This window comes from Sapajus apella, unplaced genomic scaffold, assembly GCF_009761245.1.
Source record: "Sapajus apella isolate SASKATOON/1434 unplaced genomic scaffold, GSC_monkey_1.0 scaffold39, whole genome shotgun sequence".
Classification (NCBI taxonomy): Eukaryota; Metazoa; Chordata; class Mammalia; order Primates; family Cebidae; genus Sapajus; species Sapajus apella.
In genome coordinates, this window is record NW_022436979.1 from 11,197,104 (window position 1) to 11,269,192 (window position 72,089).

The 72,089-nt window shown below is 39.2% G+C and overlaps 1 protein-coding gene and 1 long non-coding RNA gene across 2 annotated transcripts; one reads left to right on the forward strand and one right to left on the reverse strand.

The window, feature by feature from the left end:
* Positions 1 to 1,752: 1,752 nt before the first annotated feature.
* Positions 1,753 to 14,428, reverse strand: AGA (aspartylglucosaminidase). Its single transcript, XM_032298711.1, has 9 exons — positions 14,179 to 14,428; positions 11,657 to 11,810; positions 10,620 to 10,732; positions 9,442 to 9,554; positions 8,107 to 8,221; positions 6,964 to 7,039; positions 4,695 to 4,802; positions 3,401 to 3,534; positions 1,753 to 2,007 (listed from the first exon to the last, which is right to left on the reverse strand). The coding sequence occupies exons 1-9, from the start codon at positions 14,303 to 14,305 to the stop codon at positions 1,907 to 1,909; spliced, it is 1,041 nt and encodes a 346-aa protein (XP_032154602.1). The 5' UTR covers positions 14,306 to 14,428; the 3' UTR covers positions 1,753 to 1,906.
* LOC116565220 lies at positions 14,426 to 59,434 on the forward strand. Its single transcript, XR_004275332.1, has 3 exons — positions 14,426 to 14,522; positions 28,540 to 28,637; positions 58,809 to 59,434. It is a non-coding gene; the product is annotated as an uncharacterized LOC116565220 (long non-coding RNA).
* The last annotated feature ends 12,655 nt before the right edge of the window (positions 59,435 to 72,089 follow it).

The following is a 72,089-nucleotide window of genomic DNA, read 5'->3' on the forward strand; positions in this document are numbered from 1 at the left end:
ATTTTTAGTAGAGACAAGGTTTCACTATGTCGGGCAGGCTGGCCTCGAACTCCTGACTTCAGGCGATTCACCTGCCTCAGCCTCCCAAAGTGCTGGGATTACAGACATAACTGCACCCAGCCAAAAGAAAACATTTTTTAGAAATGTAAGTGGATTGCTTTTGTCAACTAAACTCCTAATTTGCTGGGAAGTGACAGGCTATGAATACTTCATTCTCCTTTTCCTGGTGATTTTGTAAATGACTGCCTTATTTATGGAAAGCAAATATGCAAAACCAAAGTATCATCTTAAAGTAACCACAAGTGTAAATGTTTTTTTTTTTTTTTTTCTTTTTCCAAAGTCCAGCACCAGGTTTAAGCGGGTTGGCATACTTCAGCAAACGCTGAAGAGTAAGATTCCCTCGCTGAGGCTGTGAAGCATAGGGCTGCTTCCTTATTACCTTTCAGGCTATTAGTAGTTGCCAACTCCAGGTTTCAAGTCCTCATTTATGGAGAATCTGATTTAGTGGCACAGAGACATTTTTAAAGAGGCTCCCCAGATAATTCTGATACATAGCAAGGTCTGAGAACAAGTGACCTACACAGTTGTTTGTTTTGTTTTTTGAGACAAGGTCTTGTTCTGTCACCCAGGCCGGAATGCAGTGGTACAATCTCAGCTCACTGTAGCCTCCTCCTCCCAGGTTCAAGTGATTCTCCTGCCTAAGCTTCCTGAATAGCTGGGATTACAGGCACGTGCCACCACATCCAGCTAATTTTGAGACGGGGTTTCTCCATGTTGGTCAGGCTGGTCTCAAACTCTCGACTTCAGGCGATCAGCTCACCTTGGCCTCCCAAAGTGCTGGGATTACGTTGTGAGGCACCGTGCCTGGCCCTTACATTGTTCTTAAAATGATAGCTTTCTCCCTTAAATTATAAAGAAACCTAAACATTAAGATGGGCATAGAAAAAAACAGCAGAAATACTAAAGTTGGAAGACAGTATCACACATGTATATTTATTAATGACTATTGATTAAAAAGACTTTGAAGGAGTAATACTGCTGAGAAAGCATGCAAGCAACTTCTGCAGAATTGTCATACAGTTAATCAGAAGTCAGAAAACATACCAAGCTAAACAATGTATTTCTTGACTTACTCCTAATTGCAATACACACCTCTGCATAGGGATTAGTAAAATTATAGTACAGATCAAGTTCCCCAAATCATTTTTAAAAGAAATGATCAATACTAAATATTAGCAGCTAAAAGACCATAGATTTTTGTGGCTTCAGAACTTTCACACACTGAGAGCTCCAACAGAGGAAAAAAGCAAAGAAAATCAACATAATTGCTCATCAGAAGATTGCTTCATTTCTAATATGTGCAAAACAAAGAGCATCTCATATTCTTAATATCACCTTCCTTCCTCAGGGTTTTAGGGAATATTAGGTAAAACCAATAATCAGCGATAAGAGATGCATCATTGTAACATACTAAAATTCAATCAGGACTGATCGTGCTGAGACTCACTGCTGTTTTTGAGGGGGGTCTGAAAAATTTGTATACTCTATTATTTTAAGCCTCTAAATATGATGATTTCTTTTGGCTTTAATATATCACTGTGGAAATAAATCTCAATGTAGCAATTTTTTGCAACGCTGATCAGAAATCCAAATGTCACTTAAAACTTAAATATAGACAAAACACAAGCATATACATATACATGTTCATCTTCAGAGAATATAAAAAAGGTTAAATAAAAATAGATAATAAAATTTCAGATACAGAGATTACCACTTCAACATAAATTTATTTTTGTGTTTATTTTTCAAAGACTTTAGAGCATGAGGAACACTAGATGATGACAGGATGACTTTCCAGCCTTTGTTTCTTTCTTCTTTAAATACAGATGTTGACAAAAATGATGGATTAGATGCAGTCCACTTTTTCCTCAGTTGGCTGATGTTTTTCGGAATTATAAACCATGAAACTAAACTGGGTAAATGTTGAAAGTTTATTGCAAGCAGCACCTGGGGCCAAAAATGAGAAAGATGTTTGGTTAACTCTAGGATACACGTATTTCTAACCAATGCAGAGAGTGCTGATTTGACTAGACATTGGCTACTACATACCTTCCATCTAACTAAGCCACGTGGAAGCACACTAGTGTCACCCTCCTTAGGACTGAGTCATGAACAGTCCATGAAAAGAAAGAGGTGGCAGGTAAGCTAACTCTTTGAACTTCAAAAAAAACTGGCTGATTTTTGTTGTTGTTGTTGATCTATACACGCGCTATCATTGCTACTATTATGTAACTCTTCTTATTTTTTTCTTAGAAAAAATTATTCGGGCACACCCCCCACATTTTATTTCTCTAGCCACTAGAACATTCTCATCATTCATCCCTAACCCCAGACTCCACCATTGCTCCCTATTCTTCTACTCTCTCAGAGTAATTGTCAACATGCTTTGTCTAATCAAGTCCATTTTTTCTTGCTCAAACACCTGGGGGAGGGTCATTACTTTATACATAAGAAACGAGTCAACTATAAATTCATCCACAATTATATAATTATCATTTTTTTCATTCCATTATATCCAACTCTGAGCTTTCTAATAAGGTTTATTTCTTAGGAGGGAATCAATAAAACTGCCTTATTTGATACATAAAGCTTTTCCCCTTCATAATTTTTATTGACTTTTGTGTTTTTGTACTTAAAAAAGAATAAAGCATTCTTCAAACAAGTTTTTCAAATACAGAACTGTGGGAAGTAAAAGATCAAAGAACTATAATAAGCAGTCCAACCTAATAAGTCATATTGATCAGTAAGCTGCGTATTTTCTCCATCTGAAAATTCACTAATGAGAATCAGCAGTGGCTGATCTTAAAATTCTTTGAAACCGTGATAGGCTCATATGGAAAATAAATGAAGCGAAAGACAAGCCTCAAACAGTGCAAAAATAATTCTGCTAACCTCCTTGGTTTACTAATTAGTAATACGTTTTGTTCTTTGGAGCCCTGAGAAGATCTAAATGGCTGAAGCATTTAATAGTGAATAGAAAAGAAATAGGGAAGATAATTTATCCTTGTCTATTTCTAATTAATATAAACATTTGACTAGATTAGCCCATCTCAACATGTACTGGAGCTGAAGCTAAATTTCACTTAAGACACATGTGAAAGATAAGTACTACTAGTCAATGCTTGGCTCTTAACTACCAGCGGTCAACCAAAAGAGGATTTTAGGTATATATACTTTTAACACTGCGGGTCTTGACAGATCATCCATTAACACTCAGTGCCTGCTTAAGGAGTCTCCTTTTCTATTGAATACAGTGTATTGTATATTACAATATTTAAAAAGTGTATGTTTTATAAATATTTGGAAGTTCACACAAATACAAAATCCAAACACAACTTACCATAACTTCCAGTCATATTGGCACATATAACAGCCCCAAAGAATTCTGGAAAATACTTCTGGATTCTGGAAATCACTTTTTGGCAAGCTATGGTTGGATCTTCTCCTCCTCTCATGTATTCTACAGCTTGGTAGCTGATTGAAACGGAGGTGAAACCTTAGTGTCACAGAATAAATACTACTCCAAATTGGGTTACTTGAAGTTAGAAATTAAAAGCACCAAAATTGCCGCATTAGATAGAATACACATAAATGAACAGTAGTTACTTCTGTTAAAGCATCCACAAAGTGAGTCAACCTTGATACAGTGTCCATCTTTTCAACTAATCCACCCATTAATTTCAGATATGGAATATTATTTTTGGCTTTGGCTGAGTAACTGTCAGTAGTAATGGCCAGAAGTCAAAAAGAATACAGGTTTTCTTTTTTTTCTTTCGTTATTTTATTTTATTATTATTTTTTTAGAGATGGGGTTTCACCATGTTGGCCAGGCTGTTTGCAAACTCCTGACCTTCAGGTGATCCACCCACGTCGGCCTCCCAAAGTGCTGGGATTACAAGCACGAGCCACTACGCCCAGGCCAAGAATAACAGGTTTTCAATGAGAAATGCAGCTACAATCAAAGGGGAAAGTACTGTGTGCATGGGCACAACATCCAGTTAGGATGATGGAACATCCTCCTTTTACCATCAATTACCACAGCTCCTTTACTCCATAGCTTTACATCAATTATCTAACTAGATCATTAGGTATTCTCACCTGGGAAGCAGGGAAGCAGGGTGAGCAATATATTTTATTTTCACAAGACTCTGATTACTTAACTTGAATGATTATCATTATCAAAATATAGGCAAAAACTGTTTATGCAGTTTCTAAAAAGCTCTTGTGCACAAAAATTTAGATTACACAATATAAAAATGCTTTTCTTTTTGTTTTTTTGAGACAGAGTCTCATTCTTGTCTTACTCTGGAGTGCAGTGGCGTGATCTTAGTTCACTGCAACCTCTGTCTCCCAGGTTCAAGCGATTCTCCTGCCTCAGCCTCCTGAGTAGCTGGGACCTCAGACTTGTGCCACCACACCCAGCTAATTTTTTTTTGTATTTTTAGAAGAAATGGTCATGTTTGTCAGGCTGGTCTCGAACTCCTGATCTCAGGTGATCCACCCGCCTTAGCCTCCCAAAGTGCTGGGATTACAGGCATGAGCCATGGCATCTGGCCTCAAAAATTATTTTCTATCTTAAAAGAAAAAATATCTTCTCCAAAAGTCTCTAAAATTCACAAACTATGAAGTCATACCTTGGTAGGAAGCGCATCAATATATCACCGTCCCCAGTGGCTGCAGCTGCCCCCGCAGTATCGTCAGCATAGGCCCCAGCTCCAGCTATTGGTGAGTCTCCTACACGGCTTTGAGAGGGTATTAACAACGTGGGGTAGGAAATCGAGTGGAAAACACATTAAGTCATGAGCTGTTCCAAACAAGGGATATTTCTACTTAGCCTCTGATACTGTTTTAAGTAAATTTTTCATCAGAACAAAGAGAGAACAGATTTTCATTAGTTTTTCAAATTAGGTTTTCACAAACCTACATTAATTACATAAGAATTTAGCCTGGCGCAGTTGCACATGCCTGTAATCCCAACACTTTGGGAAGCCAAGGCAGGTGGATCACGAGGTCAGGAGTTCAAGACCAGCCTGACCAACATGGTGAAACCCTGTCTCCACTAAAAATACAAAAATTAGCTGGGCATGATGGCGCATGCCTGTAGTCCCAGCTACTTGGGAGGCTGAGGCAGGAGAACTGCTTGAACAGGACCTGGGAGGCAGAGGTTGCAGTGAGCTGAGATCCACAGAAACACAGAAACATAGTTTCACAGAAACATAGTCTCATAGAAACAGGGACTAAAATGGGGTTTACCGGAGGCTGGGGGAGGGGGACCTGGCGAGATGTGGGTCAAAAAACACGTGATTCCAGTTAGGCAGGAAGGTGAGTTCCAGAGGCCTATTGCAGATCATGCTGACTAAGGCTGATTAACATTAGAGTGCACATTTGAAAACTGCTATTTTTTTTTTTTTTTTTTTTTGCGCAATGCAGTCTCACTCTGTCACCCAGCCTGGAGTACAATGGCGTGATCTCAGCTCATTGCAACCTCTGCCTCCTGGGTTCAAGTGGGTCTTTCTGCCTCAGCCTGCTGAATAGCTGGGACTGCAGACAGGTGCCACCAAAACTGGCTACATTTTTGTATTTTGTTTTTTTAGTAGAGACAGGGTTTCACCATATTGGCCAGCCTGGTGACCTCAGGTGATCTGCCTGCCTCAGCCTTCCAAAGTGCATGAGTCACTGTGCTCGGCCAAAACTGCTAAGTAGATAGATTTTAAGTGTTCTCACCATAATAAAATAGGCATGTGAGATACCATGTTAAATAGTTTGATTTAGCCATATTTAGCATAATATGTTAAACAGTTTGATTTAGCCACCAAAACATCATGCTGTACACAGCAAATATACATAATTTCCATTGTCATTAAAATTAACTAATTTTTAAAAAGAACTTGTTATCAGCCAGGTATATACCAGGATGGCACAGATTTACAGTGACTATTACCACCCTTTATCATCTAATTTTCAGATTACTGCAACATGTTCAAAATTGATTTCCCTTATCTATAATCTATTTCTGCTACCTATGTAATGTGCCAAACTTTTACCAGATTTTTTTCCATTAAAAAAGTTGTAATGCTTTTCTATTTCAAAATTAAATCCAGAATGCCTTAAACTGACTTATGACACCTTGAATCTAGCTCCCATCTTCCCTTACCTTTCAATACCACTTACGCAACCCCAACAAAAACAGACATACACACCCCCACACACCCTGTTTTTCCTAGCCAGTAGGAGCCCTGAACACACATACAAATACACACACACACAAATACACAACAGTCAGAGCCCTGAGCATGCACGGGCACACACACACACCCCAGTGGGAGTCCTGAGTGTGCACGCACATACACACACAATGGGAGCCGTGAACACACAAATACACACATCCCCCAGTGGGAGTTCTGAGCGTGCACACACATACACACACACACACATTCTTCCCGGCCAGTAGGAGTCCTCAACACACTGACACACACACACACACGCCAGTGGGAGCCTTGAGTATACACACACACATACACACACCCCTTCTTTCCAAGTCAGTGGGAGTTCTGAACATGCACGCACACACACACACAGCGCAGTGGGAGCCGGAAACACACATACACCTTTCCTAGCCAGTAGGAGCCCTGAACCTGAACTACCTCGGACTCCAAGCATCAGTTCACTGGTGTTCCTAACTACCCCAGCTTAAAGAGATCACCTCTGCTACCCCTGAACCCTACAGCACTGGCTGTGACTCCCTCTCCTGTGGCACGCAGCAGAGAGTACTGCATTTTCTTTCACGCTCACTCATCGCAGCTTCGAGACCAGGGCTGTGCTTTGCAACCCCCATAGCACCTGGCATATATCGCTCTGCATTCAATGCATATTTGAGAGCTTTGTTCTTTTGGAAACACTAACCCAGGTATTTTGAATTTTATACCATTTGTAGATGTACCAGCAGCAATACGTCCTGTTTTATGGATTACAACAATGCCTAGAAGTGGAAAAAAAAAATCACTGTGGGTGTATAAAGTTTACCTCAAATATAAGCAAGCAATTAAGCAGCTTGTAACTGCTATGGTCTGAATGTTTGTGTTCCCCCAAATTCACATCAACCACAAGGTGATGGTATCAAGAGGCAAGGCCCTGGGGAGCTGATTAGGTGATGAGGACAGAGCCCCCATGAATGGAATTCATGCCTTTATAAAAGCGGCCCCAGAGAGCTTCCTCACCCCTTCCCCCATGTGAGGACACGGCAAAAAGACATCATCCATGAGCCAGGAAACAAGCCCTCTCCAAACTCTGAACCTGCCAGCACCTTGATTTTGAACTTCCCGGCCTCCACAACTGTGAGAAATAAATTTCTGTTGCTTATAAGCCATGCAGTCTGGGTATTTTGCTATAGCAGCATGAACTGAATAAGAAAGTAATGTTAATTGCCACTGTAACAGGCAATTAACATTAATTATTATTAACAGGTGGGTACTTTAAGAGGTGATTAGGCTAAAAAGGTTCAATGCCACTACCAGAGGTAGTGGGTTCCTGATACAAAGGATGAGTTCTACTAGATTTCCTGTCTCAGTCTCTTGCCTTCCACCTTGGGATGGCCCTTGCCAGACGCCAGCACCCTATTCTTAAACTTCCCAGCCTTTAGAACTGTGAGCCAAATAAATTTTTCTTCATAAATTATCCAGTCTGTGATAGTCTGTTATAGCAGTGAAAAACCAACTAAGACATAGACTAATGTTAAGTTTTCACCATTATAACTTGGAAAAAGTTATTTAAGGTCACTAAAATACCACAACATAAAATTGCCAAAAAATGAAATATCAAAGATTTAAAAATCCACAACTGAATAGTCATTAAGTTTTAGGTGTCTTGTATAAATAATTTACCAGATTTTATACAGATGCTAAGACAAGACTGATCTATCTACAGAGAGAGGGGCATACTTAATTGGCAGTTAAAACAATTGAAATCAACTTTGGTAGAATAGGGAAGAGCTACAGAAAGATAATTAACTAAACTTTATCCATAAAAACTGCACAAAAGGCAAATTACCAATAGTATCATGACCACGATCATCTTCTGTTTCTTTATAGATAGGAATATCCTGCTTTAAGATGCCAGGTGGTTTGTAGGGTCCACAGTATTTTGAGGCATCTGGTATAACATTCTGTAAACAAGATTTAAGTTTTCTTTTTTACAAAGGGTGTTTTTAGAAATTGCCAAGTAATTATGTACAGTCAACACTAGCAAGAAACCAAAAAAAGACATCTGGTAACTTAAGAATTAAAAGCTAAGAAATCACCAAGTTTTATGTAAAAACAAATAGTTACATAATTTTACTAAATACCCATTCTAGTCTAAGAATTAAATACTATAGGTGAGGTATCTATATGGCATGAAACAGGTCCCTAATTTTTCTCTTTATATACCTAAAATTCTCAACACAATAGTAGATATAAATAAAGTTTTTTAAATTAGATATTAATCCTTAAAGAAATTAGATACACACTTGGCCTTTAAATTTCAGAAATTTGTTCCTTGGCCAAAGAATTCTGAGATTTAAAGTAAAATACGTTTGAAAAACTTTTGTTTTTTCAAAGCTAGGTTTATGTGAATATATTCTAAGTTGTGCTTTAAGATTCCTTTATAAATCTTAAAGGCTCAAGAATATAATCCAAACTCATAAATTTAGGTTGTATATGTCGAGTGGTATTAAAACAAGAAACCTGTTCCTGTTCCTCATGTCTTACACATCAGGGCACTAAGGGCCTCCCCTAACTTCATTTTATGATTAGCCTCTTTCAAGTGCTAACCCAAGGGACTTCTGACTTGTTAGCTACTCAGAAGTAATTAGGATTAGAGAAGAAATAGATGAGAGACTAAGATATCTCACAGAAGGACCCTGCATGGCAAAGGCAAACTGATTTATGCTGAAAGTCCCATTAAACACAAATTATTCCACTGGTAACATGCTAGAAACCTAATATTGTAAGTCCTCAAGTCAAATAAGAACAAGATACTGGATATACGGCACATAGATAAAACGTAAGAAATATTTTAGATGAATAATTTCCAAACCGATTTTTTAGACTTAGTTACAAGGAAAATCAAGCAGGGCAGCCCTGACTGAGGCAGCCCCTCCACATGGAAGAAACTTCAGTTTGAAAACTATTGTGAGACACCAGTAGCTCTCCATGCTGGATATGCATCCGATGCAGCTAGGGAGGTTTCAGGAACATTGACGCCTAGAAAGTCAACTAACACCGCTGACTCTAATGTACAGGCAGGATGCTAACCAGCACCCTAGACAACAGGGGGCAACAGTGAGCAGAAAGGATGTCATTTAATATTTTCAGTTTTTTAAAAAAATTAAATAGGTATGCATACCCTCCAATAATTTGGCTGACAATTCCGAGCAAGCCAATTTGAATGAAGAGCTTGAGAAGCATTGGTAGATAAATCTTCATTGATAAACCCCATACTTTCAGCAAATTTGGTGGCTAGAGATTGAAAAAAAAAGGAAAGTATAAATTATTCAAGTATTGTCTTTACAACAAAAATAGATGTACTAGAGGCATTCTGGGTCAGCAGCATCTTAAGTGAGCTGCACAAAGACTTTCTTTCTTTCTTTTTCTTTTTTTGAGACAGTCTTGCTCTGTCACCGAGGCTAGAATGCAGTGAGTGGCGTGATCTCGGCTCAGGGAATCCTCCGTCTCCTGGTTCAAGAGATTCTCCTGTCTCAGCCTCCTGAGTAGCTGCGACTACAGGTGTGTGCCACCATGCCTGGCTAATTTTTTGTATTTTTGGTAGAGACAGGGTTTCACTGTGTAAGCCAGGATAGTCTCAATCGCCTGACCTTGTGATCTGCCCACCTCAGCCTCCCAAAGGGCTGGGATTACAGGGGTAAGCCACCGCTCTTGGCCAACATAAAGACTTTCAAAGGAGTATTTATACATGAACATTTTAAGGGGCTCTATTTTTAGACCTTCAATTTCCTTACATTCTTCCTAAAACTGATCTACTTAAAACCCTTGGGCTGTGCGTTATGACAGTTCTCTTCCCACCTCAGCTCCACAATTTTCCTTCTACTTCACAAAAGAAAAGGCACACTTCTCACCAATCCTGAGTCTTAGAATTGCACTGAAACTAGACCTGCAATGCCCCGGGTATAAAACAAACTTTGAGACACCAGAGGAACCACTGAATTCCAATGAATGGGTAACAGATCCTTTTACTTGTCAAGTAGTTTCTAATTCTGTAGATGCTACAAAATTGAGGGAAGCCAACTGGAGTTGTTAGATAATACCTCATTAACAATAAATTTTGACTACAGGTTTCTGGTCTGTAATTAGGAAGGTGTTCAAATAACACACACCGCCAGAGCAAAACTTCCATTCCCTTCTTCTTAGAGATGAAGAAGTAAAGAGATTCAGAAGTAACTTATCCAGTTAAATAGACGTCAAGTAAAACAGCTGGAATTGGAACTTAGGTCTGTTTTTATACTACTTTTCAGTGAAAACTATAGTCGAAAGACTAGAAAAAATTTCAGTGTAATTAAAAAATACCTGACTCTCCTACTAAAAGTGTGTGTGTTGTATGTTCCAGTATTTTCCGTGCCACACCAATAGCATTTTTAATTCGTCTAAGATCTCCTACTGCTCCTACATCCATAGTAGTCCTACAAGAAAAAAGAATGCAGTTAAGAATTAAGGAGTTTTCAGCAGTTCATAGACTAAAAACATTGCTTTTCTCCAATCAATTGTGTTTTGTAGTTAAACTCTGCCATTTTAACACAGAAGTGACAACACATCCATGAAGTTCATCTAGATTCCCATAGTCAGGCCACATTAAAGAAAAAATAGAAAATCAATTTGCCATATACCAAGACGGCACGAAAATTCTCAGTTTCTCCAAGCTAATTTTAAATATGGCTTTTGAAAGGGGCCTGAAGGCTTCCGGTCAGGCAAACCACAGCATTTGTGGACAGCAGGTAAATGACTGTTTATAAGGTTAGAGACATGGTTTTGTAGCTTGGTATTCTCCCAGTTCTAAGGAGAATACCTATCTCTCCATGTGATATTCCTACTACTATAATTTTTTTTTTTTTAGTTGAGAGGGAAACTGTGTTAAGAAAGGTCAAGTTTAATAAGCTAGGGTTTTTTTGTTTTGTTTTGTTTTTTTTTTTTTTGGACGGAGTCTTGCTCTGTCACCAGGCTGGAGTACAGTGGCATGCTCTCACCTCACTGCAAACTCCGTCTCCTGGGTTCAAGCAACTTTTGTGTCTAAGCCTCCTGAGTAGTTGAGATTACAGGTGCATGTCACCATGCCCAGCTAATTTTTGTATTTTTAGTAAACACGGGGTTTCACCATGTTGGCCAGGATAGTCTCAATCTCTTGACCTCATGATCCACCCACCTCAGCCTCCCAAAGTGCTGGGATTATAGGCGTGAACTACCACACCTGGCCATAAGCTAGGGGTTTTGACCTGTGACAAAACTCATGCATTCTTCCATCTTGCTCTCAGTAGAAGACCACAACTCTAAATGTAACTCAACATGAAGTGAAAATGTAGAAATAAATAGGACCTAAATGGTATTCTTACCCATCCATGATCATGGCATCTAGTGTGGTTTCTCCAAGTTCATCAGGACTTCCTCCAAAGCCTACAGTGCCGTCACACTGCTCTCTCTCACACATGGCACAGCCGTTCTCCACGGCATCCAGGGCAGAGCCTCCAGATGCTAATGCCCTCCACGCTGTTAATCAAATCCCAATACTGCTAATTTATATTTATATATATATTTTTTAACACCAAATGCAACAAACCAACTCTGATTTTTAACAACTTTTTCACACTGACTCTGAGTTAAAGTCACTTTTTAACACATTAGTTTATCAAGTGCTACAAAGGAGTCAGAGTCATAAGAGTCGAAATTATTTAACTAGTTATCATGAAGAGCTCTGTGTGGGCAGAAAAGAAATTAGTATCCTCTCTTTTATTTTAAAAGGTACAATTGAAACTACTAAGAGGCAATTAAATAAAAAATCCACTAAACCACAGCCTTCTTCACACATTTCTTCTGCATCATTAGGTTATTAAAATATGCATAATTATTGGGGCCAAGGCAGGTGGATTATGAGGTCAGGAGTTGGAGACCAGCCTGACCAACATGGTGAAACCCCATCTCTATTAAAAATACAAAAATTAGCCAGGTATGATGGCACACGCCTGTAATCCCAGTTACTCAGGAGGCTGAGGCATGAAAAACGCTTGAACCTGGGTGGCAGAAGTTGCAATAAGCCAAGATTTCACCACTGCACTCCAGCCTGGCGACAGGGTGAGACACCATCTCAAATAAATAAATAAATAAATAAAAGCATAATTAATAGGTGTATTGAGGTAACACCTATCTCAGTTAAGTCTTAATAATACTGAACAGCAAACAATTACAACGTGGACTTCATGTGGATTAGTTAATTGAATCTTCATAATAGCTTCTGTGGTAGGTACTGTACAATCACGGCTCTCATTTTAAAGAAAACAAAACAAAGCAAGAAGGGTCAGGCAGTTAGTTTAGGGTCACACTGCTGGTAAGCAGCAGAGCCAGGATCCCATACATTTGGGGGTGTGGGGGAAGGGTCTTCGATGGCCAATTTCTTTTCCGCTAACAACAGAATTCTTTGAAGAGCAGGGTGCTGGTACACACTTTAAGCATCATTACTGCACCCACACGCTGGAAAGTCTATTTATGCCAAGTTCCCTCTTTCAATACAGGCAACGTACACAGAGGTGTCCCCACCCAGGCTGATGCATTTTCTTTTCGTCTCATTATCGCTGGGGATATCTTTCTCACAGCCGGTTTCTTCATTTTCTCTGAATCGTATGCACTGCCTATAACACAGAAATTTAGCTCCACAAAATTCTGGAGCCAATTCTATCCCGTAAAGCTAATATGTTAGCTACCTCAGATGGGGGAGGAGGGGTCCGAAAATGGCTGTTCTGGTCATTAAGCAAATGAAAGAAGCATAGTACAATGCGAAAATGCCGAGAAAACGTACAGGCCACTAACAAGGCGCAGAAGATAGTGCCCTAACTCATCTGGGCACGAGATAGTCAAGAACATTTCCTGGAAGAGGTGATACCTTAGCTTAGTGGTTCTCAACCCTGTCTGCAAATTGAAATCATCTAGGGAGCTTTTTTTTTTTTTCTTTTTAAAATGCCCTAGTTCCAGCAGTTAGATCACAATCACGAGGTGGGCCGGGCCAGGATGATTTTTGAGACGCTCCGCAGACAGTACAGCAAAGGTTGGAACCTCGAATTCTAGGTAGCAAGTAAACACGACAACACGTGGCTAAAAAAAAAAAAAAAGTAAACGGCAAAAAACACTATGAAGACTATGCTATGGCTGGGACACTATTAGTCGTCTACAAAACTGCAGAGAAGTGAGGGATTAGAACGCGAGGTGGAGACGTTGACAGCCCGTGAAAAGACTGGGAGTCAGGCCAAAAAGCGTAGGTGCTACTTCAGTAAAGAAACAATTATTGTAGGCCGGGCGCGGTGGCTCAAGCCTGTAATCCCAGCACTTTGGGAGGCCGAGGCGGGTGGATCACGAGGTCAAGAGATCGAGACCATCCTGGTCAACATGGTGAAACCCCGTCTCTACTAAAAATACAAAAAATTAGCTGGGCATGGTGGTGCGTGCCTGTAATCCCAGCTACTCAGGAGGCTGAGGCAGGAGAATTGCCTGAACCCAGGAGGCGGAGGTTGCGGTGAGCCGAGATCGCGCCATTGCACTCCAGCCTGGGTAACATGAGTGAAACTCCGTCTCAAAAAAAAAAAAAAGAAAGCACCAATACCCTAACTATGGTCAGCAGCAGGGTGGAGACATTGCACTGGGGGCTGCATAACGGGAGGATGGAAAATGCAGTCGTGGTGGGTAAGGAGGACGCAGTAAAGGCCACTGGCAACTGACTGCGCGGCGCGGGAGATGCAGGAAGACTCCGGGTCCCGCCCAGCCCGGCGCTCGCCCGCCCTCCCCGCCCAGTGACCGCAGGGCGGCGGGCTGGTCCTCCCCGCCCGCAAGCTCTCGCGGCGCAGCCACCCGCCAGGCCGCCAACCCGCACCTGCTTCGGTTGCACTCTTAAAAGGCCAAGTGTTGAGGACCAAGGGCAGAGGGCTGGCGCCGCGCACTACGGCCTGGCTGAGCAGAAGCGGCGCGAGAAGCTGAAGCAAAGTCGACTTCCCCGCCATCGCTGAGCGCTGAGGGCAGCAGCGCGAGAAAGGTCCCAGCTGCCAGCGATCCCGGAACTCGTAATTCCCAGCGTCCCGCCCGCCTGGCGGCCACGCCCACTTTCTCGGGGACGCGCCCACGCCTCCCTCAACTCTCGCGAGGCGTGGCGAGGCGTGGCGTCCCAGGGCCCGCGGAAGAGTTGTGTCCTGCCGGTGCTGAGCTGTTCCCTGCTCTAAGGTGCTTCTTCCTAAGTGCTGTGCAGATTTTTAAAATAGCCAAACAAAGTGTGGCTTTTCCTGTTGTTAACATAGATTTAGCTTGATATTGAGAAGTTAATACAAAATTATTCAACTCTAGGTTGCGGGACCCCAGGAACTTGAGCTGATTGCTGTGTGATATATATTTGGTTCTTACAGTCTTTTGAATTTAAAGTTGAAGTTGAAAAGTTTGTGAAACTCAGTATATTCTTGGGGATCCCAGGCCTCGGAGCTCTGCAGTAGTTACTGAGTCTGGGTGAAGTGTATTTGCTTAGTACCGCATTAGTTTTAGATTTTATTTCTATCCATAGCTTCCGTCATTTTCGCACCACAGCTTTTTGCAGCACTTCCTCTCATTATAAATCCCTGAGCTGGAAGAAAAAGAGAAACAGCCTGTGTACCCTCTGCCTAGCAGACTGATGCACCTTCCTGCACCTCCAGGGCAAGAAGGCTACCTCCATTCTTTTTTGAATGTATTTTTACCTTCCTGCCTGGCACTATTAAGTGCCAAACAAATGGATAAAAGGAGGAATGGGGACTTTATGTGCCTGGTGGAGGCTGTTCAGTTTTGTTGCTGGGCAAATGTGCAAGCATGAACTAGTAATCCCTGTGGGAGTCTGGAAGGCCTGCTCATGTTGCCAAGGCACGACACATAACCAAATAATTTTTTAAATCATCTATAAATCTATGCAACTTAAAAAATATGAACTAGGCAGGAGTTGTGAGGCTTACAAAACCTTCAAGGCTCTTACCATTGCTAGGAAATGAAATACATAATTTAAAGACATAAGATAGCCCAGAAGTATAGTTATTCCCAAGTTGGGGAAGTGTTATTTAAAAGGTACAGTTTAAAGAGAAATTTTATAAGTTCCTTCCATGGGGTTTGGAAGAGGAACAATTCATCTCTGCTGGAGTAATCAGCATAACCCAATCAGGTGAAATTGGAAACTTGGTGATAACAGGGTAAGAAAGCAAGAAAAACATACACTGTCCTCTGAATAAGTTTTCCTTAGCACTTGGGTTGAGTATTTTTATTCAGCCTTAAGGAACTAGGACATGCCTTTAGCAAAAATTGTAACATACAATATATGGAAAATTGGTCTCAGCACCCACTGATCTCTCCAGCATCTTCCTACTTTTAAGGTATTTGTGTTTCTTCTGGTTGAAAGAGCCTGCTCTGTTACCTCCTACTATCTTTATTCCTCCAGAATTCTTTCTTCTTAAATAAAAATTTCTATTAAAGAAACAGCTGAATTATACTATAGTGGGACTATCTGATAGAAGGTCTCAATATATTAACTTTTCCATGGATATTTGTATGTGTGTATGTATGTATGTATTTATTTATTTTGAGACGAGTCTTGCTGTGTCACCCAGGCTGGAGTTTAGTGGTGTGATCTTGGCTTACTGCAACTTCCACCTCCCAGGTTCAAGGGATTCTCCTGCCTCAGCCTCCTGAGTAGCTGGGACTGCCTCCCACCAAGCCTGGCTAATTTTTATGTTTTTAGTAGAGACAGGTTTTACCATTTTCACCAGGTTGGTCTTGAACTCCTGACCTGAGGTGCTCCAGCTGCCTCGACCTCCCAAAATGCTGGGATTACGGGTGTGAGCCACAGCACCTGGCCAGATGTTTGTATTTAAATAATTAATACGCAATCCCTAAAGAATCTACCCTATTCAGTGTCTTCTTAATGGCTACTAAAATACCCACTGGGTCCACTGTCCAGTTTGTCCAAACTAATTGTCATTTCTGTAGCTATTTCTTAAATAAGTTAAATTTGCCTGGATATTTGGGTTCCTTCTGGACTAATTTTCCTTTGATTAACACTTGAAGAATAATTTTCATTTTAGTCCTAGAAGTAACCTTCTGTTACTCTCACTTAGGTGTTAAATTGGGCCTAAATATAATTAGATCCTTTGCCTTTATCTTGAGGTAAATGTAAATGAAAAGGGACACCTGTTCGTAGGTAGTGATGGGGAAGGAAAGTACTGGGAAGGGAAGGAAAGGGCATGGTCCCTTTAAATGATACGGAAGGGAGAAGCGATATGCTGGGTAGAGGAGGGCATGGTTCCCGGCTAGGGCTCCACCCTGGGGCTCAACTTAGGTGAAGACAGGGATTTTTGTTTTCCAGCCCAAATGTTACATTTCCCAAGACAACCCTGGCCTGCAATGCCCCCATCCTGTGCCTATTAAAACCCCAAGACCGTAGCAGGCAGACACACAGGCAGCCGAACGTTGAGAGGAGCGCATCAGCAGAGGAATACCCAAGTGGCTGGATGTTGAGAGGAATGCATTGGCACAGGAGCACAGCGGCATGCTGGCAGGCCATTGACCCGTGGAAGGATGTGGAGTTTGGCCAGGGTGGTCAGTGAAGAGGCAGGCCACCCACAGACCTGACTCTAGGAGAAAACCATCTCCCTTCTGGCTCCCCCATCTGCTGAGAGCTACTTCCACTCAATATACTTTGTACTCATTCTCCAAGCTCACGTGTGATCCCATTCTTCCAGTACAGCAAGGCAAGAACCCAGGATAAAGACAGCCCTCTGTCCTTGTCATAAGGCAGGGCTCTAACTGACCTGGCTAACACAAGCCACCTACAGAGGGTAAACTAAAAGAGGCCCCTGTAATACAGATGCACTGGTGCTTCAGCTGTAAACATTCACCCCTAGACATTGCTGCAGGGTCAGAGCCCACAGCCCGCCCATCTGTATACTCCCCTAGAGGTTTGAGCAGCTGGGTACTGAAGAAGGGAGCCACTCCCCCGTCACACACCCTGTGAGGGGGACAAGGGAGCCTTTCTGGTTTCAGTAGTAGACCATGAAATAAATGGCCCTCAGTTTTTCCAGCATCCTCTCCAACTTTTAATTCTTTTAAATCATTATACATAAGGGCAGAGATATTTAGTGTTATTGATAAATCAAAAGAACGATTTGTAAAATTCTTTACATTTAGAATGCATTACACAATTTTGTTTGGCAAAATGTTTCTGTTACTAAATAGAGCTTACTTATAACTAACAACACTAGGAGGATTTTCAAGACTTAGATTTTAAAACTCAGGGTGTGGCCATGCCCGGTGACTCACATCTGTAATTCCAGCACTTTGGGAGGCTGATGTGGGTGAATGGCTTGAGCAAGGAATTCGAGACCAGTCTGGGCAACATAGCGAGATTCCTGTCTCAATAACAGTAATAATCATCATCGTAATAAAACCACATATCAGCTGTAGTTAACTCATGTAATCTTCCTAAGCCACACTTTGCTCATCTATAAAATGGAGATAATAATAGTGTTCTTATTTTACAAAGCTTTGTGAATGAGGTAGGAGATGTGGGAGAATGTTAGAATGCTAGGCAAATTAAATTAAATTCTCTTATTTTAATTGGCCATTCCCAAGTATCTATAATTGCTGTCAAGGAGGCAGTCCAGAAACATACAAGGCGGCGAAAAGAAATTAGAGATACAGAAATTTCCACAGGAAGAATAAAGAGTTGGCCCAATACCTACAATGCATTTTAAAGTAATCACTTAAAATTTTCCTGAATATATTAAATGAGAATAAAAATAATGTTTTTAGTCTCCTTTGAGCTGCCTAAAATTTGGTTTAAATACTTATAAAGACAGTACATTACAGGGTTGTGAGATTTCTGGATGTCTTAAAAACAGCACTCTTAAATCTTAACAAAGAGAAAGCCTCAAATGGAACCTTAAATGATGTTACAAATAGAGCCTTTGTGTGTGTGTGTGTGTGTGTGTGTGTGTTGGAGGTGGATGGGGGAGTTTCAGACAGCTGCAGGGTCTCTATTTCCTCTAAACTTCCTGGCTTTCAATTTATCAATCTCAGAAGGATGAAGAGTTGAGTCCCTCCTGATAGCATTTGAAGCTGTAGTTCCACAGAGGATTTAATGCTGTAGTTGCAGGGAGTCTAGGTATTTCAATTCTGAGGCTTAAAAAACTAAGCCATCCCCTCCGGCTTTTGCACTGATGCTGTGAAATCCATTTGAGAAACATGTCCATGTTTTGCTGCTTGTTCAAAGCTGTAAGCGTGACTTGGCATTGAAATAATAATTTCTTTTTCAAAACTCCCCACTGAACTATTACCTAGGTTATCTAAATACAGGCTATTTACTTGATTGGCATTTGCTCTTGTCAGTTTCACAAACTGTAAGTAATGATTTTTCTGATGTTAGAGCACTGTGGTACTGTGTTTCTAATTTAAATCAATGTCTACATTAATCTGGGAACACTTGATGTTACTACCTGATTGTATATTCTGGATGTAATTAGACTCATTATACAGAAATAAGTGTCATCTTCTTATTCTCTAAATAAGAAAAGAGCATTCTTTTCTGAAATAATTTTTCTGGGTCATGCCCCCAAAACCGTTTGTCAAATCAATAGTAGATTCTAATCACAAACTTTTTTGACTTTTTAACCTTTGAAAGTCATCTTAGTGACTTATAAAGACCAAGATTGTGCAGTAGAATGTGGGCCTATTATTTCTTATCAAAATAAATTATGTACAACATACTTTCAATGTATAATTATAATACTGGGCCACTGCTGCGATATAGTTTTCATAACAAAGCCACAAAGCCATAGTAGACTATTCAACATGGTGGATCTTCCTTTTTATGACAGTTGTTTGTAACATGATGTCTTCATAAATGTGATCCATGACAACATTAAAGCCTTAGGGCCACAGAATAGATGTCAGGATGTCTTCCTACCACTTTAAGAATCACTTTGACATTGTTAAGGTAGTGTGACAGATGATTTTGGTAAACAAATTCAACAATAAAAGCAAACATCTAAACCAACAGTGACTTATAGGAAGTACATTATGCATTTGAAATGCTATCCACTTGTTGATAATCATCATGTGTATTAGAAAACTATCCAAATAATGAACATATGTATCCTGTGTGTAACTACACAAAGTCTGTTATTTCTCAATTATTCATATAAAGATTTGAAAAGAAAGATTTATACGTAACATAGCTTATTTTTGTGTCCTTCAGATATCCCTGAAGCACCCTAGCCCTTATTGAAAATCTTCAGCCCCTTAACATTTTGATATGTATCTATCTGTTTGGTTGAAAAATCTTGGTATTAGACACACGGTTGTAGAACCTGCTTTTAATTTAATATATCTTTGACCTCTGCATATCACTGAAATTTATGCTTTTTAAAAACCTTCATTGTGCAATGTAAATACAGAAAAGGGCATAAAACATAAATAGATTAAAGAATTTTATAGAAAATGAACACTTATGTAATCACAACTTACATAACAAATAGAATATTGTCAATACCTCAGAAACCCCTAAGAACCTCTATAACATGTTCTCTTAAGACTTAACAACTTATTTTTTAGTTTTTCTTATTTTTTAATTTTTATAGATTTAGGGGGTGTAAGTGTAGTTGTGTTACGTGCATGTATTGAGTAATGGTGAAGTCTGGGCTTTTAGTGTAGCCATCACCCAGCCAGCATCCATTGCACCCAATAGGTCGTATTTCATTTTTCACCCCCTCTTTACCTCTCACCTTTTGGAGTCTTCTGTCTGTTATTCCACTCTAAATGTCCATGTGTACTCATTGTTTAGTTCCCACTTACAAATGAAAATATGCAGGTTTTTGCTTTCTGTTTCTGAGTTATTTCACTAATGATAGTGGCCTTCTGTTCCATTAACACTGCTGAAAAGGATAATGATTTCATTCATTTTTATGGATGAATAGTATTCCATGATATATGTATACACACACACACACAGACACACACACACACACAAACACAATCACATCACATCACATTTTTTTTTTTTTTTTGAGACGGAGTTTCACTCATGTTACCCAGGCTGGAGTGCAATGGCGCGATCTCGGCCCACCGCAACCTCCGCCTCCTGGGTTCAGGCAATTCTCCTTGCCTCAGCCTCCTGAGTAGCTGGGATTACAGGCACGTGCCACCATGCCCAGCTAATTTTTTGTATTTTTAGTAGAGACAGAGTTTCACCATGTTGACCAGGATGGTCTCTATCTCTTGACCTCGTGATCCACCCGCCTCGGCCTCCCAAAGTGCTGGGATTACAGGCTTGAGCCACCGCGCACGGCCACCACATTACGTTTTAAATCCAGTTGTTTCTTAGTGGACCTTTAGGTTGATTCCATGACTTTGCTATTGCAAATAGTGTTGTGATAAAACTCGTGAGTGCAGGCGTCTTTTTGATAAAATAATTTCCTTCCCTTTGGATAGATACCTGGTAGTGGGATCCGTGGATCAAATGGTAGATCCGTTTTTAGTTCTTTGAGAAATCTCCATACTGTTTTCCAAAGAGATGATACTAATTTACATTCCCACCAACTGTGTATAAGTGCTTCTTTTTCTGCACATCCTTGCCAACATCTGTTGTTTCTTGGTTTTTTAGTAATAGCCATTCTGACTGGTATGAGATGGTATCATTGTGGTTTTAATTTGTAGTTTTCTGATGATTAGTGATTTTGAAAATTTTTTTCATATGGTTGCCACTTGTATGTCTTCTTTTGAAAAATGTGTTCATGTCTTTGCCTACTCTTTAATGGGGGTTATTTGTTGTTTTTGTCATTGTATTGTTTGAGTTCCTTATAAACTCTGGATATTAGTCCTCTGCCAGATGCATTGTTTGCAAACATTTTCTCCCATTCTGAAGGTTGTCTGTTTACTCTGTTGATTACTTGTTTTGCTGTGAGAAGCTTTTTGGTTTAATTAAGTCCCATTTGTCTATTTTTGGTTTTGACACGTTTCCTTTTGAGGAGTTAGTCACAAATTCTTTGCCTACACCAATGTCCAGAAGAGTTTTCCCTAGATTTTGTGATTTTGTTGTAGAATTTTTATAGTTTCAGGTCTTACATTTGTAAGTTGAAGACTTTATTTTTTAAGAATGATTTTTGGTTCGCAGCAAAATTGAGCAGAAAGTACAAAGTATTCGCCTGCCCCCACACATGATAGCCTTCCCATCAGAGTGGCACATTTGTTACAGTTGATGAACAAATTGTACACATCATGATCATTCCACAGCCATAGATCATATCCAGGTTCACGCTTGGTATTATACATTCTATGGGTTTGACAGATATATACTGGTATGTATTCCCTTAGAGTATTGTAAGAATCCTCTGCTCCACTTACTCATCCCTCCCTCCCCTCTAACCCATGGCAACCACTAACCTTTTTACTCTCTCCATAGTTTTTGCCTTTCCTAGAATGTCATCTAGTTGGAATTAGGCAGCACGGACCTTTCTTTCTTTCTTTTTTGTTTTTTGAGATGGAGTTTTGCTTTTGTTGCCCAGGTTGGAGTGCAGTGGCACAATCTTGGCTCACTACAACCTCCTCCCAGGTTCAAGCAATTCTCCTGCCTCAGCCTCCCGAGTGGCTGGGATTACAGGCATGCACCACCATGCCCAGCTAATTTTGTATTTTAAGTAGAGACGGGGTTTCGCCATATTGGATAGGCTGGTTTCAAACTTGTGACCTCAAGTGATCCACCCGCCTCGGCCTCCCAAAGTACTGGGATTACAGGCGTGAGCCACCACAGATTGGCTTCTTTCACTTTGTAATATGCACTGAAGGTTCCTCCATGTTTTTTCATGGCTTGATAACTCATTTCATTTAAGTGCTGAATTATATTCCATTGTCTGGGTATATCACAGTTTATCTATTCACCTACTGAAGGGCATCTTCACTGCTTCCAAGTGTTGGGAATTATGGATAAAGCTGTTATAAACATCCTGTGCACCAGGGTGTGATGGTGCATGTCTATGATCCTAGCTCCTGGAAGCCTGTGGCATGAGAATTGATTGAGGTCAGGAGTTAGAGACAAGCCTGAGCAACATAGCTAGACCCTGTCTCTAAAGAAAAATTTTAGGCCAAGCACCGCACTCTCAGAGGCCAAGGTGGGCAGATCACCTGAGGTCCAGAGTTTGAGACCAACCTGACCAACATGGAGAAACCTCGTCTACTAAAAAAATACAAAAAAAAAAAAATTGGTCAGGCATGGTGGGGCATGCCTGTAATCCCAGTTACTCGGGAGGCTGAGGCAGGAGAATCGCTTGAATCTGGGAGGTGGAGATTGCAGTGAGCTAAGATCCTGCCATTGCACTCTAGCCTGGGCAACAGGAGCAAGAACCTGTCTCAAAAAAAAAAAAAAAAAAAAAAAGTTAACTTGGTGTGGTGTGGTGGCAACTGCTGCCTGTAAGGTCCCAGCTATTAGGAAGGCTGAGGCAGAAGGATTGCTCAAGCTCAGGTTCTAAAGCTAGAGTGAGCTCTTTGCACCACAGCCCTCCAGCCTGGGCAACACAGTGAGACTTCATCTCTGAAAAAAATTCCGTGTCCAGATACAACGTAATTTTAAAGGATGTATAAAATCTATTTATGACTGCACAGAAATGACATAACCATTGATTTCTGTTGCTTTAAAAATTTTTGGCTTTGTATACAAAGAATTTTTTCAGAATTAATCTGTCAGATACTATGTTGAGTTTACATGATAGTAGCAATTAAAATAGCATCACGCTAGATCATGAGTGAAGGTGAGTATTAGGAATTCAGGGCTGTGACAGGGATCAGGTGGGTGAGCAGAGTTAGCTCTGTCTGTTACTAACACTAAGGCTTCTGAAGAGTCAGGGTATATTTAGAGATTAAGCAGATCCTCAAATTCAGGGAGTCAGGTGGTTTGGGAGAATGGTATCCTAAGAACTCTGATATGAGGAAGCCTCTCTTATATCAGAGGGACTTGAGACAGTGTCTTGTCTGTTGTCCAGGCTGGAATGCAGTGGTGCAATCTCAGCTCACTGCATCCTCTGACTCTTGGGTTCAGATAATCCTCTCACCTCAACGTCCTGAGTCACTGGAATCACAGGTGTGGGCCACCACACCCAGCTAATTTAGCTTCTGTGGAAGAGGCTTTTTGATCCTCCTACCATCTTTATAATTTTCTGCTAGCCACAGACTTGGGTAGCTTTGCACTCCCTAGCTTTTAATTGCATCTCAAAGCTCTGAGGGCACTCAGTAGTTTAGGTGCCCTTATGGCCCTTAGAATAAGGCACAGATTAAAAAGAATTTTTTTTTTTTGATGCCAGGTCTTATTATGTTTTCCAGGCTGGAGTGCAGTGTCTATTCAAAGGTATGATCATAGGTCTACAGCCTGGAAGTCCTGAACTCAAGCCGTCTTCCAGCCTCAGCTGGTACTAACAGGTGTGTACTACCACACCCAACTCATAAATCATTAAACCCCTTGAATTTCATAGGTTTAGAGTTATCATCATTGTAACTTGGCAATTTTGTATTCGTTTTAAGTGCTTTGGCTGCAAGTAACAGAAAACATAATGACGATTTAAAGCGATAAGGCTTTACTTTTTTGCACCTAATAAGTAGAAAGCTCCTGGCATTGATTCAGTAGCTCTAAAGTGTGAGAACTTACTTGCTGCTTTATGTTCACAAGACAGCCACTGGGTTTGCTCCTGACATACATCCATATTCAAGTTAGGGAAAAGGAGAAGGACCTGATATGAGCCACATCTTTCCCTTTTTATCCAGAAAGCAAAAGTGTTCTCAGACACTCCCAGTAGAATGCTACTTTATTCTTATTCATCAGAATGATGCCACCTGGATTTTTCAATAAAATCTCCAGTACTCACAACATTTCCTTCTTGTTTTTTCAAAACATTTTGAATGATCTGGACTTCACTTCTGGATAAACATAGTATATAATGGGGCCAGGAGCAGTGGCTCAGCCTTTAATCCCAGCACTTTGGGAGGCCAAAGCAGGCAGATCACGTAAGGCCAAGAGTTGGAGACCAGCCTGACCACATCAAAACTCCGTCTCTTCTAAAAATACAAAAAATTAGCTGGGTGTGATGGCGCATGCCGGTAATCCCAGCTACTTGGGAGGCTGAGGCAGGAGACTCACTTGACCCCCACCCGCAACTTCCCTTTCCTGCTTGCCCCTCACCTCCCCTCCTTTCCTCTTCCTTTTGTTTTTTTGAAAGTATTTATTGTGGTGCAGTGAGATGAGATCAGGCCACTGCACTCCAGCCTAGGTGATAAAGCGAGACTTTGTCTCAAGAAACAAACAAAAACCCCCAACCCCCACATAGTATATAAGGGAAATAGCACATACAGAAACAGAAGCTCAGATACTTAGGTGAGCTTGAAAATTTAAGAGCTATGTAAATATCTAGAAACATTTTAAAGGACTTTGGACTTCAGAAGAGTGTAAATTCAGAATCTAAATCTATCTTATTTTAGATCTCAAGGACCAAAGAAGCTATGTCAACATCAGAATTATGACTGTGGTGCTCAAGGAGAGATTGAAAGGAAAATGACAATTCTCCATCTGGGAGGAAAAAGATGGTTATTTTTAAGAGTAAAAGATTAAAGGCACATGGGGTAATTAATGCCTGCTAATCTTGATCTTCTGTTAGAGTAGTAAAAATCACCCACGAAGATTACAACAGATTTGAAATTGAATTGGTGACTAGAAATTGGTGAAGCATTTTAAAAGATTTATTATGGAAAGTCTTATGAAGATGGGCAACAACTGAACAAAAAAGATTGTGAAACATGAATGAGGATCCATTTGAATCAAGTAGCCTAACATTGCTGAATCCTAATTAATCACAACCTTTCTTCAGTATCATTTGAAAACACCTAAGTTATAACACAAAAAGTGAGAGTTATCCCCTACCATAGAGGGAATCTATTTGGTTGATGGGAAATCTATTGATATTGCTGAAAATGACAAAGCACAGGCTAGAGTTGGAAAATTAGGAGTTTGTAATAAATGATAATAGCCCTTTTCATATACCACTAACATTGTATTCTAGGCTCCAGAGGGAGGTTCAACCACTAATTGAAGAGGGTGTCTTGCAATATAAGGGTACCTTAGCCTTAGAAACCCTAACAATTGTTGCTTTTCATTTGCCTTTTTCTTTTCTTACCTCTTTTTCCCTCCCTCCTTCCCTTTTGTCCTTCTTCCCTTCTCTTTTACGTTTCCCCTCCTCTCTCCCCTCCTTCCCTCCCCTGCTCTGCCCTCCCCTCCCTTCCTCTGCCCTCCTCTCCCTTTTCAAAAGTATTTATTGGTTGCCTACCATGTGTCAGGAATGTTTTTAGGTGTTATGGATACAGTAGTGAATAAAACAGATGAAATTCCTACTCTGATGGATACTAAACAAATGTAGAGTAAGAGTAGTAGAACTCATGGAACCCAGGAAAATGAAGCAGCATAATGGAATTGCTGAGGAGGGATGCTCATGGTGAAGTGATGAGAAGGAGGTTTTTGTTTTGATTTGTTTTTGTTTGTTTGAGACGGAGTTTCGTTCTTGTAATCCAGGCTAGAGTGCAGTGATGGGATCTCAGCCCACTGCAACCTCCCCTGCCTGGTTCAGGCGATTCTCTTGCCTCAGCCTCCTGAGTAGCTGGTATTACAGGCGCCCGCCACCAGGTCAGGCAAATTTTTGTATTTTTAGTAGAGACGGGATTTCGCCATGTTGGCCAGGCTAGACCCAAACACCTGACCACAGGTAATCTGCCCGCCTCTGCCTCCCAAAGTGCTGGGATGACAGGTATGAGCCACCGTGCCTGGCCAAGAAGTGGTTTTGAAGGAAGAACCTACAGGGCTTGGTGATAGCTTGGATATGTGGTGTAAAGGAGAGAAAGTGAAGCACCGAGCTTTACCTGGTTACATTGAACAATGTGACTGGACATAGCTTAGGATGAGAAATAGGATGAAGAAAGCATTTTCGGCCTTGGGTACGGAGTGACCTTGGAGTTGATTTAAGTAATGTAGTACCCTAACAGATTTCTGAGCCTCATGAGGGTAAAATCCATGTTGTTCACAGTGGACTCAGGAAGATACTCATAAAGTGATTACTGATATTGAGAGATTAGCTTCATGGAAGTAGGCGTAGGACTGTCCTGCTCGATTATGGTATCTTCCTCCGAAGAGGAGAGCCATATCCCTGGTTGACCAAGCACTGATGTTTAAGTCAGCTGGAGTAAGAAGAAAAGCTGAGGAATGTTAGAGGAAGACACTCCATACATTTCCTTTCATGTCGAGGGTATTCAGTGCAGCACAGTCCTTCTATTCTTTTGCTTTGAGTGGCTTCTTTGATTCATAAATTTTGAAAGATGAAACCAGGCATGCCAGTCTCATCTTTGACTTTTTTCCTGAGCTGCTCACAGGGACTGTGTCCTTTGCCTCTGCTTTGTCAAGCCTCGCTGCATAAATCTGTCCATTCCTGGGGTTTAATGCTAGGAAGTCCATTAAACCCGAAGCAGGGGATGGCCTCTGACTTAGCCTTTATTAATTATGAAAGTGGTCTTCAGTCCTTTCTGTGCCACTCTTTAATTTTATATTTCAGTTTATTGAGAACCCTGGTGGGGAAGGGCAGTACTATTTAGTGAGTCCCCTAGAGAACCAGGCAGCAGTAAGAGTCACACCACTTTCTTCTGTTTCATAGCAGTTTACTAAACAGAGTCACATATTTATTATCATCTATGGCTCCCATTTTTCTGGTGAAGGCATTGAGGTTTATCGAAGTGAAATGACAGGACCAAACCTATAGAAACGGAAAGTAGCAGTGAGATACTATATCCACAGCTCCTTACTACAAATAGAATGTTTCTTCCTTCTATCCATGACTGCTTTGGAGACACATTAAGGATAAGTTTTCTTTTTGTCACTGGGGTGGTGCATGCATGCATCAGAGTTTGAACAGCAGCATGGCGAATCTCTGTCTACTTGTGAAATTAATTTTCTGGAACTCTTGCACATTCATTCATCCATCTCACATTTGAAATATGCCAGATTTTTCGTTCGTGTCTGAAATGTATTCAAATGTATTTCCTTGAGAATTGCCCTTCACGGAGTTTTTTATTTAAAGTGCTAAATTGTGTTATATTAATTTTGTTATATTTCATGACCTGGTGACATTTGTGGTTCAACTAAGATAGGAGTAATAATATCCCAACAATGTTGAGGAATCTCCATAGCAGCTGCTTTCCAATCAAGTACTTTTTAATTCCTCCACCACAGCAGAATGCAGTATCTATTAATTATTGCAAAATTGTAAAAGTCTCCTGCTTCACAATGGAAACTCTGTTGTGCTTATTTTAATGTGAAGGAAAATCTAACATGGTGAGTACCCAGGAGGGTCATTATGGATAGACGGCAGTACAATATGAATGGCCCTGGAATGTTGCCATGTGCCAGTCAACCTTTATTCCAGCCAAGACCCATCAACACAAATAGAAGGAATGTGAATTAGCCATGGAGGCTGTGCGTTTACTATTAAGAGCAACTGTGCAATCTAGTTTTCAAGACCCATGCTACCCAAACACATTTTTCTACATTACATAATGTTATCATTTAAATATTGTCATTCAAATGTGAAGACCAGCTGTGCATATCAGGACACAGCTGTCGGGATGAGGTGCAGATAAGCCATCTGGTGCCTGGTTCTGGGTGGTTAAATTCCAGCCGGAGATTTAACTTCATATCCAGCTGTGATAAAGTAAATTGAAGGCTGCATATTATTCCTCAGAAATCACTCCTTCGGGATACTTCTCAGAAATAATTTTTAACCAGAGGTGTCATTGATTGGTTTTACGCTTTCAATTATAGCATTTGCCAAAATAAAGCCAAATGAAAAACTGTTCTGTCGTTTCATTTTCTTTGTATGAAATAAAATCAAATAGTTAAAGAGAATGAAGCTTTTTCAGTCTTCTTCAAATTATATCTGTACAGGGAAAATCTGCAGTCAAATTGCCTGGCTTCACACATCTCTCTAGACGAAGAAAGGAAAAATCAGGTGATCCATAAAAGCTGAATAGGAGAGCAAAGGTGGTAATTATCCTGATTTCCAGAATCATTATGTCTGGAGATATGTGACATATGAGAAAGCAACACCATTTTAGCAACAGTCGTTTTTTATGCTTAAACACACCTCTTTCTCTATTTCAGATGTTTTCAAGGAAAGGACGTTAAAATCCTGCCTTGCCGTTTTGTATGTGTGGCTAATCCTGGAGTCCGAGAAGCGAAAAAGGAAAAAACCTGAAAAAGTGAGTCTCCTCCAGTGTGGAATTAATCTGTATTACTGTTAAACATCTTCAAAGGAGTAGACTTTAACTTACTGCAATATTTTAGTTAATATAGATCATTTCATCTAAAGCAAATAACACTAGGATATATTAAGTAATGAGTGAGACAGAATTATGGTATATATTATGTATGTTAGCTGTCAAATAATTTAGCTAATATACAGGTAAAATGGTTTCTTCTCTCTTTGAAACTAATTTACTTAATTCTGGCCACGGTGGTGGCTCACTTATGTAACATCCCAGCACTTCGGGAGGCCAAGGAGGGAAGACCACTTGAGGCCAAGAGTTAGAGACCAACCTGGCCAACATGGTAAAACCCAGCTTATACCAACAGTACAAAAATTAGCCAGGCATGCGGCACAGGCCTGTAATCACAGCTACTTGGGAGGCTGAGGCAGAAGAATTGCTTGAGTGCAGGAGGCAGAGGTTGCAGTGAGCCAAGATCATGCCACTGCACCCCAGCCTGGGTAACAGAGTGACACTCTATGTCAAAAAAAAACCCAAAAAATAAAACTAATTTACATAATTCTCCCATCCAAGTACTAACCAGGCCTGACCCTGCTTAGCTTCTGAGATCAGATGAGATCGGGGGTCTTCAGGGTGGTATGGCCACAGACTAATTTACTTAATTCTATCTGGTGGCTACTGATTAGGAAACTGACCTTGTATTTCTAGATGGAACTTTCCTCTGGCAGACACAATTGCTAATTTAAATAAACTAAGAAGTGAATGTGGGTGTGTGTAGAGAAATTATTCAGTAAAGATACCACTTTTCAAAATGTGTACAGAGAAAATCTTGTAGTGGGAGTGTGTGAATCAATGGAACAGACATAAGTACAGTAATGCAAACTGCAAATGCCAAGCTTCAGATTCGGCAGTTTATTTTCTTTTTGATTCTACACACATTAGTCTTAAGTTCAGGACTTGTTTCCAAGGGTTTGAGATGTCTAAGATAAACCACTGAAAGTGGTGTATTATCAGAATAGCTGGAGGGAAAATATTATTTTCCATAAGTTTATTGAGGAAAGAGAATTTAAACAATATTTTTTGTAAGCCAGTCACGGAGGCTTATGCTTGTAATCCCAGCACTTTGGGCACATGAGGAAGGACATTTGCTTGAGGTAAAGCGTTGACGACCAGCCTGGGCAACATACTGAGACTATCTCTACCAAAAATAATAAGAAAATTAGCCGGATGTGGTGATGCTTGCCTATAGTCCAGCTACTAGGGAGGCTGAGGCAGGAGAATCGCTTGAACCCAGGAGAGGGAAGTTGCAGTGAGCTGAGATCACACTATTGTATTCCAGCCTGGGTGACAGAGCAAGAGCCCATCTAAAAAAAAAAAAAAAAAAAAAAAGAATAAAAATACTTGAAGATAAATATGTATATAATCCCTATGGTATATGGGAAAACATAAGGGAAAAATGGAGAATGGTGGAAAGTACTCAAGTCAATTAATGCTCATATTAAGTGACAGGTTGTGGAGTCAGACCTTCTACAATGAAAAAGAGGTTTTTTTTGGGCGTATTTTTCATTGACAAAAAAATGGCCCTCAACCTATCCCCTGCATGCTCATGTGACTTGCCAGGCACAATCTCATTTAGTCCTCAGGGCAGCCCACAGAGGACATCAAGCTCAAGGAGTGAAGTCCCACTCTAGCTTGGAAGGCCAGGTCTGGAGCCCATGCTGTCTGACCTGCAGCCCGCCATCCTGCTGGGCCCATCCCACCACCTCCCATAAAGCCTACAATTAGCTCAGAGTCAGAATTAGGCAGGAGGCTCAAAGTGGCACCAAGTCGCACACAGTCAGTCTATTGGGGAGTTGGGGGCAGAAATGCCCGTGGTAGGTATTATACCTTGGTCAGGGTACTGAAGGGTGAATAGGAATTTGCCAGGTTTCCAACTAGGAAATGTATGAAGAGCCTAAATGTGTCAATATGTCATCTACGTATACAATAACATGATAATGAACAACTACCACTTACTGTGTACTTACTATGAGCCCAGGACTATCCTGAGTATTTCATGTGTTAATTTATTTAATCCTCTCACTATTATTATCCATGCTTTATGGTGAGGGAAAGAAACCCAGAAAGGTTAAGCAACGTGTCCAAATTGTCCTAGTTAATAAATAGTACAGCTAGAATACCAACCCATAATATCTGATTCCAGGAACTATATTATTTTCTTCTAAATTATACTTCTTCCAAACTAATATGTCATGTTATATTATGTAATAACATCTGATTGTGATCTCATTGATAACTAGGACTCAGAACGTACACACCCACCGTCCATGTGCACTCTTTCTCCTTAAACAACCAAGCAAAGAAATGATTATGTTCAGGTTATGTTAAATATGCTAGATTAGTAATTCTCTCATTATTTAAGTGAAATAATTTAAGGAAAGTAACTTGAAGATGACGAAGTGAAAGGCAACAGAATAATTCAGCTGCTGAAATGGGTATTAGAATACAGAGAACATAAGCAGCTTTGACTTTAGGAGGGTTACCTAAATTACACTCAAGCACATTTTTAAAAATCCCAAACAGCAAAGGACAAAGTTTCCATGTACATGTATACCCTGAAGACAGGACAAGAAGAATTTTGCTTACAGAAAGGTAGGTTTGGGTTAGACATAAATAAAGCTTTCCAGGGCTCTGTGACCTAAATCAAAGCCATAGAGAATCACTTGGTCACTGTTCATTACAACTCATGTAACTTGTTAAGGTCAATACTGTATCGCCAAAATTCCTTCCACCTCTATGATTTTATTGAACTTAACCAACAGTCAAGGTAGATGTTCTGTCCCCCTACCATTCAAATGGATATGACTTGATTATAAGGGCTGTGATACAAATAAACTACTAAAGGTGATTATTTAATCATTGGGGAATTACAGAAAAAGCAGTATGATGAATGCTTCATTCATGATGCATACTCAAATTTCCCTGATTTGATCATTATACATTGTGTGCTTGTATCAAAATATCACATGTACCTCATAAATAGGTACAACCAGTGTGCACTCATAATAATAAGTTTAAAAACCCAATATTATTACCATCCTATGGGAGTTGAATCATTTTACAGTGTATTTTAAAATGCTTATACAATATCTCAGGTAAACTTAATTAAATTCTAACCAAACATGGGTTTGATAATCATGGGTTTAGCCTATTCATGGGTTAGAATTCTCTAGCCAAGTATCTAGCTTAGGCTAAAAACAAACAAACAAATATTCCTGCTGGGAAAAGATTGTGATCATCAAAATTACAATTTGATAGACGACATAATCCTCTCTGAAGGAAAGATTTTAAGCTAAATTTTAACATAAAAAATACACAATCACCCAATTGCTAGTTGTTTGGAAGAGGAACAAAAACATTTCATTCTGAACAAAAACTAAATTATCTTAAACAGTTACCTGACATTTATGAAAATGATAAGTCTTATGAAGCATCAATTAATCTTAGAAGTGCAAGTCTAGGTATTACTAATCCCTTAATCATCATATTGCTATTATCTGAATGTTCCAAATTTTCTAGGTCCACCCCAAGTTATGAAACCTAGACTACTGGTAAAATAGGGCTCTGAATTAAAAAATGGAACACTTCCTTATCTCTTTTTTAATACAAAGATAAGACACTGCAAACTTGTGATACATGTTTGAATCTATGTTCTATCAGGTTATAATTTCCTACGTTATTTGTTTGATCTTGATGAGCAGTTTTTAAAGTTCTGGTTCCTTCAATAATTTATTCTAAGTCACTATTTGTTTGTTTGTTTATTTTGAGATGGAATCTTGCTCTGTCGCCCAGGCTGGAGTGCAGTGGTGCGATCTCGGCTTACTGCAACCTCCGCCTCCTGGGTTCAAGCAATTCTTCTACCTCAGCCTCCTGAGTAGCTGGGATTACAGGTGTGTGCCACCACACCCAGCTAAGTTATTTATTTATTTATTTATTTTTTATTTTTAGTAGAGATAGAGTTTCACTGTGTTAGCCAGGATGGTCTCAATCATCTGACCTCATGATCTGCCTGCCTTGGCCTCCCAAAGTCCTGGGATTACAGGCGTGAACCACCTTGCCCAGCCTCTATGTCACTACTAAATTTCATTCCATCTTCCAAAATTCTTCATCCTTTTTAACAGGTTTGGTGACATTTCAAGGTCAGTAACTACAATATGAAAGAAAACCTGGTTAAGATGAGGCCCAAAATATTAGGTTATTTTTTATTTGTATTTATTTGTTTGTTTTGAGATGGAGTCTTGCTCTGTTACCCAGGCTGGAGTGCAGTGGTGCAATCTCGGCTCACTGTAACCTCCACTTCCTGGGTCCAAGAGATTCTCCCACCTCAGCCTCCTGAGTAGCTGGGATTACAGGTGCATGCCACCACACCCAGCTAACTTTGTATTTTATTAGATAAGTGTTTTGCCATTTGGCCAGGCTGATCTTGAACCCCTAACCTCAAGTGATCTGCCTGCTTTAGCCTCCCAAAGTGCTGGGATTACAGGCATGAGTCACTGCGCCCAGCCAATATTAGGTTATTTAAATATGAGACATTTCTTCACAAAGAAGGTTTTTAGATATTAGATACTTGAATATAAATTACCCTTTTTTTATCTGTTTGTTGTAAACATTCTCATTTATCTGACATGAAGTAAATGTAATAATTTTTGGAGAATTAGGAATGAAGTAGTTAACCTTCAAAACTCATCTGATGAATGCAGGTATGACATATACAATATTGGGTAGGAAGTGATCAAATGGTAGCTGTCTGAGGCACTATTCTCAGGGTAGAAGAGACTGTTTAATGGTGACTAATAGGAAGTGTCATAGCATACTTGAGTTGAGGCTGCCTAGTGAAGGAGGTGCAGGAGACCTTCTTGTCAGAGTGACTTTAAAAGCCGAAGCTCCCCACCACACTGCCTAGAAAAATGTAGTACCTTGGAGGAATGACAGATACCCAGGGCTCAGTTGAAAACCCAGAGCTGGGGCTGGGCGCAGCGGCTTACACTGGTAGTCCCAGAACGTTATGAGGCTGAGTCTCAAGCACGTGAGTTTGAGACCAGCCTGGGGAACACAGCGAAATCACTTCTCAAAAAAACTGTAAAACTTAGCCAGGCATGGTGATGTGTGCTTCTGGTCCTGGCTACTCAGGAGGCTGAGATGGGAGGATGGCTTGAGCCCAGGGAGGTTGAGGCTGCAGCAAGTGGTGATCATGCCACTGAACTCCAGCCTGAGTGACAGAGTGAGACCCTGTCTCAAAAGGAAAAGAAAAAGAAAATGCAGAGGTGAAGCACCATGCAGTCATACCCAGAGTCTAATAAGAAGGGCAAACCTTTCATATAAGTTAGCTGATATAGACTCGTGCTTAAAAATATATATTTGAGGCTGGGCGTGGTGGCTCATGCCTGTAATCCCAGCACTTTGGGAGGCCAAGGCAGGTGGATCACTTGAGGTCAGGAGTTCAAGACCAGCCTGGCCAACTTGCTGAAAACCCATCTCTACTAAAAATAAAAAAATTAGCCAGATGTGGTAGTGCATGCCTGTAATCCTAGTTACTCGGGAGGCTGAGGCAGGAGAATAGCTTGAACCTAGGAGGTGGAGGTTGCAGTGAGCCAAGACTACACCATTGCACTCCAGCCTGGGCAACAAGAGCTAAACTCTGTCTCAAAAAATAAAATGTATATATACGCACACATATATATGTGTGTATATACATACACACATATATATACACAAATATACACACACACACACACACATATATATATATGTATGTATGTATATGCATGTATGTATATTTGAACAAGTGCAAGCAAAGGTTAAGCTTCCTAATGAGGAAATTCAGAAACATATTCCTGATGTCCTGGTGCAAAGGAAGCACAGCAGAGCGGGTGAAACAAATACCCAGGAGTCGTCAGCCTGCATATGTTTGAACCCACTATATCAACGTTGTTGTTTATAGTATAAAACTATGTTTTTCATATTGTAGAAAGTTTTCATTTCATCTCATTGTTTCCTCGCTTATTTGATGTGTTAGCCTATCTTCCCAATAAAAGCCTCTGTTTTTCCAAGAATTCCAGTTTTTTCGGTGGATTCTTTTATTGTCTTCATAAAAGTCAGAGGAGAGATGTCTGGGCAGTGCACGCAGTTCTGTCATAAAAGCTGGTGTCTCTTCTGATAGTCTGGGTATCCTTTCTGATTAGCTAGTGCTGATGAATCAAAAATAAATCGTTTGGGCCAGGTGTGGTGGCTCGTCTAATCCCAGCACTTTGGGAGGCCAAGGCAGGTAGACCACCTGAGGTCAGGGGTTTGAGACCAGCCTGGCCAACATGCTGAAATCCCATCTCTACTACAAATAAAAAAAATTACCTGGGCGTGGTGGCATGTGTCTGTAATCTCAGCTACCCAAAAGGCTGAGGCAGGAGAATTGCTTGAACCCAGGAGGCAGAGGTTGCAGTGAGCCGAGATCTCGCCATTGCACTCTGGCCTGGGTGGAAGAGCAAGACTCTATCTCAAACAAACAAACCAATAGAATATCACTCCTGGGCCTCAGTATAATTGTATAGATACTTGAAATTTGTTGTTCATATATGTGTATGATGAGCTGTATTCTCAGAAAAATCTGTATTGGAGCCTGAACTTCCTGGTACTTGCTTTGCAAGTATTTTTTCTTGTGAGAACTTAATTACTAGAAATTATGACTTTTTTTTTTTTTTTTTGACAGAGTCCTGCTCTGTCGGCCAGACTGGAGTGCAGTGGCATGATCTCGGCTCACTGCAACCTCTGCCTCCTAGGTTCAAGCAATTCTGGTGCCTCAGCCTCCCAAGTAGCTGGGATTATAGGCATGTGCCACCATGCCTGGCTAATTTTTTAATTTTTTTAGTAGAGATGGGAGTTTGCTATGTTGGCCAGGCTGGGACCATTTAGATTATTTTCAATACTCACTTTTATTGAAGTATATAAGTTATACTACATTTGTATCTATAGCTTACATATATATTTTTATAGAAAGTATAAAAGTATGTCATACATGTGCGTATGTATGAGTGTGCAAATACTAAGTATATAACTTGATGAATTTTTATGTGTAAAAAGTAATCACCACTTAGATCAAGTTACAGAACATTTTCAGCATCTGCTCTTAGTCAATTTCTACCTCCTTCCAAAATAAGCTCTGTTGTTATCTCTGTCACTACAGAAGTTTGCCTGCTCTTGAACTTGACATACAAGAAATCATACAGTCTACATTTTTTTTGTGTTTATTTTGAAATGGAGTCTTTTTCTCTCGGCCAGGCTGGAGTGCAATGGCATGATCCTGGCTCACTGTAACTTCCATCTCCCGGGTTCAAGTGATTTCTCTTGCCTCAGCCTGTGGAGTAGCTGGGATTACAGGCACCCGCCAGCATGCCCGGCTAATTTTTGTATTTTTGGTAGAGATGGGATTTCACCACGTTGGCCAGATTGGTCTCAAACTCCTGACCTTAGGTGATCTGCCAGCCTCGGCCTCCCAAAGTGCTGGGATTACGGGTGTGAGCCACTGTGCCCAGCCACAGTTTACATTCTTTTGTGTGTGGCTTCTTTTTTTCAATAATAGATCTGTGAAATTCATCTACATCACTGCACATAGCTATAGTTACTTCTTTTCCATTCTTGTGTAGCACATTGTTCTACAAGTTATTTATCTGCTGTGGTATGGATTGATTGCATTGTTTCCAGTTTGGGCTACTAGTATGTTTGCATATGTTCTCAGGTAGACATTAGCATTCATTTCTGTAGTGTGTGTACCCACAACTCATTGCTCTTAAGTAAGGTAAGCCAAGTAGGCAACTTTGTCCATTTCTCAGATATCTACCTATCTATCTGCCTGAAGGGAGATTAATTCCTGTCATGTTCTTAAACCCTCTTTGTTTAGGAATTGTTTCTTTGGTCATTTGATATGTTAATCTATCTCTGCAATAAAATCTTCTGTTTTGCCAAGAAAGCAAAACAGAGTTGAAGTGATAGCCTATAAGATTTAAGCATGAAGGTGTAACAGGACTATGCCATAGGCAGAAATGGAAAAGAAAAAAAAGGATAATTTAATCATAAACCCACTGTCTCACCCCAAATTCTCTTCTCCAGGAAACCTAATCCAAACATTTCAGAAACTGTCATTTCCTGAAGCAATTTCCAACTCATCCCTACAAAAACGTAAGAAGGACGCACAACTTCCTACAGCACCCTGATCATTGAGAGAGAAATGTCAGCTCTTCTCTGCCTCATGACTTATACTTCCAGGCAGAGGAAGGAAAAGCAGTGTGAATTCTGTTTATATATGCTGAGGAATTGCATTTGATAAGACATAATGAATCAACAACGTTGTCTTGTTTGGTTTCTGTCTCAAAATTGATCTAGCTCCAAGTTTAGGAGACTCTACAACCTGACTCAGTAAGTGGCATCACCTACATCCAGTGGCTCAGTATTAAAACCTAGACGTCATCCTTGATTTTCTCTCCTCAAATCTGTCTCCATTCATCAGCATGTGCTCCTGACTTGATGAAACACTCCAAACACAACTGCTTCCCACGGCTTCCACTGCTGCCTCTTGTCCCTGCAGCTTCCTCTCTCACCCACACTGGACACAGTGGCCTGTTGTTGGTGTTCCCGCTTCTACTTTTGACTTGGTTCTGTTGTCTCCCATGCCCACTGGAACTGCAATAATTTTTTTCAAATATCAGTTAGATAATGACATGCTACTGTTAAAAAAAAAAAAAAAAAAAAAAAAAAAAAAAAAACAACAACAACAACAACAACCAGAAAATAAAATGAAAGAACAAAATGAAAATTTCTAGTGACCCCCTATTACACCTAGCCTAAAATCCTTACTTGGCCCAGAAGGGCCTAGATTCTCAATCTTGACTGTACATGGGAAATCACCTGGGAACGTGGGAATGGCAAAGACTGACTTAGCTGGGCATAGGAAATTTTAAAACTTCCCAGAAATTTCTGATGCGTAACCAAGATTGAGAGCTAGTCTAGGACCCTTTCTTCTACCACTGTCTTCCTCTCTCTCTACCTCCACCCCAGTTGTCTACTTGCTGTGTTTCGAGCACACTAAGATCCTTCCCGCCTCAAAGCATGGATCATTCTTCTCCCAGGTCTTTACATGAGCTATTCTTTCACACAAATAGGTCTCTGTTCAAATGTTACCTTCTCGAATAAGTTTCCTCCAACTAACCTGCCTAATGACTCTAATTTTTTTACCCTGCATACTTTTTTAGTTTTTATATGAAATGATATTACTTGCTTCTTTACCTGTTTATTGTTGCTCTTCCTCGCAAGAATGTAAGCTTTGTAAAGATAGAAACTTTGTCTTATTTACTAATATGTTATACTAGCTTATAGCATGCTGGGAACGAATTCTCTGATTAGTATTTTTAAAGTGAGAAAATGAGGATTAATCGGGGTTTTGGGATCCAGATTTGCTACAAGTAGCTAATTGTAGCTTATGGGATTCTCTATTTGGAAAGCTTTTGTTGCTGTTCTTCTATTTGCCGCCCTAAACTTTCCTTCCAGAAATAGTCATCTAGGTGCAGTGGCTCACGCATGTAATCCTGGCACTTCGGGAGGCTGAAGTGGGTCGATCACTTGAGGCCAGGAGTTCGAGATCAGCCTGGCCAACATGGCGAAACACTGTCTCTATTGAAATCAATAAAAACTAGCCAGGCTTGGTGGCAGGCACCTGTAATCCCAGCTACTCGGGAGGCTGAGGCGGGAGAATCTCTTGAACCCGGGAGGCGGAGATTGTAGTGAGCCAAGATTACCCCACTGCACTCTAGCCTGGGTGACAAAGTGAGACTCTATCTCAAAACAAACAAAGAAGTTGAGGAGTCTTTTGCTTTTACTTGCTTAACTATGCTGCCATGTTTTAAATTTAACTTCCTTCCTGATACACAGGAAGGACTGTGTCTGCTTGGACTGATCACTGGTTGGACTTTCAAGTGGGTTGGCCACCTCTGGGTGTTTGATATATTCCTCTATGTTGGAGGGGAAGAATCCACCATTTCTCTTAAGAGAATGGTGCAAGTGGGAAATCCCTGTCCTATAGGTTAAAGGCCCATCACTTCTCTCTCTCTCTCTGTCTCTCTCTCTCTCTCTGTCTCTCCCTCTCTGTGTCTCAACAGGGTCTCACTCTATTCCTGGGCTGCAGTGCAGTGGCACTATCACAGCTCACCATAGCCTCAGCCTCCTGGGCTTAGGTGATCCTCCTGCCTCAGCTTCCCAAGTAGCTGGGACTACAGGTGTGTGCTGTTATTCCTAGCTATTTTTAATTTTTTTTTGTAGAAATGGGGTTTCGCCATTTTGCCCAGGCTACTTCTCTCTTTATTCAGGAAAAAATGTCTTTCTTTCACTTTTTGATATCTAAGTCTGGCCCATCTCTTTTTGTCACCCGGGGGATGGATTTACACATAGAAGACTCTAGCTCTAGATACAGACCTTCCACACATCCATCTGACCATCCCTAGCTTAGGTCCGGGACCTGGTCACTCACAAGGAGGTCCCAGATGACCATATTGCAGCTCCAAGGCAAATGCTGCAAATCTTTCTCCTGAATTAGAACTTGAATAAAGGAGGAATGCAGGAGTCGGAGTCCTAAATCACACTCCAACATTGAGGCTGTGGGCTTACAGTGGTCAGGAGACTCTGAATGCTAACTTTTCCTGGCTAAAGACTGATTTCACAGGAACAGAGAATCTCATTCATATTCACATTGTCCAATCTTTCAACATGCTAAGGTGTTAATATTATTTCATTTTTATAATCTTGGGAGTTATTTTTCTGGTGAAGAACCAGATGTATGAGATATTATCAGTGTAGAGTTATATAGCTTGTGAGGGGAAGAACTGAGGTTTGAACTTATTATTTGACTACAAGACTAGTGCATGCTACATTTTACCATGCTGCTTTTCTAAAACTAAGAGAAAATATATTGACAAAGTGAGAGAGATGAGAAAAAAAATGGAGAAACTAAAACTAAGATGTAGAAAGAATAAAAAGAGTAAAATAAACTTTACTTTGGATTGGTGAATAGAACCTTATCTGGCGATTTTAAGCAGAAAGAGATTTACTGTAGTGGATTAAGTGCTAATAAGAACATACATATGATAATAATGACACAAAAGTGGAAACAATCGTTTTTCGGAAAGGTGAAAATGAGAAGTCAAAGATATACTAAGTATACATGGATAAATCCTTTTTAAAATTAGAATGATTCTGAAACGCAGTATGTAAATTCTGCAACATATGGGCAAGAGGAAACGGGAAAATGATTGTGACAGATAAACAAAAATCCTTGGACTGTATGCAATGCATGAAAGCTCAACATTAAGTAAGTTTAATATAAAGCTCTTACAAGAGTTTCTGCCTATAAAGAGAGTTCATTGGGTATCACTATCCTATTGGTACAATAGGATACAAGCTATTGGTATCACTATCCTAGCTTTACCCAGGAGAAACCATAGACTACATATATCAGGTGGAAAGTGCCAACTCACACAGTTTTTGTTGCAAACTCCAGGTAGTTGACTATTTCCCTCCCTCCTCTGTCCCTCCGTCCCTCCCTCCCTTCCTTTCTTCCTTCATTCATTCCTTTTATTGACAGAGCCTTGCCCTGTCACCCAGGCTGGAGTGCAGTGGCAGGATCTTGGCTCACTGCGACTTCCACCTCCCAGGTTCAAGCAATTCTCCTGCCTCAGCCTCCCGAGTAGCTGGGATTACAAGTGCACACCACCATGACTCGTTAATTTTTGTATTTTATTATTATTATTTTTTAAGTAGAGATAGGTTTCAACTTGTTGGCCAGGCTGGTCTCGAACTCATGACCTTGTGAGCTGTCCGCCTCAGCCTCCCAAAGGGGTGGGATTACAGGCCTGAGCCACTACGCCCAGCCGGTAGTTGATTGTTTTCGAAACTCCTTCAAGTCTTTTGTTGTCAATATTAGTGACAAGTCACCTGGCTGTGGAGGGCTCCAGATTCAATATTTGGACTCCAAACACATCTGAAACATAAGGTTGGTGGTGCCAGCCTCAGTAGATTCAGTTCTTGTTTTTCTCTTTTTAAATTACAAGTCATTTACTCTATATGTCAAATCAAACAACCAAGATGTATGAAGAAAAAGCTCAGAAATGTAGCCAACCCAAATTTCCCATCTAATTTTGCTAACAAATGCTAATGGCTCTATGCCAGTCAACACATTTCCAATAAATGCATTTGAAATTCAGGTAACATTTGTTTATTTTGGAAAAATTAAAAAATAGAAGCTAGGAGTAAAATAGCATGCCTTCAAATGAATTTCATTTCGAGAATTATTGGTGGAAATACAAAGACAATAAGTTTAAATCATTTATGAATATATGAACAAAAGGACTTAGAACAAACAAATTACCTTTATAGTAGTTTGTTAGTTAACTATAAAAATAAATCTTGTTGGTATTATTCTGGAAAAAAAAAAAAAAAAAAAAGAATGTTTGTTAAACAAGACTATGAGCTCCTTAAAGATTGGTATTATCATAAAACCTAGCAATTTTCTAAATATTTATTACAATTTTAAAAAAGAACATTGAAACTCCATTAAATGCCAGGCTTTTTGATTCGATAATGTCAATGGAGTGCTCATTTTACTTATTATAAATACTACTTTCCTCCCCTGTAATCATTAAAATAAGATAAAACATATTTATTCAGTTTATTAACTTGTTTCATGCATTTTTATTTAATTACTATTATTACACAGTTATATGTATTTAAGAATTTAGTAATTTTCTACTTGTTTTATTTTATGACTGAATATTTAAAAAAATTTGTGGTATAAATTTTCATTATTTCCTTCATATAATACATAGCATACATATTAACTTACTTCAGTACCACTTAATGTTTCTGTAAGAAAACAAATTACAGGGCCGGGTGTGGTAGCTCACACCTGTAATCCCAGCACTTTGGGAGGCCGAGGCCAGTGAATCACAAGTTCAGGAGTTTGAGACCAGCCTGGCCAACATGGGTGATGGTGAAAGAGGCACGGAGGCAGGAGCCTGTAATTGCAGCTACTTGGGAGGCTGAGGCAGGAGAATCTCTTGAACCTGGGAGGCGGAGGTTGCAGTGAGCCAAGATAGTGCCACTGCACTCTAGCCTGGGTGACAGAGCAAGACTCCATCTCAAACAAACAAACAAACCAAAAAAACCCAACAAATTACAAAGTCCAAATAAAACGTTGCTTAGAATTCTAAGCCTGTTTATAATTTAGAGACTGCCTCTACTGATTCATTTGGGGGTTTTAATCCATAGTATCGAGCATATATGAAATGCACATTAATGGCACAGAAAGAAACGGAGAGAAAGGAAACTTTCTGGTGTACTACTAATACCTTCTTTATTACCTTTTTAATTACCTCTGAAACATATATAAGCAATTCCATACACAAGGCGACCTGTTTTCTTCTTGATCATCTTGAGGGACAGCTTTGCCGCAATAGTAACTGGATTTATTCCAAACAAATGTAGCCCAAGCTGTACTTAAATCTGCATTACATCTGGGTGTCTCCTTGCTCTCCTTTCTCCCTTCTATGAGGACTTTACCTTTTGTTAATCAGCTAACAAAATTCAAGGAGTGCCACTCATCAAGAAATCAAGGCCCTGTAATAGAGTACTAGGTTATGGTTATTGAAATGTAGCATCCTTCTTGCTCAACATGAAGCCTATGCTTGAATTTAAATAATAACCAAATCTACAGCTCAACCAATTGGTTTTTAATGAGATTAGATTCTTGCATATTTATATTTTATTTTGTATAAGGAATAGGGTTCTTGTGGATCGTTGGCTATGGAAAGGTTAAGGAAGAAAAGAGTGGAAAGTGAGTTTTAAAATATATAAGGTTATATGCAACAATCTTGCATGTTCTTCACATGTACCCCAAAACCTAAAATGCAATAAAATAAATAAATGGAATTTTATATATATACATATATATATATATATATATACACACACACACACACACACACACACAGACACACACACACACGTATAATGTTAATTGAAATTCCAGGTTCTTATACAGTCAAAGCAATTCTAACTCAGTTTGGTGGCAATGAAACATGTTTTAGAGGTGTGTTATGGTTGTGAGGAGCAGGTATTTTATTCTGGTTAGTGTTAATTTTGCTAAAGATACCAATGGCTCAGAAAAAGTTTTACTTCCATTTGGATGTGGTTTTGTTAGTATAAATTTGATAGAAAGGGCAGGACTCTCTAAAGTTGGGCCAGTGCAGGAGTTAAAGCATCTTGATTTGAAAAATACACCTTTAATTAAAGAATGTCACTTTCTTGTTCTTCTAGAAAACAAAAACCACATCTTTAAATCTTCTGTGGATGGTTGAGAGGTTATAATGAAGATTGGTGTACTACTAATACCTTCTTTATATATATATATATGTATGTATATATATATATATATATATGTATGTATGTATGTATGTATAAAGCAAAACTGATGAATTGTAACTGCAAAACATTGAATGTATCAAAGGCATACGTTTTTATTGGGTGAATTTTCCAGTAATCACACATAACACAAGAATGTGCTTCTAATGAAATCAATTTATTGAGAGAAAAAGACCTCATAAACCAATTGTTAGTTTCATGATCTTTTTGTCATTTGTTTGTTTATATTTTGTTTGAGAGGGAGTCTGGCTCTGTTGCCCAGGCTGGAGTGTAGTGGCACACTGCCACCTCTGCCTCCCAGGTTCAGGTGATTCTCCTGCCTCAGCCTCCCAAGTAGCTAGGACTACAAACATGCACCACAACACCTGGCTAATTTTTGTATTTTCAGTAGAGATGGGGTTTTACCATGTTGCCAGTGAATCTCAAGCTCCTGGCCTCAAGCAATCCTTCCACCTCCACCTCCCAGAGTGCTGGGATTACAGGCATGGGCCACCACACCTGGCCTGATCTTACTGATGTTTACTGTAGTTTTTTTTAAGTTAATGAACTAGGAAACTATTGTCAGTTTTTGGAAAATAGCACTATGAGTCGATAACTGCAATAAGTGGCAATTAAGTAGTTTATGTTATTCGTAATGCTAATAAATAATGACACTGAAATAGGAAAGCTTTCCTTGTCCTCCTCGGAGGGAGGGGAAGCAGGGAGTGGCTCACTTCTTCCGTGCCCAGGTGTTCAGACCTCTAGGGAAGCATACACACTGGCAGGCTGTGGGGCTCCGACAGTGTCTAGGGGTGAATGTTTAAAGCTGAAGCGCAGTGTGCCTGTTTAAGGGGGCTCCTTTAGCTTGCTGTCTATAGGTGGCCTGCATTAACCAGCCCAGTTAGACCCTCTACCTTGTCCCAAGGACAGAGAGCTTTCTGTATGCAGGGTTCTTGCCTTGCTATACCAGAAGAATGGGATCACATGTGGGCTTGGAGAATGAGTGCAAAGTTTTATTAAGTAAAAGTAGCTCTCAGGGGATGGGGGAGCCAGAAGGGAGATAGTTTTCTCTGGAGTCTGGCTGCTCAGTGGCCCCGTCTTGCTCTCCTCCAATTGCCTTTGCCAAACTCTGCCTGTTCCCACAGGTTGATGGCCTACTAGCATGGCAGTGCCTGTCAGCGTGCTCTAACGCTGGCGAGCTCTAACGCTGGTGTGCTCTCAACAACCTTGTCGAGAAAAAGCTGTGTCTTCTTCCACCAATGTGTTCCCCATGATGTCCAGCAGCTTCTTTTCCCACTGATGTGCTTCTCTTGATGTCTGGCCACCTGCATGTCTGCCCAGTAGGGTCTCTGGTTTTTAGAAGTCCAGGATGGGGGGGCATGGTGGGCCAGGGTGGTCTTGGAAAATGCAACACTTGGGCGCAAAAGCAGGAATGCCTGTCCTCACCTAGATCTGTGGGCATGGAGCCCTAGCCAGGGACCTGTCTTTCTCTACCCAGCACTTCCCTGCTGCCCACACTACCTGATTCAAATTCCAGCTTTGCTGCTTATTTGCTGTGTGACCTTAGACAAGTTATTTAACTTTTTTTCCTCTTCTGTAAAATGTCTCTGTTTATATCTGTGTAAACTGGCAATGAAAATAATTTTTTTTCTGAGGATCAATTGATTTAACTCATATAAAGCACTTGAAATATAATACATGCACTATATGTTTTTATGTTTCTATTCAAGAAAAGTTATACTTTGAGCCAATTCCCTTTCCCGAGCAGACACATCATCTCAGCCAATGTAAAGGTTTCTCTTTCCTTCATTTTAGGATTCTCTGTATTTCAGGAGCTTACAGAGTCACAGACTTTAGTGAGAGTGCTGCGGCAACAGATCTGACCCTCAAAATCTTTGCTCATACAGTTGTCTGCTGACATGAGCCATCCATCATCCTGACTGGTCTTCACAATCTAGGTCATTCCTAATACATGTCTGATATGTCGATTTTTCATCTGTCCCTGGGTACACAGAGGAACTGTGAGGCAGTTTGGTCTTATCTGCCTAGACAGTCAGAGCCATAGCTCCTGCTCCAGCTATGCTGCTGGCCCTGGGTTCTCCCCATGGAATGAAACCCAGGGCTCCCCTCATTTTCTGGTCCTACAAATCTAACTGGAAGTTTGCATGTGTAAATAGGATGAACTATGGAACAAATTTACCCAACAAATTTAGAGGGACAGAAACATAAGTATCTATTAGAGTTATCAAGTTAATATTATTTTGAGCAAACTCTTTCATTTTTTTTGGAAGGAGAAAGAAATTTAAAGACAGTAATTAGGATGCAAAGACATTAGCAATAATCCTGGGCTGTTATTTACCCTGAGCCTGGGATGGGGGACTTCTTGACATTTGATCAGCTGACATCATGACGATTAAGCTAAAGCAACATTTGTGAGAACATAACTGCACAAGACCAAACTGGTTCAACTTTTATGTAATAAAAGTTCTGAGTTGATTTTCAGTTACCACGAAGGTCACATAACCTGAGCATGCCCAGTTGAACCAAGGGTGCAACCACAGGTGGAACTTGAGTGCTCCCACCAAGGAGTGGGGAATGAATTAAAAAATGGACACCACATGGCAAGATCCAGTGTAGGGGAGTCCATGAGCCCCACACATTGGGTGCCAGACTGTAGGGATCCATGAGCCCCATGTTGAGCACCAGAATGTAGGGATCCAGCCCTACATCACCCATGGGTACCCTGAGTTCAGTGGCGACAAAGGAATGAGAAAAAAACAGATTAAGAGAGACAGTGGGACCAGGGGCCCTCACTCTATTACTCTGGTGGAGGCAGTGAAGGCCCCGAGCTCTGATCATTCACACTATTTATTGATTACAATCACTTTGATCTACAGGATAGGAGTGGAGTAATGGTGGGGAGTGGGTGACGTGATGGTGGAGTAAATCAGTGAGCCAGATAAATTATGCAAAGAAAAACTCTTAATGCACTTGTTACTTAAAGCTTATCTTTTTTCATCCTCAAATTTAATAAATAGGACAGTGTTTTTGAGGTAGAAAGCCTGTAGACTTTGGAGTCATTGAACTGCACTGCCAGTGAGTTGTTGGATGACTTTAGAAAATCAATCTCTGTGCTTCTGTAAAATGACAATGACATCTGCCTAACAGGGCTGAAAAATCAAATGCTGAACCATACATAAAGTAGCTAAAGTACAGTGCCTAATGCCTTGTAGAACTCAATAATTGCTATTTCCCTTCCTTTCTCCCTTTTGATCCCAGCGGCTTTAATGTAAGGTTTATGTAGCTTATGTTGGGGACCTTAACAAAATTTCCTTAAGGATCTGATTCTAAAAATAAGCAGTTTGGATTGATAGTCCACTTTTTCTTGGAAGGATCTGTAAAATGTAAGACTTTTATTGGCTCTGATACCTAGCCCAAATTTGTATAATCATGAATTGTAACCAAATAGCTGCTGATACATAGAGCCTAAAAAGAGATGTTTGATTTACAGTAATTTTTTAAATCACAAAATTCTGCAGAGAGCTATTTTCAAAGAAGTAGTTCTGCAGACCTAATATCTAAGATTTTGTAAGTGGTTGAATAGTGGGAAACATGTTTTTCTCCCAATTGACCTCTTAAGAATTAGGTCACAGGATACACTCTATTCCCACCAATTAGGCTTTGATAACATCTAATTGGACAATTAAGCTCTCTCATTGGACCTTTTGCTCTTATTATGTACAAATTTACCCCATCTCAAGAAGAATGAGACAGCTCCCATGGAGTAAAACTGAAAGGCGTTACAATTTTGAGGTATGAGGGAATGAAACGGAGAGCTATCCGTTCTCTGCTATATAGGCTAACCTTGGAGGGAGCAGTCACAAATGTTAATACATTCTTCACCTGGATGTGGGACAGGATTTCCAGTCTTGGTCCTGTTGGGTGTCTAGAGATGGTTTGGAGACAGAAAAATTAGAGGAAAAAAACTGCTGTGAATGGAGAGGAAGTAAAAACTCTGGTCTATATAAAGACAGGCTGATTTTGACTTTTGCCAGGCAAAGCCCTTTATAATTATTTTATCCAGTCATACAAGTGAAATAAGCATGAAATCACAAAATGGCATTTTGATGCCATTTATGATAAATGAAAATCATCTTTGATTAACTCTAAATAAGAATATTTCTAATAGAGCAAAGAATTGTATCTGAATAAATTGCTCATTAATGATGTCTGCACAGCACAACTGAGAGTCTGCAGTAATAGATGCTGGCTCAGAAAGAAAATTGTGTTTGGACTGATTTTTAACTTGTTATCCTAAATAATTCAAATCCATTACTCCTCAGCATGATTTCTTTCAGCAATGTTTAGCATCCAGCTTATTTTGTGCTATTTTGACCTGGCATTTGTAATAGATTGGGGTGGGGATGGGTACATCATATTTGTTTTTCAGCTATCCCATTTATGACCACTATTGAAGGGCTCAGTTCATTTTTGTGTGAATATTTTTCAAGCGGTTTGCTTTTTTTTTTTTGCCTGCATTAGTTACTTCTTGTTGTTACTGTTGTTGTTTTGAGACAGAGCCTTGCTCTTGTTGCCCAGGCTGGAGTGCAGTGGCACAATCTTGGCTCACTGCAACCTCTGCCTCCTGGGTTTAAGTGATTCTTCTGCCTCAGTCTCCCGAATAGCAGGGATTACAGGTGCCCACCACCATGCCTGGCTAATTTTTGTATTTTTAGTAGAGATGGGGTTTCACCGTGTTGACCATGCTGGTCTCGAACTCCTGACCTCAGGTAATCTGCCTGCCTCGACCTCCCAAAGTGCTGAGATTACAGGCGTGAGCCACCGCACTTGGCCTGCATTAGTTACTTTGATACTGTTCTCACATTCATGCCTTGCTTGAGAGCCGTAGATTCAAGGATTTACTTCCTCAATGTCATGTATTTACTTTGGCATCCTGTCTTCTATGTCCTCTGCTTTGACAAGGAACTGTTCTGCATTATTTCTCTTCTTCCTGTTTTACTTATTCAGATTGGGTCCTACTACTAATTAACAGACAGACTTCAGAATTCTTTGGTGGTTCTTATTTGTCATAATACATTTAGTTAGTCGAAGTTAATTTTTTTTGTTTTTTAACCTGTAACACTTTATTAGGAATCAGTTTCCAAAGCATCCATACCTGTCAGTCACTCCCTTTATTCCAGCCTTGTCTGGTTGTATTCACCAATGTCATCTTTTTAAAAAAATATATATTTTATTGCATTTTAGCTTTTGGGGTACATGTGAAGAACATGCAAGATTGTTGCATAGGTGGTTGCACACATGGCAAAGTGGTTTGCTGCCTCTTTCTCCATCACCTATATCTGGCATTTCTCCCCATGTTATCCCTTCCCAACTCCCTACATACCACTGTCCCTCCTCTAGTTCCCCCCCAGAGACCCCATTGTGTGATGCTCCCCTCCCTGTGTCCATGTGTTCTCATTGTTCAGCACCCGCCTATGAGTGAGAACATGCGGTATTTGATTTTCTGTTCTTGTGTCAGTTTGCTGAGAATGATGGTTTCCAGATTCATCCATGTCCCTACAAAGGACATGAACTCATCGTTTTTTATGGATGCATAGTATTCCATGGTGTATATGTGCCACATTTTCCCTGCCTATCATCGATGGGCATTTGGGTTGGTTCCAGGTCTTTGCTATGGTAAACAGTGCTGCAGTGAACATTCGTGTGCATGTGTCCTTATAATAGAACAATATATAATCCTTTGGATATATACCCTGTAATGGGATTGCTGGGTCAAATGGAATTTCTATTTCTAGGTCCTTGAGGAATTGCCACACTGTCTTCCACAATGGTTGAACTAATTTACACTCCCACCAACAGTGTAAAAGTGTTCCTATTTTTCCACATCCTCTCCAGCATCTGTTGTCCTGTATTTTCACAATTTACTTTTTGCTTGATTGGAAATATTTTATTGAAGTTAACCTTCAGATTTAACCATAAAATGATACTTTATACAATTTCATTCACGGTTTCTCTGAATTCTCTTAATAATGTATACATTTCTTATAGAACCATGTAGCCTATTGTTTATATTCTTTCTCCCCTACTAGTTGCAGATACTAAATCTGATGGGCTTCATGTCCCATAAAGCTGGGATCAAAAAACTATGGCTCATGGGCCATCTAGCCAATCACCTGTTTTTATAAAGTTTGAAAGCTGAGTGATCTTTACACTTCTAAATGGTTGAAAAAACATCAAAAGGGGAAGATATTTTGTGACATGTGAAAATTAGATGAAACTTAAAATTTGGAATATATAAATAAAATATTTCTGGAACACAGTCATGTTCTTTCATGTAAGTGTTGTCTATGTCCACCTTCACGGTATGTGACTGCAGAGTGGTGATTTCATCCTTATGACAGAGGCTGTATATTCCACAGAGTGTAACATATTTACTGTCCATCCCTTTACAGAAAAGTTTATAGATTTCCACTGTAAAGTTGACATCTGCAACTTTTAGAAATTTCTTTTATAGAAGTATTTGTAACATTCTAAAGTATTAGAATAGCGCTTTTCATAAGAAGTGTTCCATAAAGGCCTTCAGATTGTCAAATAAATGTATATTACATTGGAAGTCATTATTAATTTAAGTCATTTATACCAGTGAATCCATTTAGACAATATAGAACTAGGAATTTTCATTGGAATTTGAAGCCAAACTAGCCTCGGATACTCTGCTGTTTCTACTGTTGTCATTCTTCCTGAATCATGCATGGTTGGTAGCTGTAGGGCATAGATCATATAAAGATGATCCAGCCTGGGAGATTCTGGAAAAGATTGAGAAGATGCATACATTTGAAGAACACTAAGAACTTCTTGCTTGAAAATGAAATGAAGACTTTTAAAACTAATTGATAAAATTCCAACACCAATTTTAGGTAAACTAATAAAAAAACCCCAGGGATTTCATTTAGGTAAAATAACTCTTAGGATAGGAAAAATAAACAATCTTGATTTATAACAAAGCAGACATATACAAAACTTGGAATCCTACCTGTGGATTAAAAGAAGTGTATATAGAATAATAACTTGATACATGTATAAAAGATGTATAGAAGATAGCTTTAAAATCACACTAAAGAAGAGGGGTAGGAGATGAATTTTCTCCCTTATTTTGACAACCTCTGACACTAAAGAAGAAATGGCAAAAATTGAAAGAGAAATATATTTCTTATGCCTGTCTCCTTATCCACATTTTGTTATGATGAAGCACCACTGCAAATGTTAGTGATTAGGGAAAGATGAGATTTTTTTGTTTTTTGAGACAGAGTCTTGCTCTGTCACCCAGGCTAGAGTGCAGTGGTGCGATCTTGGCTCACTGCAACCTTTGCCTTCCAGGTTCAAGCGATTCTTATACCTTAAACCTCCCGAGTAGGTAGGATTACAGGTATCCACCATGATGCCTGGCTAATTTTTGTATTTTCAGAATAGACAGGGTTTCACCATGTTGACCAGGCTGGTCTGGAACTCCTGACCTCAGGTGATCCGCCTACCTTGGCCTCCCAAAGTACTGGAATTACAGGCATGAGCCACCACACCTGGCCAGATTTTCTTTCCTTTCACTTTTATATGTTGACCAGGAATTTCTAATATTCATAGTTTCAACAGCACTTTGGATGTTAAACAGCGATTTTGAATACAAAATACCATTTTCTTCACTTAAAATAAAAGAAAGGCTGTAGTTGGAATTTTTCCTGAAAAGAAGTGCATAAATTTTAATACATGACATTTAATAGAAAATCTGTAACTAAAACTTAGACTTGCTCTTACTTGCCAGGACAATGTTGTATTTAATATGTTTGCATTAAGCACCTATTGGCAATGAGTCTGTATCATCCGTTTTCTTAAGTGTGGCCCCAAATACATAAAAGCCCAGAATAGGGGGCAATTGTCTTTGTCTGGGGGTAATCATTGAGGAGTTAGTAGTGGCTCTTGAAAGATTTATAATGAGTAAAGATTGCGGATAAGTAATCAAGCAGGACTGACAGGAGAAAGCGTATGAAGGCAGGAACTATATGAGATGTTTTCAGAAAGCGGTATTTAACTTACTATGTATCATTTGGAGTATATGTGGAGGAGTAAGTCCCCAAGTTAAAATGAAACCATTATAGAAAGATGGCATGAAATCACATTCAGATGGTGTATTTTCTTGTTTAAAATCTAGACAGATTCAACTCGGAGTGAACATAAAACACTGAAATAAAATTTCATAGTAGTTCTGATATGGAAAAAAATGACATTAAGCATCAGTGCTTGAAAAAGTAGTGATCTGAATGCTCTGTGAAGACCTGCCCAGTAAAATTTCTAGGCAGAAGAAAAGTTATACTAGCCAGAGTGTCACAGCATGCTTCTTCACCCTTAGATTATTTCTGCCAAAGCAAAGGGAGAGAAGTAGGGAGTCCCGGACTTCATCTGTGCAATTAAGAAGAAAAAAATTCTTTATAGAAATAATATAGCATTTGTTATAGGCCTGTACAGGTTTATCACTTGTGCAATTTGGTCCTTGCTTACAGCTCCTATTTGCTCTGCCTGGGTAGGTAAAGCCATAGGTTTCTGGTTACAGAAACATGGAACTAATGCATTTCCACATTTTTAATTTGAGGATTTCTGAGAAGGAAACCCAAAAAGCAAAAACTCTGGAGCAGAAATGTATGGATATGAATATTATATCATACTCATTATCCATCATTATCAGTTTCATCTCTATTATAAAATAATGTTTTTGTATACAGAACTTTCCAAGGCCCAGGCGGCAATGCCCATGACAGTTTATAACTCAATGAATTGTAATTCCTTCTGCTCTGATATGACGTGACTATAAACATTTCCTGATAATAAAGAAAAAAGATGAAAGAATATATTGCTTATGTAGCATAGTTTAGGGAATGAAATGCTTAATCAGTTTTAGAAAATTAAATCTGTATTGCTAACAAAAAGTACCAATCTGTTTACCTTTTATGAGAAAAGTACAAATTTTCTGAATAGTAGGGTCAAATCCCAAAATACCCTGACTCTATAATACAAAATCAAAACCATCTATTGTATTCAAACCATGTGTTCAGGCTAAAAGGTAATGTTAACTGGATTTACTGAATCCAGCCTAGGAACTTTGAAATCCTTCTGTGCCCTGTGAGAACTTAGAAGCCTCTGTACAATATTAAGCTGCCTAAGGAGGGTCATACTGTCTTTTCTTAATCTGGGTTTCCCCATATCCAGTTTTGTTCCTATTAACTTCTGCTGCAACCCCTTCTGGTAAAGGAATAGAGTTAGATATTCTTTTCTTGCCATCATTTTTGCATTGATGTGGCTCTATCTGTGCCTGAGTATTTCAGGAATAAATAGATATTATGGATCAAGAAAAGAATAAGAATAAAATTGTGAACTTGACCTAGCTATTAGAGAATATTTGTCACCATTAGCTTGGAAGAACACCTGCTTCAATAGCCTATGATATTGGAACCCTAACTTTGGAGGCCTCAGACATCCTGAAATGTAATTCAGATAATATTCATGAAAAGGATGCATGCTGAAGCCTCTAAGGCTCTGTGCCTGCAGATTTTCATCTCTTTCTGTTACAAAATTAAAAGCCATTCTCTTATCTGTGCACAAGGTATAAATGTTAATTGATGCCTGTTCTTCCTGAATTACATTCAGTCTACTGGGGAAAACCCATATGTAATTGGTTTAGGAATAGAGTGAGTTAGAATGTAATGTCACAAATAAGCAGTGAAACTTTAATTCATACTTTTATGATAGCCAACTTAGATTACTGTAATTCTCTGTCTGCAGGTCTCCTTCAGGTGTCCCACTGGAAAAAGAAAAGATAGCTTGTACAAGTATGCAACCCCCGAGATTAAACATGCAGAATCTGGTCAAAATACACCTCTACTTAGAGATTTTGGTTCTAGCTGCCATTTAGCTACTGGATTGATTGTAAGAGGTCCTAGTGTTGTGTTTTTGAAACACTGCGTGAATCCAAATGAGTTTTAGGTTCCCTGTTGTCCAAGCCCAATTTTGTTCAACTGTAAAAATGTTGGGTTTTTATTTGTTCAGAACTACTATTATAAATCACAATGCTCTATAGCTTTTTCAAGCAGTTGTGGAATATATTTTTCCCAGACAGATTCAGAATATCAGGACTGTCATTGAATTTAGGTTAAGACTAAAGTGACTTGTTTAATTTGTTTTCTTTCAATAGTACTGATTCTGTGTAGCTTTGCTAGGAGTTTTAAGAAATCCTTTAAAATCTTAGCATTATAATATTTAAAAGTACTATTTAAAATGGACACAGTTCATAGAATCTTGTTTAAAAGCATGCTAATTTATATGCATACTCTGCTGTGCATGGTAACATCATAGCTGTAAGTCTCATGGGTTTCTTGTTGGTGAAAGAAAGAAATATTTTGTATTTTGCTTATAATGTTAATTCTATTGTATAGGACATTTAAAAAATATTTTGAGATAATTTTCCATAGGTGTTATTTTCATTATAAATTCTCCTATTATTATATTTGTGTCAATCTTATTTGAAACTAAATCATTGAAATGCATTTCCACTTTTTTAAAAATTGTGGAAATTGGAATAACGATAAGGGCCTTAATTCTGAGTACAGTTGCATAATGTAGTTTCTTTCTCTACTGCCATTTTCCTATTTCTTTCAAACATGTTTCTTGTACTATATAGACACTTATTTACTATATATATTATAGTCAGTGAAATTGTTCTCACCTTTTACCCATTGGTCGTATTTGATAAGTGACAGCAGTTTTATGCATGTTAAGTCAGCAATACCTGTTTTAAGGGAAAGATATATTATTAATTACTAAGTACATTAGTTTTATTTCCTCTGAGCATGGGATAATTCTTAGCTGTATAATTGTAGGCAACATGGCATAAGAAATAAAAATGAGATTTGAAAATTAAAAATATCATGGTTAGGGACAAGTCACTTTGCTTTTCAAAAAATTATTTATTATTCTTTATAACTGACATAAGACTGTATTTGCTGTATATAACATATGTTTTTTTTGGGTTTTGTTTTTAGTTTTTTTGTAGAGATGAGGCCTTGCTGTGTTGCCTCGGCTGGTCTTAAACTCCTTGGCCTCGAACAGTCCTCCCACCTTGGCCTCCCAAATTTCTGGGTTTATAGGCATAAGCTGCCATGCTCAGCCCAACATATGGTTTCAAAGTACATATATATTGTGGACGAGTAGCTAATTAGCATGTGTATTACCTCACATAGTTTTATTTCTGTGGTGAGAACACTTGACATTCACTCTTTTGGCATTTTCTAAGAATATATTGTTAACTTTAGTCAACATACACTACAGTAGATCTCTTGAACTTATTTTTCCTATCTTACTGAAATTTTGTATCTTGAATAACTTCTCTGCGTTCCCCCCTACCCCCAACAACCTCAGGCCCTGGTAACCACCCTTCTAATCTCTACTTCTATGAGATCAAACTTTTTAGCTTACTCATATATGAATAAGATCATCTGGTATTTGTCTTTCTGTGCCTGCCTTATTTCACTTAACATACTGTCCTCCAAGCTCATCCACATTGTTGTAGATAGATAGTAGATAGTAGTAGTTCATGACTTATGTGAGAATTAAAATAAATATAAAAGCACTTTGTAAACTATAAGACTGTTTGAGGCTGGTGGCTCATACCTGTAAGCCCAACACTTTGGAAGCTGAGGCGGGTGGATTGCTTGAGCTCAGGAGTTCCAGATCAGCCTGGGCAACATGGAGAAACTGGTCTCTGCAAAAAATACAAAAATTAGCTGAGTGTGGTGGTGCATGCCTATAGTCCCAGCTACTTGGGAGGCTGAAGTGGGAGGATCACTTGAGCCTAGAGGCCAGAGTCTGCAGTGAGACGAGATCACCCCACTGCACTGCAGTTTGGGTGACAGAGCAAGACTGAGTCTCAAAAAAGAAAAAAAAGACTGTTTAATAATATTAGTTATGTATAACACTGGTCTAGTGAAAGAAAAGATTTTATTGATAAGAAACAAAGTATTTAGCAGCTTACTTTAGTACAGTCATGCACTGTATAACGACGTTTTACTTAACGAAGGACCACATATATGATGGCAATCCTTTAAGATTATAATGGAGCTAAAAAATTCCTATCAATTAGTATTTACTATACCATATTATTTGTTGTTTTTTTGGAGTACACACACACACACACACACACACACACACCTGTGAAACAGCCTCAGGCAGGTTCTTCGGGAGGTATTCCAGAAGAAGGCATTATTATCATAGAAGATGACAGCTCCGTATGGACTATTGCTTCTGAAGACCTCCCAGGTGGAAAAAATGTGGAAGTGGAAGACAGTGATATTGATGATCCTGACCCTGTGTAGGATCAGGGTCGTGTGTGTGCTTAGGCTAATATGTGTGCTTATCTGTGTTTGTGTCTTTGTTTTTAACGAAAAAGCTCAAAAAGTGAAAAAAATGAAGTATTTTTAAATAGGAAAAGCTTATAGAATAAGGATATAAAGGAAGAATTTCTTTTGTACAGCTGTACACTGTTTGTGTTTTAAGCATGCTATTACAAAAGTCAAAATGTTTAAAGTATTAAAAAGTTTATAAAGTAAGAGTTACAGTAAACTAGGTTAATTTATTATTGAAGAAAGAAAAATATTTGAAAAATATATCTACTGTAGCCTAAGTATACAATGTTCATAAACTCCACAGCAGTGTATAGTAATGCCCTAGGCCTTCACATTCACTCACCACTCACTCACTGGCTCACCCAACTCCACTTCCAGTTCTGCAAGCTTCATTCATGTTAGGCTCCTGTACAGGTGTACCTGTATTTCCACTGTATTTTATACTGTTATACTCCTTTAATTTTTACAGTATCTTTTATACTTTAATACTCCTTTAATTTTTATTGTATCTCTATTATGTTTAAAAACACAAAAACTTACCATTGTGTTACAGTTACCTATGGTATGGAGTAGTCATATGCTATACAACGTTATAGCTTAGGAGCAATAGATTGTCCCATGTAGTCTAGGTGTGTAGTAGGTGTGTCAGTACATTCTAGGATGTTTGTGCAGTGACAACACTGCCTCATGATAAATTTCTCAGAATATATCCTCATTAAGCGACACATGATTATATTTTATTTTGAGGCAGAGTTTGTTCTAACAGCTGATCCTTTTCCCCACTAATTTTTTTTTGCTACATATTCTCTTTCACTTTTTTGGTTTATTATTCCCCTTATATGTCTAATAGTATGTTTTATGCTACTATTAGTATAAAACAATGCTCATGGATGACCTCTTTATGGTATCTTACTAAAAATCCAGATAATAAAATCTTTGAACATGTGCAAAAACATGGTAGTAAATATGGAAAGTGAAAATATACATTATTGAGGTCCTTTTGAGATATTTCATTCTGTAAGTTCACAATAGCAGAAATAACCACCATGTTTCCAAACTGTCAAAATATATATTGGTAATTATGCTGGTATTAATACACATCTCATTTCCATACTTTCTATAGGGTTTCTTTAATGTTATTAATATAATATTAAGCAGGGGATTCTTCTTTTCAGGTGACTTGAGGGCCATTTCTGACCATATCTTTTGAGCATTTCTTAGTAAGGAAAGGTGAAATTCAAATGACTGGCCAGATGTGGTACCATGTGGTAAGAAACCTCTTGGTTTCTTCCTGTCATTGCTCTGTTTCTTCTGAGAAAAAAAAAAAAAAGACAGTTATAGTTAGGAAGACTTGTCCCAGTTTTATGCATGCCCAGTGCAATTCATGCTCTGCTTGAAAGTGATTCTGCATTTTGTCTGTAAAACAAACTCAGGAGGCTTCATCCAGGACCACTTTACACAGCTTCAAAGAAGAATGCAGATGTGACATAGTATGAATGCTAACAGCGATAGTGCAGTCTCACAACACCCAGGCGAGCTTCTGAGGTTCCCACATTACTTCCAGTGACCACAAATAACTTTGCCATCCACTAGCTCTTAAAACTCTTCTTTTTATTGCATAAAATGCCAGTAAAAAAAAAAAAAAAAGAAGAAGAAGCTGGAAAATGCATGCATGTAAATACACAGCTGGACTTTCTCCTGTAGGCTAGGTTGCAATAATTATAGATAAAGCCTTTAGGGTATTCCATTTCACAAAGAATGAATTCTTCTTTACATGACCTTACTCCTTTTCCATCCTCTAAATCAATATGTTCAACAAACATTTCCTAAACGTATGCTAAGTAGTAAGCTGAACACAGAGATATGAATAAAATGTGGTCTTATTCGCTTATAGTCTCCCTTGGTTTGAGGAACATATAAGCTAACTGCTTAAAGTTGTAAAGAATTTATTTTGTAACCAGGTACGATGGCTCTCGCCTGTAATCCCAGCACTTTGGGAGGCTGAGGTGGGCGGATCACAAGGTCAGGAGTTCGAGACCAGCTTGGACAACATGGTGAAACCCCGTCTCTACTAAAAATACAAAATTAGCCCTACATGGTGATGGCTCCCTGTAGTCCCAGCTACTCAGGAGGCTGAGACAGGAGAATCACTTGAACCCAGGAGGCAGAGGTTGCTGTGAGCCGGGATCGTGCCACTGCACTCCAGCCTGGGCGACAGAGTGAAACTTCGTCTCAACAACAACAAAAAAGAATTTATTTTGAAGGAAGAGTCAAACAATGAAGATAACCAACAGTTATTGACTTGTAGAGACAGGATAGCATAGTAATTAAAAGCTTGGACTCTAATTTCACCACTTTCTCAAACAATGAAGATAACCAACAGTTATTGACTTGTAGAGACAGGATTGCATAATAATTAAAAGCTTGGACTCTAATTTCACCACTTTCTAGTGTTGACCATAGGAAAAGTTGTTTGATCATCTGATGTCTGTTTCTTTATCTACTAAAATAATTAGTAACAGAATTTTACCTCATAGCCTTGTTGCCGGGCTTAAATGATTTAATAGTTGTAAGGCACTTAGAACAGTGCCTGGAGCCAAAAATTGTTTAAAATTAATTAAAATGCCTTGCTGATATCAAGGATAGGTCTAATATTAGGAATGCACAGATGGTATTAGTCATCTATTGTTGTGTAACAAATTACCCCAAAACCTAGCAGCTTCAAACAACAAATGTATTGCTAGGCATCTGAATACCTGGTTAGCTATTTATTTCCGACTCAGGGTCACATAAACACAAAGCAGTACCTGGCCGGGTACGGTGGCTCACGCCTGTAATCCCGGCACTTTGGGAGGCCAAGGCGGGTGGATCACCTGAGGTTAGGAGTTTGAGACCAGCCTGACAAACATGACAAAACCCTTTCTCTACTAAACATACAAAAAATTAGTGGGGCGTGGTGGTGGGCACCTGTAATCCCAGCTACTGGGAAGGCTGAAGTAGGATAATCGCTTGAACCAAGGAGGCGGAGGTTGCAGTGAGCCGAGATAGCACCACTGCACTCCAGCCTGTGTGACAAGAGTGAAACTCTGTCTCAAACAAAAACAAAAACAAAAAACAAGGCAGCAACTAAGCTGTGAGTTGGGGCTACAATCATCTTAGGTCTTGACTGGGGATCAGCTTTTAAGTTCATTCTTGTGATGATTGACAGGTCTCAGGTCTTTGCAATTTGATGGATGTAGACATCAGTTCCATGCCACTTGGACCTCTCCATGGGACATTTTATAACATGGCAACTGGCTTCTCTCAGATGGCAGGATGGAGGAGGTAAGAAAGAGCACCACAAAGGAAGCCACTGTTTTTGTGATGAAATGATCTTCTATCACTTTTACTGTATTTTGTTCATCAGAAACAGGTCACTGGGTCTGGGCCACCCTCAAGAGTAAGGATTTACATAAGGGTCTGAATACCAGAAGGTGGATTTCTTTGGTGACCATCTTATGAGATACCAACCACAGAGATGATTAGTATTTTTTTTTTTTAGCATATGCATGCTATATAGAATGTATTTAACTACAGAGTGTATAGAAACTGTATTTATATAGTTCTTCCAGTAAGAGAAAAATGAAAGACTTTTAAAATCTCCAGAGATTTGGCAATCTTTGAATGCACTTTATTTGCTCAGCTTAAAATTTGTCTCAGATGACACGTTTTCATTAAAGTTTCTGTTGTCTGTCTTTAAAAGATAGAAAGATTGGCCGGGTGCGATGGCCCATGCCTGTAATACCAACACTCTGGGAGGCTGAAATGGGTGGATCATCTGAGGTCAGGAGTTCAAGACCAGCCTGGCCAATATGGTGAAACCTTGTCCCTACAAAAAATACAAAAAAAAAAAAAAAGCTTAATGTGATGACCGGTGCCTATAATCCCACCTACTGGGAAGGTTGAGGCAGGAGAATCACTTGAACCTGGGAGGTGGCGGTTGCGGTGACCCAAGATCGCACCATTGCACTTTAGCCTGGGCAGCAATAGTGAAACTCCATCTCAAAAAAAAAAAAAAAAAAAAAAAAAAAAAAAAAAAAAAAGGTAGAAAGACCATGGGTAACTTGAAAGTCAAGTGGAAGTCCTCCAGGGTTGGAACTAATACTGCTTTTCTCTGAAGCTCTTGTTCCACTCTGATTTGTGGATTTCCTTATATAATTTAGTCAAGACTATGGCTTCTTGGAAGAAATCTCAGAAGAACTCAAATATAATAGCTTCTTTGTCCATAAGGCCCCAAAAGTGTGATTCACAGAATATTTTGTCCTTCATGGCTCATGAGAAACCACGTTGCCTTTAAGTCATTGACTTAAAACTAAATTATAAGGATGAATCACAAGATGATGTAAAGAAAGTGCCTGTTGGCCGGGCGCAGTGGCTTATGCCTATTCTAGCACTTTGGGAGGCCGAGGGACGTGGATCACAGGTCAGGAGATCGAGAGCATCCTGGCCAGCATGGTGAAATCTCATCTCTACTAAAATAGAAAAAAGTAGCAGGACATGGTGGCGTGCACGTGTAATCCCAGCTACTCAGGAGGCTGAGGTAGGGGAATCACTTCAACCCGGGAGGCAGAGGCTGCAGTGAGCTGAGATTGCGCCACTGCACGCCAGCCTGGTGACAGAGCAAGACTCTGTCTCAAAAAAATAAAAGAAAGAAAAGTGTCTGTTGAATTTAATATGGATAATCAACCTGCATAATCCAAGAAAAAGAGAAAAATAGTGTTCTAAGACAAGCGATGCTATGATTTTATTGAAGCAGTGAGATGTATTCTGTTTACAAATTCAGTTCAATCAAATACATATGACTAATATTTTTGTTACTAATTAATTTGTGTAGACTTTGAAAAAGTATCTTTGAACTATGCAATTTATGTGAACTATTTTTGAAGTATATTTGGAAGATAAAAATTTTTTTATAGTTGCTTTTTCAATTAGTATTCCTCTGCTTATATTGTACCTGACCTCTTTTAAAACTTTAAATGAAGAGTAAAGAATTCAACATTCTCTTGCAAGGTGCATTCCAGATGAAATGTTCTTCAATGCTGTTTCAAAAACATACAGAGTTGTTCTGAATTTTAATTAGACTGGCAACGAACTCTTGTTCCCCAGAAATGTGAATAGTAAGACACAATTTCCTAGCATCATTGTAACAACAAAAACAACAACAAAAGTATGTTTCAGTATGCCTTTTGATGAGCAGAGAAAGTACAGAAACTTACTATTAAGAGATATATTGTTTACATTAATTAAAAAATCTATACAGTAAGTGAATTTTGTTGGAAAAAAATAATTATTTCTATTTTCTGATTAGAAAATCAGCAGCTCAGCTTCTCATCCTACTTCTCTATTATTTCTGAACCCTTCTTTATTAATTACGCTCCCTTTCTATTGCATCTTCTTTGTCTTCCTCCCCACTAACCTCTTTTTCTCTGCCTGTTCACAGGCCCAGGTCTCTTATTTATAAACAGAAAATAAAACAGAAATTTTCCTTTAGCCATGCCATTCCCTTGAGGAACTGACCTATCATGCGACTTTCTAGCCAACAAACTCTTTAAGAGAAACTGATTCTATCCTCTATGCTTTTTTATCCTTGCATTCTTCAACCCTAAATAATCTTTCTCCTTAACTTCCTTAGCAAGTGAACAGCAGCTGTCACATGTGATTGTGTAATAACACAAACGATGATCCCATTTCAACTTTCATCGACCTTGATAAGTTGTTGATAACTAACACTGATGCCCCTAACCCTTTCTGCAGAAATCAATCACCCTGGCTTTCTTGATATAGAATTTTATAGTTCTCTTATCTCTCGCTAAAGGAAGAAAAAGAGAGAGAGAGAGAGTGAGACAGACAGAGAGAGAGAGAGAGGGAATGGTGAGGGAGACTTAATATAAAGAATTGGTTTACGCTATTATGGAGGTGGAGAAGTCTGAAGATCTTCAGCTGGCAAGCTAGAGACCCAAAAGAGCTGATGGTGTAGTACCAGTTCAAGTCAAAAGGCCTGAGAACCAAAAGAGCCAGTGTTCTAAGTTCCAGCCCAAAAGCTAGCAGACTTGAGACCCAAAATGAGCCATTTCGGTCTGAGCCCAAAGGTTGGAAAAACCAACTTCCCAGATCGAATAGTCTGACAGAATTAATTCCCTCTTACTCAAGGGAGGGTCAAAGTTTGTCCTGTTAAGGTTTTCAGCTGATTATATAAGGGCCATCCACATTACAGAAAGTAATCTGCTTTACTCAGTTTAACAATTTAAATATTAATCTTATCTAAAAACACCCTCACAGACACACTCAGAATAATGTTTGACCAAGTAACTAGGCACCCCATGTACCAGTCAAGTTGACATATAAAATTAACAACACACCACCACCCATTCTAAATTTCCCTTTCCCTCAGATGACACATAGCAAATCAGGGTTTATTCCTCCTAGGTAGCAGGATTGGGAAGTAACCTTGCCCAGAGCATTGCATTTTCCAGAATATTCTTTCTGTTTTCACAATATAGCAATGACTTATTTCCCCTTAAGATGTATTAATCACCCACTAAAATAGTAACATCCCATTTTCCTTTGTCGATTCGTAAACATGTGGACTCCCAAATGACCAGGTGACAATGCCATCTGCTAGTGCAGTGGGATAATTTGGTTTTTTTTTTGGCTGAGAACATTACTCCCTTGGGTACTGTTTTAGTTACAGAACAAGGTAACCTGCTACCATGAAGAAACCACAAAATACGGTAGCTCAAACAAGATCTTATTGTCCCCTCCCATGAGTCCAGTATTGGCAGATGGTTTAGGGCATAAAAGTATCTCTGCTTTATAAGATTATCTAGGGGCTTCATTCTTGTTCTGTCTTGTTGCTCTGTAGTGCGCTAGGGTTTTGTAGGCATTGTCAGAACTGGCTCACTTGATTACATCTGTAGCCTTTGTATGTATTTCTACATATGAATATGGAAAGAAAGTAGAGTTCAGGCATTTTCCATTATTAGGGATTTGACATGAAAGTTGCATGTATCCCTCTGCTCACACCCGGTTAGTCAGAACTTAACCACATGACTACCTAATAGACACAATGAAAAATTGTAACATGTAGTCTCTAACTGGGCAGCCATGTGCTACATACTTAGGGTGCTCTACAATTCAGATGTAGAAAGGGAGAATTAGTCTTGAGGACATTATTTGTATTGAAACCTCTAAAAAATTAGAGACCAAAGCTCCAGGGATAGAAAACAAAAATATGAATAAGACAGCAGGTATAATAGCAAGGTACCACTTTCACTCCTTGCTCCCAGGCTCATGTATTTTTGGTTTTGAGAGACTTGACATCATGCACTAGATGCTGGTTTGTAGCATATACCACATCCTGAAAGACAGTGTCCCAACCATGGTGGGATTGGTGCTTGCTGGGAGGATTCATGTTTCCTACTGTCCATCAGGGACACCCTGATTGTCATGAAATGCTACATTGGTCTACCTCTGCATGGTTATAACGTATCACATTTATGAAAACCAAGTCCAAATGTTTTCTTCCTCAATCTAGTGGTAATAAAGTCATTCTCATGAGACTTTATGAGGGAGAGGAGGCAGGGCAGTAAGAGTAGAGACAGTGACCAGGCATAGTGGTTCAAGTTTGTGATCTCAGCACTTTGGGAGGCTGAGGTGGGTGGATTATGAGGTCAAGAGATTGAGACTATCCTGACCAATGTGGTGAAACGCTGTCTCTACTAAAATACAAAAAATTAGCTGGGTGTGGTGGTACATGTCTGTAGTCCCAGCTACTCGGGAGGCTGAGGCAGTGGAATCACTTTAACCTGGAAGGTGGCGCCACTGTACTCCAGCCTGGCGACAGAGCAAGACTCTGTCTCAAGAAAAAAAAAAAAAGAGTAGAGATGGTGAGAATTTGAGTTGTCTCCTTATGCAACTCACCCATGTCTTTACATTGATTTCATGATGGAGTATTGCTGACAACATGTGATGATTTTGTGGGTTCAGTAACACCTAATCCATGCTGGACAGGTCAGGTTGCATGGCCATTTGGTATCTTATGATTGGGTGTTCAGTCTAACAAATCCTAGTAATAAAGTTGCAATTATTGCAAAAGAAGATAAAAAATATTTCCAATGAGGTTTTTTCCTCAGGGGGCATTCAATGAGTGTTTGCTATGATTTTCTTCCAGGAGCCTGCCATTGACTCCACCAAGTACCCTGATCAGTGCATTCATTTCTAGTACTAATGGGTCCATGAAGTCATAAGAACTAAGAGGCAGGGATGCTTTTGCTACAGCTTTAGCAGCTGTAAAACCTTATTTTTATCTGGGTTCCATTCAAAACCAGCAACCTTTTGGATGCCTTGCTAGTTTAGAAAAAGATGCCAAAAATTGTATGTTGCCTACCAAATTGAGAGAGGACCGTGGAGTGCATTTTATCTTTCTTAGTTGTGGGCAATGCAAGGCACAGAAAGTTGCCTTTCACGGTGGCAAAGATATTATAATGTTCTTTAGTTCACTGAGCACTATATTTTAATGGGCCTATCTTGGACCCTTTTGTGTACTGTGTCTTAGCTAGACTATTAGGTTAATTGGTTTTAATTGGTGTTCATAACATTCTATCTTTATAAAATTATCAGTATAAGAGTACAACTTGACTTACTGTGGAATGGTGAAATCATTTTCATTCCTATAGGCTAAAGTATGACACACAGGTAGCATTACCACACATAGCTGACATACTACACAAAACTGACATACCACAAGACAGGATGGTGAAAATATACTACTATCCATGCCCAGTGAAAGCAAACTGTTTCTGGTATTCTCTATATAGTATGATGGAGGGGAAAAAATTCCAGCTGCATACTAAGCTGAAGGGCTTAGTTTGTTATGAGACCATTTTTGGTTCAGCTGCTTTAATTTGAGTAACTATTGATTAAACTCTTCTTAATCTACTATTCTTCTGTAAGTCTTACTGATTTCCTGTATAGACCCAAAGGTAAATTAAAAGAGGACGCATAAAGGATGAAAGTCACTGCATCTTTCAAGTAATTAATGGTGGCACTAATCTACAGATTCCCACCAGAGATATAGTGCTGCTTCGGGCTTACTCTTCTCCGGGAAGGGGAGTTCCGCAGGCTCCCAATTGGCCTATGGTTCCATCTACTCCTCACTCTGTGATTCAGAGTCGATGTTGGATTTTGCTAGTTGTTGAGTATACCCATTTAAATTTACATTCAGATACTGAACAACGGGAGAATGTGTTTACCACGAGACAGACACAGGCCCCCACTCTGAGTGGGGTTCCACAGTAGCATTCTAGATCTCCAGTGATTAGCAGAACCAGGCTCTGAGAGTCTCTCAAAAGTCCACGTATTTCTCTCTCCCAATACTCAACTAAACTAGTAGATAGTCACAAGCTCCTGGCAAAGGCCAGGAGAAAGAATTGCAGAATAGTCTTCAGTGGTTTCACGGGATTCTTTCTCAAAGATATCTGATTTTCCATTCTTTCAGGAACTGTGGGTACATTAACTTATTCAGGTCTTATAATTGAGTGAAGAGCCATGACATGGCTCAACACTCAATGTGACACTTTACAAGGGTCAAGTTATTCAACTTATATTTGCTATGCCAAAATATTTTTAGATATGTAATAATTTAGATCATTAGAGAATGTACTATTAATTAGTTACCACCAACAAATTCTGTGGTGTCAAACTACACCCTTTAATACTTGGGTGCTGCTGCCAATTATGGTAAAAGTTTCCACTGGTAGCTAACCAGCTTCTGGGTTGAAGGTGAGTTGGTGGATTACACATGAAAATCTAGCTACATGATATATTCTCCTTATTATTTGTATTCTTTTTACATTGCAAAAAAGCTAGCATCTCAAGGCTATGATTGAATCCCAATTTCAACCCAGCATATAAATATATACTCAGATATTTATCCTGGGCCATGATTGAATCTAGGTTTCAGCCAACCAAGTAAATATATACTCAGAACTTGCAGCAAAAGCTTAGGGTTGCCAAAAGCAAACCCATTCTATGTTATTTCTCTTTCTCTAATATACAATCCTCATAATTTGTAAGTGGGTGAGTTTCCCAGATTGCCTGTTTTGAGTCTTGGTTTTATACTCACTAGTTGTGAGATCTCTGTTAAATGTCTTAAGCTTTAAATGCCTTAGTTTCCTTGTCTGTAAAACAGATTATAGTACGTATGTCATGGATTAATTAAGAACAACTGAAGTGGTTCGAATAGTGTAAAGCACAAAATAAAATGTTCAATAAGTGATAGCTCTTATTATTTTTGTTAAATGTGGGTCAGTATCTTTCGTGTACCAATAAAAGCCCTTCCATCTCTTATTATCAACTTACTCTTCACTGTTATTTTACACCAACCATGTTTCATTTGTGCTAAGCTGGACTACATCGTGTTTTTTGACAAGTCTCTCACTTCTGTGTTATGACATCTTTTTCTGACATGTCTTTTCAGGGAACACTGCTTATTGGATTTCACACATTTCCCGATGTTCATATCAAGTGCTGCTGCCGTTGTTAATTCTTTCTTACTATTTTCCTGTCTGAATATGATCTCTCTTCCCAAAAATCTCCATTGTAGTTTTTTTGGGGGGGAATATCTTATTAATTAATTAATTGACTGAAGAATTAAACCCATTTTGAATAGGTAACTATCTGTACCATATTTAAGGAGGGCCCTTCATTCTATGAAAGCAGCTTGGAAATTTCTAAGAGAAATAGCTATATAAATAGATTATTCAAATACAGTGGTTTGATGTTATTAGAGTAATGGTTAGCGTTTTCTAAAAGGTCAGAGGATAGGGTACCTAGCTCCAAAATGGGAAGTCAGTAAAGGCTTCTTGGAGAAAGTGATGTCAGAACTGAGTTGTGAGAATGTTTTGAAGTTAACCAGGTAATGTTCAGCAGGAGGCAATTCACAAGCAATGTTCAGTGATGGATATGCGGTTCAGAATTTCTGAAGTGAACTCATGATGGTGGATGAAGGGAAGGGATACTGGAAAGGTAGAATCCCAGAGAACTATGTATAAGAGAATAAAGAACTTGGACACATTCCCAAGTGCCATTGAAGGCTTTTCAGCAGATTTTTGATATAGATAATTCATCTTGACAGTAGTAAAGAGATGGTGCTTTAGGGCAAAAAGGCCGATTAAAAGTATATTGCCATCATTCAGGTGAGAGATAGAAACGGTAGGAATAGTAGGGACAGATGGAAAAAAGGGAATAAATTTGAAAATTATTCATGAGAAAAACTGGAATGGCTTTACGATCAATTAATTCTGGGAGATGAGAAAGAGGGCAGTGGTAAATATATCTTTTATGTTTTAATGAGGGTAAAGGGAGATAGGGTATGTTACAGAATATTTCCTAAATTTGAAACTATATATAGTGTAAGAAACAAAAGAGCAGGATTGTAATGTTTGTAATGTTCACATTCCTGATCATGCGCTGGCTTTTGAGTTCCCTTATACACAGAGATATAAATATCTTAGGTGAAAATGTGAGTACAAAGACAAAGGAGAATATATGTTTACAAAATCATGTCCACCAAAGTCTCTACAGTAGTTTTCCTTTGTCTGTAGGAGATACGTTCCAAGACCCCCAGTGATTGCCTGAAAACGTGGATAGCACCAAACTCTCTCTATTTTATACCATTTTTCCCCATCTGATGCAACTGCTAAGTGACTAATGGGTGGATAACTGGACAAAAGGAGGATTCACATCCCAGGAACAACGCACCAGGATGGCATCAGAGTTCATCCCACTACTCAGAATGGCACCTGGTTTAACATTTATGAATTGCTTATTTCTGAAATTTTCCACTTAATGCTTTTAGACGGAGGTGACCGTGGGTAACTGAACAGCAGAAAGTGAAACTGCAGATAAGAGAGGACTACAGTGTCTGTATCCCAGTGGTTCATATCATCTCACCTGGTATTGATCTAGAAATCTGCTAATGTGGAAAACATTTATAATCTTAATAAAAAGAGGGCAAATGGAGAAAAAGGAAGAAGGGAAAGGAGGAGGAAAAACAAAAATAATGAATTTGAATGTTTTAATTCATATGGAAGTTGAGTTTACTTGAACTTTTTTTTTTTAACAATTGGAATCAGTGACTGTCATAATGTGAAAACCAGTTAGCTAACTGGATAATGAAAAATTGCTTTGAATGAAAAAAATCAACTAATCTCTACCCTCATTCTTTTTTGTAAAGAATTTATGTAAATTATTACATACTGAAGATACATTTCTGTTTGGAAACATTGCTAGCAGAATGAAAGATGTACTGAACTGGGACACAGAAGCCTGGTTTCTAGCATTATCCTATTATAAACTCAGCAAAACAAACAACTAGGGCTCTTTAATCTCTTAATAAAAATAAATGTGTGGTCTAAGTTCTGTAAAATCTGTATCTGTTCAACACATTGGTTTTATACTGAAGCCTAGACTTCCTTGATTCTTTTTCAGTTACTGACATTCATAATCTCCTGATATTCATAATCAGATTTATTGTGGCTCTCTGAAAGATTCACCTTCTCATTCAAAAATGCTTGTGAAAAGAGAAGAAGCATATGGGAACTCATCTCAGACATGGCCTCCCATGAAGTGCTCATATCAATCAAATATAATAAATAGAATAGAATAGTACCAAATTAAGGCTCTGGAATGAATAGTTTTAACTTCCATCTAGGCTAACGTACAGACTATTCGAGGGATAAAGAATGGCCACAATTCCACAAACAGTCCATTAGGGCATAGTATTAGTAGGTTAAAGGGTTAATACAATTTTAAAAAATGCACTAGTCAACTTTTAAGGACAGAATGAAATGAAAATGGAACCAAAGTACTAGATGAATGTAATTAGAATGTATTTTACAGGCTAGACATTTTAGAAATACAGGTCAAATAAATCTAAAATATAGCACAAAAGTCTTGGCTTACTTTTTCCTCTACGTTTTAAACTGAAATTTTTCATTATTATGTAGCTGCATCTGCCTTTAGCGGTAGAAAAACCCGTATTTCCTCAGTCTCTGTTATTATCACCACTGTACGAAGTAGCCAGCATTCAATTATTATTACCTGCCACTAATGACTTCAAACTGTAGATTGAAGAGATTAATTTCAGTTGATTTTACTCTACATGTGGGTGCTGAGTAATAATGCTAGTCTTAAAAGTTTCTGAAAAGAGAAAATCCTTCCTTTCTAGAGTAAATTTAAGCTCATTAGGATGAAAACAGTAGTTATACTATTATTTGCACAGCATAAAATACTTAAGACATTTTTAGAAACTTTGTGGTAGCCATAACTGGCTTCAAAACTCATTAAACTGCATAATGAATACGAAAATATATGTAAGACTAATCCAAGAAAGAAATGATGCCGATGATCTATTATTCAGGATTTGTTTTTTTGTACAGCTTCATGTACAGTCTCTATAAATGCAAAGGAGGAAACAGGTTGCTCACAAAACTTTAATTCAGTGGGGTACTGATTAGATGTTTTTGAACTTATGTTTAGTTCCTAAGTAACTTTTTCTTTTGCCAGACCACCATGTCCTTGAAAAGTTAATTTTGTTTTATCTCCAGATACAGGAGGCTTCACATGACAATGGCAGTAGAAAGCTTCCCAGGTAAAGATCTTTCAAAGAATAAGCGACTCATGATAGGGAAGGATAAAAGTCAACAGTTTATACCACTCAATTGCTTTTAAGATTTTCATCAAATGCATCCCCTGCAGTTGAAACTTACTAGAGAAGCTTCCCAGCAGAGTTAAAATCATAAAACAATGACAATGTTACCTTTGTTTCTCTGAGCTTTTAGACAGGAAAGACAGCCACTGAACTGTGTATCAACTTACTTTCTTCCTCTTCTGGTGTTGAAAAAAAAAATCCCTTACCCTGAGGTACATGGCATTAACCACAATTTAAGAAAAGATACTTAGTTTTTGTAATTGGCTGGAAAATACAACTTTATTCTAAGAGTGTTTGTATTTTATGGTTTCTGTTGTGAATGTACGATGTATTTACTCAAGGACAAAATCTTCCGAAGCACGAAAATGGATCTCATTGCAATTTTAAAAGTAAATATTGTGATTGCATTTTTTTTTATTAATACCTTTTCATTATGCCTAGAATTTGACGTTTTAAAATATGTACATATCATGGCAAAGACTATAGCATATTTAAATGTAAGCATTGGCAAAAATGAAGAGGTCTGTATTTTCTTATTTCCAAGATGTTGCCGGTCCATGATCTCCTGCTGACCATTGCTCCGGAAACGGTCATAAGTCAGTAAAAGAAGGCTTCCATCAATTCCCTCATGTATATGATAGGTTTCCTCTTGAGAGCAAAGGAATGAAGGGAGCACAGTTTGACACTGTCCTCGAAATGCAAAGTACTGTTTTGAGTTGAGAAGCTTTATTAGAAATCCAGGCTCTAGCTGCTTCACCAAGAAGACACAGTGAAGCTGGAGTGGCAAGAAACAAACCTCTCCAACACCGATCTGAGGAAGGAAGTGGCTTTTTATTCAGCCAGGAGCTAGGAGGGCAACAGCCTCATTCACCAAGCTCCCCGTGCAGGAGCTTCTCTTCCCTTTTCTAGGCTTACAATGCTAAACTGAGGCAAAACTATGTCATTGTCCATTTGCTGGACGTCTGACCTTACAATCTTTTGGCTTCATTGATTTGCTAATTCAGACGCCCCGTGAGTGGGGACTGGCAGGGGAGGGGGCTTACAGAGACAACACCTTGGCAGCAAACTGTTGGCAGAGGTGTTTCCAGGAGGGAGCCTGGGTGGTGCAGACTTGAGGGCGTGACCCAGTGCCGGGCTCCAGATAGGGATAACATTGTAGCTCTTTCAAGGCTAACATACCAGAGATGCTGGGAACTGAAAAGGGAGTCATCTTCCCAGCTCTTTGGTATTTTATTTATTTTTTTTCTTTCACCCTCCTTCCCATCTGGAGGGGAGGGGAGGGAGAAGGTGGAGATTCGGAAACAGAAGGAAGTGAGGGGGTCTCCCCTCTCAACAAGATGCTGGATGCTGGACAAGTCTTGATTTATGTTATATTGCAAGCTAATGCAAGTTGAAATTAGTTCTCTTCGATATTCACTGAGTAGAAGTTTCACTGTTGAATTCCCTTTATGAGATTTAATTTTTTAAAAGTCCTTGATGTCGGCACAAAGGAGATACTGCTATAAGGTTCACTAGGACAAACTCTACTCATCTGGCTAAATTTCAACTGTGTTAATTACATTTTGTCCCCTTAAGTTGTTTTGAATAACATATTTTTCTTTATTCATATAAATGCCATATTGTACTGAATGATATTAAACATCTGTTACATTTCATTTTAAAAAACGTTTTTGAAATTTAGGAATTGTTATACCAGTTTTCTGTGTAAATGGTTTTGATTAGAATTAAATTTAAAATAAACTATTGTGCTATCTTGTGGTAGTTCCTCTAACATGGGTAAATACAACCAAGGCAAGCATATTCTACTGTGGTTAAAGTAATACAGGTTTAACTCCTTTGATACCTCTGCCAAATGCAGTAATTGTTCTCATTTTTCGTGATGTTTGTAAGCTGCACCTTCAGTATTACTTCACCCAAAGTAGAATATGCTTGCCTTGGTTGTATTTACCCATGTTAGAGGAATTACTACAAGATAGCACGAACTCAGAGCATGGTGCTTCTGTTTTAAACTTGCTCAGGTATAACAACTTAAACACCGAGTTGGATAAAGAGCAGTGAATTGTGAAGAAGTGACTAAATTATGTGCGGAGGCTTAAAAGAGAGGGGTTACTTTAACAAGGTTTGTACAGAATTCTTTCAGTCTCATTTTTTCATCCTTGAAAATGAGAATGTTATTCCTTTTGGTACAGGGATAGTGTCTTTCACATAGGAATTTCATCTTCCGCTTTTAAGAAGTAGAAAAGAGGTCAGAGAATGATTTTCAGCACCTCCTGTTTTTTAAACGCCTTTAATTCAAAATTGTCAATAATGCCAGAGCATTAAGCCTACCCATATAATTTAGTCACTTCTTTACAATTCCCTGTTCTTTATGCAACTCGGTGTTTAAGTTGTTATACCCGAGAAAGTTTAAAACAGAAGTGCCGCACTCTGAGTTTGTTGAGAGTCTGCCTTTAATGACCAGCGACCTAGAGTCAGCTGGAGCTTAAACCTCTGGCCCACAACAAAGGGCGGTCAACATTTTTATACCAGTTTAGGGTCAGGGGGCGGTAAGCAGATTATTACAGAAGCAGAAGGAGCAGGTTAGGGGAAGGTGGGGTGCCTAACAAAAGAATTCTATTTAAAGTTTTTTACTCAGGATGTGGGGTAAGCAGTTACATGGTTGCAAGTATAGGATGTACAGGGCCAGTGGACCCTGTTTCTCAGAAAATTGGTCACAAAGATGTCAGGTGTCTCAGACCA

Excerpts from the sequence above, each read along its gene's own strand:
- AGA (XM_032298711.1), bottom strand. The coding sequence starts at position 14,305 with ATGGCGGGGAAGTCGACTTTGCTTCAGCTTCTCGCGCCGCTTCTGCTC. Across the intron at positions 8,222-9,441 it reads GTCAGCCAAATTATTGGAGG|AATGTTATACCAGATGCCTC; the intron begins GTATGCATACCT and ends TCTTGTTTACAG. Across the intron at positions 4,803-6,963 it reads ATAAAATTCAAAATACCTGG|CCGTGTAGGAGACTCACCAA; the intron begins GTTAGTGTTTCC and ends ACCCTCTCAAAG.